The sequence below is a fragment of the Olea europaea genome, chromosome 11, assembly GCF_002742605.1.
Source record: "Olea europaea var. sylvestris chromosome 11, O_europaea_v1, whole genome shotgun sequence".
NCBI lineage: Eukaryota > Viridiplantae > Streptophyta > Magnoliopsida > Lamiales > Oleaceae > Olea > Olea europaea.
The window spans coordinates 17,246,378-17,318,466 of NC_036247.1; the positions used below are offsets into that span (position 1 = coordinate 17,246,378).

Consider the following 72,089-nt stretch of genomic DNA (forward strand, 5'->3'; position numbering starts at 1 on the left):
AAATCTTATACTGAGTTGGACTTATTGACTCAATCCAAGAGCTACAAATAAAGCTTAACTCGCAACTTTATGCACTATAAAGAGCTTAAATAAAAGTGCTATCGATAAGTAGATAGGGATGGTAATTGGGCTTGGGCTGCCCATTGTCCAATAAGCCCGACTCTACCAAACTCGAGGCTCAGGGTGAGCCCCATTTGGGGGTGCCCGGTCGAGCTCGAGCTGACCCATGTAGCTCGTCAGCTCAAGCTCACAGACCTATTATAAAAAATGTTCAAGGCAATGTGCTGTTGCCTTTTTTTTAGTCAGCCGAGTGTTGCCTTTACATAAATAAATAAATAAAATCGAGACTGTCCAACTCGGCTTGACAAGGCATGAGTCGAAAGCTCGAACCGAACCTAGATTTCTTGGTTGAGCAAAAACTCGGGCTTGCAAAAAAGTTCGGACCATTTTACTCAAGTTGAGCTTGAGCCTAGAGTTTCGACTAGCGAGCCAGCTCGGTTCATTGACACGACTATAGATAGACTAAAAAAAAATCAAAGGATCAATAATCAAATATATCAAAAGTCAGCTAAATCAATTAAGACGGTGAGGTCGGATCATTAATAAAGAGATTTTGGTCCTAGTGCGCCTAAATGCCTCGTGGAATTTGGTTTTATATAGTATTGATGCAACATGTCAATACAATACAATATATTGCACAAAATTTCGATTTAGCAATTGATTAAAAATGAGTTGAGCCATAGTTGTTAAGTTGATGTTGTATAATTTATTAGTATAAACATTAAATTATACCTCTTAAAATGAAATATGTCTCTAACATTCTATTTCTTATATTTTTCAGTTGTACCATGTTTTACATTTCTAATTCCGGTAGAACCCAGTTTTTGAAACCAATGGAGGGACATAAGAGTTATTTATTCAAGAACTGTTTTTCGCATCCTATTAGCCGAATCCCAAATTAAAGAGTCAACTTGATAATATATTACAGTTATAACAAAGCTTACATCCTGTAAAATTTATAAATGATCGAATTTTATTTTCAGCTACACATTATATAATATATCATATATTTATTCACCACTTATTTTTATCTATTTATAAATTAAATGCGTATAAATTATCCCCGAAACAGTGGCTGGTATGTGCAAATTGTTGGCGCCATCAATTTGGTGTTGCCACCGGAAAAAGACATGATTGAATGGACACGGGACCAACTTGAATTTTATTGTTTGGATGAAGTTTGTATTGATTCTCAGTGCCTCAGTCCAAAAGGCTATGTGACTATAGTGCAGGATCCACAGTTTGGTAGGTTGGTTCAACTGTAAATCTTAAACGTAAAACAAAAATTCGTGCAAGCACAATTTAGGATAAGAAACGTGTCAGTCCCATGAATCACGTGTGGGCTCTCACTCAAGGAAATGGAAACGGATAAGAACTACTTTTTATTATTTTATTATTATTTTTTTGCTTAGGCGGAGTTTCAGATTATCCATATATATGCTTACGTGGAATTTCAAAAGTAATAAGCGAGCAAGAAACCCACAAGCGCATGTGATAAGTGTATTTTATATATTTATTGGAGCTTTGAAATATCTTTTACTGAAATTATAGGCTAATTTATTATATAATATGTTATTAGTTGAAACTCGATGAATGGAAGTGGAATTGAAAGAAAGAAGCGAAAAATCGACAATAAGAGACAAGATCTAAAGTTTGGGGACTAAAGTGAAAATAATTAAAAGTTGTATCGGACCTCACAATGAAGACTCGAGAATGCTAGAGGTCAATTGCATGCAACTAGATGTCAAAACGAAATGAAATATGATCAAAATATAGATACAAATCAATTTTCAATAGCACACTTATGTTTCAGATTTTCAATTTAAGTTTGAACTCATGTTCGACCTAGTAAACATTTGAATTGGAAAAAAGTTATTTCAAGTAAAGTTGTAGTTTTTTGAGTTATCTTTACAACCCAATTTGAATCCCTTCAATCAGATATCAAGAGAGAAAGTTACAATAAAAATATTAAAGAAAGTGTAATAACGATCTTCACCTGAAAAGGTGGTGCCCCGGGCGCCCACGACTTGTACTCGCATCGTTGTAGCGCCAGCTTACCTAGGGGCCTGCGGCTTCCAATCCAATGACAAGCAAAAGACGAAGAAGGAACCTGCTTTACTGCTTGGAGGAAGAGAAGAAGCTGTTACATACCTGGTTGTGAAAGAAGGCAAATCTACCGCACAAATTTTGGCCTTTTTAAAGCCCATTAAAACTCTACAAAAAAAAAAAAAAAATGTGAGGGCAACTATGAAAACAAGTTTTTGACGCTTTTGGAAGAGTTCCACACAATTTGGAGAAAGAAAACACATAATCATCAAGATCAAAGAGCAAAAGCTAAGATTTGAAGGTTTTCGAAGTTGAAGAAGACTCTTGGTGTAAGATCCAAAATTCTTTTCATGATTAAAATTTCAAAACCTTGCTTTGAACTCTATACTTTTTGTTTTTTTTTTTTTTTCCTTTTTCTTTTTCCCTTTTTTTTTCCAATTATTATGTTAGCTAAATGTATGGTTAGGGGGAACAATGTAATCAATGTGTGACCCTTTATTTCTTTAATTGAAGACTCAAGTTCTTTAAATACATATTTATTGATTTTAATTATACACTTCATGCTTTGAATTCTTTGGCCAATTATTCAATGATTTTGTGAATCTATTCGAATTGAAATGTGAGTTATAGATTCATTACAACAAAACTTACTTTTTACGGCGTGCGGCTGAACGCCGTATAAAGCATTGCCGTAAAAAGTGGTTCGCTATTTACGACGTTCAAAATACGCCATGTAGGAATGCCGTGCATCACTTTTTACGTCATGCATCCACACGTCGTAAAAATGTAAAGTTTTTAGGGCATGCGCAACCTGCCGTAAATAAGAGGTTATAGACTTTTTACGGTGTGCATGTGCATGTGCATGCCGTAAATGGATGGATATAACTTTTTATGGCGTGCCCATGCACGCCGTAAATATCAACAAATTTTTTTTTAAAAATTTGTTCATTTATTTGATTACCAGCATACTATAATAATATAATTATAGAGATGGAAAAGTTTAATTTAAGTCCAAGTGAGTCTCAACCTAGTTTGAACGTATTCCCTCGCAAAGATCGAGTTGAGCCTTAGAGACTCTTGACCTCTTTCGAGCATTATTCTAAAGCCACGTCAAGTCCAAGTCTCGATCTTGTTGGAGCAACACTGATCTTGAGGATAGAGTCAAGCTTTAGGGACTTTCAACATTGTTCAAATATAATTCATTATAAGGCTAAGTCGAGCATGAGCAAATCTTGAAAGTTATTTGAGAATTTCCCTCCCAAGGGCCGAGTCTAGCTTGAGGAAGTCCTGGCCTTGTTCGAGTATAATTACAATTGTCGAATGAAAATATAAGGATCATTTAATAAGGACCCTTAGAATCCTAGCCAAATCTAACTATGGGACGCAATAATTTATTTGATCACGCACATTTACCAAGTTGGGCTAGAAAATGCAATGACAATTACAAAATGCTTTTTGATTTTAGGAAAGAAATACTAAATGAGTTTAGAGAAAAATAAAATAAACATTAGTTAAAATGATCTTACTATAGTGAGACCAGAGGTCGCTTCATATATGATGATGTTGTTTACGGTAATTGCTTTCTGTACAACTCTAATTTGATTTCATGAATAGGTAAAATATAGTAAAAGAAATGATCATATCCAAGACTTCAAGTACTTTCCAGCAATAAGATTCATAGGTATGTGGGAAAAGATAATAATAGATTATACATACCTAATCATTTCAATGACTTGGAATTTTGTTAGTATGAAAACACCACACATCATATTCTTCAAGCACCACTTGCTATATATTTTGCATTTCTTAAATTTTGATTAGTATATAGGTCATTAAGATTTTGTATCAGAACTAACATGTTTACAAGATCATGGATTTTAATAGGCATATCAACTAATGAATGTTGTTTTGTAAACATATTGTGCAGAAGATTTTTGCATTTCATTTATATAATTTGAATTCTGAAATTTAAGCATTGAAAGAGAAACAAAGGATAAGAGAAGATATTCTACAAATAGGAATAGGTTAGCACATGCAATCAAGCACAGTAGGCAGTTGCATTCATTCAACATTTTAGGCAACTTGTTATTCTAATGTATGTACAGTGGAGCCTAACGTTTTTAGTTGATTGAGGATTTTATTCATGAACAAAAGGGGGAAAGAACCTTGTATACAAGTATACAAAAACTCTCAGTTTAGATCCTGTCTAAGTGAAGAGCTACGATTTTTTGTCATGCTATGATGATTTACTCATTGAATGTGCAAACTTAATTTCGTTATTGGAAGGTCTTAATTGCTGTACATTTTTCGGATTACTTGTTTGGTAACCAATTTAATAAATAAGTATTATTGTATAGGCAACTCTTTACTAGTATTTGCTAAAGCCACATGATTAAACAAGCAAATAAAAAATATGATAAAAAAATTTGAGAGCCATGCCACATACTATCACAACCTTCCCTCAAAAACACTAAACTTGCATTTATCCTCGAAAGACCAAGTGACGAACATAAATCTTGAAGTCTATACATGCAGGTGTTTTTTTTTTTTTTTTACTTCTTCCTGAGTAAACTTCCCCTCTTTTTTTCTTGAGTTACTGCATGATTGTTTATCAAGTTTGCCCAATCAACAAACCCTTTCTTCCTCTCTACTAATTGCTTGTATCCCTTTATTAGATCTGAAGGTTTACTACTTCCACCCATCTCCTTCACCTGTTCACATACATCAAAAAAAAATATGCAGTCCCAACCATATCAATGTATGATAAAAATATCTCATGTAAAAAATTAATGACAGGTCTTTATTTCAAGAGCTTTGAAACATTCATTTTGTTTCATTTTTATCATATTTTTTAGTGTTTTCAATCATGTATAAGTCAATCATTTGCATCTCAAAGATAGAAGTTATAGAACTAAGAAAGTAAAATGGTAACATTCAAAAACTAAACCTGGACTTCAATTATAGACCTTCTAAAGAAAATCCATACTTACTGAACTTGCAAGAACATAATCAAAATAGTACCAGTTGAATAAACCTTCAAGCAATTCTTGTACTAAGTTAATTTGCAAGGTACCCATAAAAGTTTGACATAACAATCAAAATTCTGAGCAGAAAACTAAGAATCAAGGCAAAACATCACATCGGCAGTTGCCAATTGAACAATAGAAACAAATAAGATTAGAAAATTAAGAAGAACATCTTGTTGGGCACAGAAGCTCCAATAATACACATTGACTTCAAACTGGATTATAAAGAAAGAGATTTAATGACAATGTTGAAATATACTAGGCCACACCACGAAAACACAAGATTGAATTTGTAAAGAAAGAACACAAAGGGTAAACACAAAGGAACGATATTTATTAATTCAACAGTGGGGAAAATACAAGACACACTAGCAATACTGCTTCTATGTTACTCTCTACAAACTGACCAGAAGAGCCTCCTATTTATAGGCCAACCCTAGAAGAATCTTAAAAGGCAAGAAAATATATTACAATTAGGAGACCCAATTTCAACATGATTTTGTTTCCTTATTCAACTTAGTTTCCTTAAATCCTAGGTTAATATTCTCCTAGTTCAAGTCGAATACGCCTCTTCAAAATACTCCTATTTGAGTCATACTCCTAACAATCTCCATCTGGACTCAAATTTTGGTGTTACGAACGAAATTCCTAGATTTCAAATTCATCTGCATCAAAATTAACTAGTCGAATCTCTTCAACACAGTAAACACTCTATATAAATCAAACACTCGTCCTCTGCTCAGCGTCCACAGCCGACACCCGAACCCAATCCCCAGGGTTCCCAATTCCACAAAGGAATTAATGTTGATCACACAGGGTCGAAGCACACCCTATAGTAAGAACCAAACTAGATGCTTGATCAGAAGGCCCCTTGCTGGAACTGTCGCCTTCAACGTCCATAGAAGCATTCCGGACATTGCCAACACCATGGTACTTACACTCGATGAGTCCTACCTCAGCAACTGAACACAGCGTACTCGCTGAAATTGGTGGCAAAGCGAAATCACCAGCGCTCTCCCTAGCAGCGTTTTGAATCGACTCAGTGCCCAACACAAGAGACACTGTACTAAACTGAACTTCCACCACGGTACTAAACTAGTCCAAATGTCTCCTTTTAATTGGTTTTGCACTTCCCTACAAAATGTACAATTGGGATCTTTTTCGCCTCTCTAGTACAACTCGGACTCTCTTTTGGACCTTCAAGACTCCATTTCCTCCAGAGAATTTATACCCTTTTGCATCTAAGGTACTTAGCGAAATGGGATTTCTTTTTAGGTCAGGAACACGTCAAACTTGATCAATTGTTCTAAATGTTCCATCTCGCAGCCTCAAACTGACTTGACCAATCCCAACAATACAGTAAGATTGGTTGTTTCCCATACAACTCCACCTTGCTGAACAACCTCATATGTCTGAAATAAATTCCTATCAGAACACATATGGTGTGAACATGTTGAATCAAGAATCCACTCCTCGTTAGGTCTAGACTCCACATCAGATTCCACGATCAACATCACCTTTTCGCTATCTGAACAATTCTCAATTACATTGGTTTCCTCTGAATTCAAAGGTTGTACTCCACGATTTGCAGCTAAATCACCTTTAGCCTGCAATATATCGCAATCCTTCCGAATATGTCCCTTTATTTTGCAGTAGTAACAGGTCACGTTGCTAAATCTAACTCTCGATCTGCCTCTTCGTCGACCATCGTGAGATATAAGAGCTTCCCTATCCCTTGATGTAGCTCCAACTAAATGCTTCATTTTCTCCTTTGAGTGCAAAGCATCATAGACATCTTCTATAGTCAAAGTATGTTGACTTTACAAGATAGTATCCCGAAACGACGCATAAGACTCAGGCAGCGAACACAACAGGAACAAGGCAAGATCTTCTTCATCGTACTTAACTTCCAACCTCTCCAGATCTGCAACTATTCCCTTGAACACGGCAATGTGATCTTCCAACAATCCTCCTTCCGCCGTGTGATGGGAATACAACTTCTACTTAAGAGCCAGTTTCCTAGTAAGACTTTTAGTCATACATAACTGTTCTAGTCTCAACAACAAAGCAGCAGCCATCTTTTCCTTCAAGATATTCTACAAAATATTGTTAGATAAATGAAGATGAATCAACGACACAGCCTTCCGTTGTTTCTCCTCCGTTGTCCAATCAGCTGGCATCTTCTCAATACCCAGCAACGCATCATCCAAATCCAACTGCGCCAAAATAGCCCTCATCTTTACTTACCATAATGAGAACCTTGTATTGCGATCTAATAGTGAGATATCATACTTCAACTCAGCCATCTCGAAAGAATCTCAACCAATCCACAAAAAATCAACATCGCTCTGATATCACTTGTTGGGCGCGGAAACTCCAATAACATACGTTGACTCTAAACCAAATTATAAAGAAAGAGATTTAATTACAATGTTGAAGTATACTAGATCATACCACAAAAACATAAAATTGAATTTGTAAAAAAAAGAACACAAAGAGTAAACGCAGAAGAACGATATCTATTAATTCAATAGTGTGGAGAATACAAGACAGACTAACAATATTGCTTCTATGTTACTCTCTACAAACTGACCAGAGAAGTCTCGTATTTATAGGCCAACCCTAGAAGTAGGGATGGCAATCGGGCTCGTCGGCTTGGGCCACCTGTGGCTCGGCTCAGGGCTAGATAGACACGAGCCCCATTTTGGGAACACGGGCTTTGCTCGAGCCGGCCCGTGAACTCGCGAGCTTTTAAAAAAAATTAATTAAATAAAATACGCTGCTTTGCTTGGCTGCCTTTTAAGGCAGTAGGAAGAAAAAAAATCGAGGAGAAAACGAGCCTGCCCGGCTCGGTCCGGAAAAGGCCCAAGCAAAAGCTCGAGCCGAGCCTTTTTTTTTTTTTGCTCGGCCCGGCTCAAGCCTGCAAAAAAGCTCGGCCATTTTAACCGGGCCGAGCCTGAGCCGAAACTTTAGGCTCCCGAGCCGGCTCATTTACATCCCTACCTAGAAGAGTCCTAAAAGGTAAGAAAATATATTACAATTAGGAGACCAAATTTCAACAGGATTTTGTTTCCTTATTCAACTTAGTTTCTTTAAGCCCTAGGTTAATGTTCTCCTAGTCCAAATCGAATATGCCTCTTCATAATACTCCTATTTGAGTCATACTCCTAACGCATTTGATATGATCCACAACGTCAATTTCGACAAGGATAGTTTCCAAAATTCACGAGTTGTTAGTTTTGGTTAGAATTTTTTATTTTTGATAATTTCTGTATTCTTAGGAGTTTTATTTTGTCTAGAATTCTTAATTTTGCTGAAAATTTATATTTTTAGAGTTTTATTCATTTTCAAACTTCTTGCTAGGTTTTTAGTAGAAATAAGTTTATTTTCTCATTGTAATACTCAAGACTTTTCATATGAATTATTGAATAAAATTCTCTCGAAGCTTTTCGCTTCAATTTTCTTGTTCTTCAATGGGCAAATCGAACCTATCAAGAAAGTGATTTCTTGTGGCATTCAAAAACATCGGGTTAGACCTTTGGGTTGTAATCAAGGGGTCTTTCAAGTATCGTTCTTATTGGGTTTTTTGGTCCTTAATTAAATTGGTTCAAGTCCACAATCTGGGTGAGATTTCAAGACTTTGTGATCAAGAGATCGTTGGTTTAATATACCTTCGGTTGCTTGGTTCATTGTTCAAAAATTAAATCCTAAACCTTGGTCATATTTGGGTGTTCTTGGGATCTAGTGTCAATTCCTGTGGGTTCAATAATAACCTTGCTAACCAGATTCGCATTCAACATTGAAAAGAAAAAATACATTTGGGTCGCTTGGAATTTCTTCTGAGAGCTGTTGAATCCATGGATCCATTTCTTCCAGCACTTGATAACAGAGTGTTCGAGTTCATAACTTGCCCAGGAAAATAAATATTATTTTCTTTATTTTCGTTGAATTGTGAAAAAAAAAATGATGTAGAGTCAGAAACGAAATGGAAGATCAAAAATCAAGTAGAAATGAATCAATATAAGAAATCACATAAAGTAAAAAGTTAAAAAGAACACATCAAACCTAGTTTAATTTTTGCACTGAAAATGCCAAAAAAAAATAATAATAAATAAATTGAGGAAATAATCAAATTCAATAAATCACAGAAAATCAAATATCGAAAAGAACAAAACGAACCCAGATCAATTTTCGAACTAAAAAACAAATAATCAAATTTTAGATGAAATAGACTTACATAGGTACCATTTGCTTCCTCGTTCTATAAATCTTATGAGATTATCAGAATAACCACCCAAATGGGCTGATGGCTAATTGAATGGTTGATGGGTGATTGAAGGGTGGTAATTTAGGAGAGAACGGCAGTCAGAGAGAGCAGGAAGAAATCGTAAGAAGAGGAAAGAGGTTGACCATTTTTCGTAGGAATGAAAAGGAAAGGAACGCCTCCAGGGCACATCTCCAAGTGGTAAAAGAAGAGGGTGGAGAAATCCAACTTTACTTGAGGTTGCTGCATCAAGGGTTCGAATCCTGAAATATGGATTTGGCTCTTGGGTAAGTGCAAATGTACAAGCAGTCTTCCACCCTGTACCCTTGGAGGCATAACCTGCGATTTACCTCCCTCACGATGTTCCAGGGCAGGGGTGGTGGGGGACCCTTAATGTTAGAGTTTAACCTTTTTTTTTTTTGAAAAGGAAAGGATGGAAAAGAACGAAAATAGAAGAAAAAAGACGACATTTACGGCGTAAGTATGCATGCCATAAAAAGACCAATTTATTATTATTATTATTATTATTATTATTATTATTATTATTATTATTATTATTATTTTGGCATACCCCACAGGTGAGTCGTAAATAATCACATTTATGGTGTGCATTTTTTTTGCACGCTATAAATACCTTAAGCAATTCATTTTTAACGGCATACATTTATCGCATGTCGTAAATAGTCTATTTTTATGGCATGCACGCCAAGAAACAAAATCAAGATATAAAAAATAAAAAGAGTTAATATTCAAGATTCAAAATCCAAAATTAAGATCCAGTATTAAAGAAATATCCCCAATGAATTAAGATGTGTTCCGTACTTTATAGTTCTTTTGGTGATTTGACATTAAGGATTTTGATAATAAACTAATTTGGGTTTCATGTTATTAGGTTGAAGTGATATACCACCTATGTCAAAGAGCCATGCAGAGGCCGAACCCTTTGATTGAGACGAGGAGCCCATAACATGCTATAGTGTAATTAATCCAAAGACACAAGGCTCTCAACGTGATAAGTGAAATACATAATAGAATGAATAGTACAAAAGACATTATTTTATATATTGATCGAGAAATTAACTATCGATGTTGCATCTTATGTTGTTGAAGGTGTAATAGTTGCTACTCTACCAATTGTCTATGTAGTTTATATTGACCATGACAAAAGGATCTAGACGTAGTGACACTAGTACAATTGATATATCCAAAGGTGTATTCGACAAAACCATTTTATTTAAGATTTTGATTATAATATGACTGCTAGAGATTGAACTCAACTTTGACTGCTTTATGATTTACTATATTCGTGAACTCCAGGGTTTTCAATTTGCCAAATAGTTAAAATATAATTTCAACATGTATTCATCTTTAACATCTACATGATTAATTGTTTAAAATCTACAACATACAGTAATCTAGAATAAAAATCATTGTCCCAAATTAAAGAATTTTTTTTTTCACTATTCGAGACTAAATTTTCGACGCCGCTAACATATTAGAAATAATTATTCAGTTGTGAAACGGTACATTACTCTCTTGTTTTTTAGGTCATTTCATATAATTATTTACCATATAATACTTCGGCGTACTATGTACCGTGTTTTGTTCATTTTGATGGGTACAGAGTAGTTTTTGGGAGTAATGAAGGGCCATTTATAAAAAAGGTTGAACCTCAATCTTAAGGGCCCCCATCGACCCTACCCTGGGCCATCGTGAAGGAGGTAAATCGCAGGATGTGCCTCCCAGGAGCCAGGGTAGAGAGCACATGGATAGGCCAAGGCTGTTAACCTATATGGTAACTCCCGCTTGCAACAAAGCCAATTCCACCTTGCGGGGAATCGAACTCTGCACACTGCCGCGCTGAGCCCTATCCGCCCTCCCCTTTGCCACTGGGAGATATGCCCTGGGGGCATGAAGGGCCATTTATGGTTATGCCCTTGTGAGATATTTGCTGATGAGCTGTTTTCCACTGCCTCTGTCGACTTGCTGTCAACTTCCAAATTCAGTGATTTTGGTACAAAATGTCAACAATGGAACAAATTGAAGAAGGTTGTCCCCCTTTTGATCAAACTCGTGAAGCTTCTGCTTCTTCTTCTTCAGTTGAAGTTGGATAATCCGGATGCGAGCCGACTTGTGGCTAGCATTAGTCAGAATATTTTAGATAGGGGCAGCAAAAAATATAGTGATTTGAAAAATCTTATACTGAGTTGGACTTATTGACTCAATCCAAGAGCTACAAATAAAGCTTAACTCGCAACTTTATGCACTATAAAGAGCTTAAATAAAAGTGCTATCGATAAGTAGATAGGGATGGTAATTGGGCTTGGGCTGCCCATTGTCCAGTAAGCCCGACTCTACAAAACTCGAGGCTCAGGGTGAGCCCCATTTGGGGGTGCCCGGTCGAGCTCGAGCTGACCCATCTGGCTCGTCAGCTCAAGCTCACAGACCTATTATAAAAAATGTTCAAGGCAATGTGCTGTTGCCTTTTTTTTAGTCAGCCGAGTGTTGCCTTTACATAAATAAATAAATAAAATCGAGACTGTCCAACTCGGCTTGACAAGGCATGAGTTGAAAGCTCGAACCGAGCCTAGATTTCTTGGTTGAGCAAAAGCTCGGGCTTGCAAAAAAGTTCGGACCATTTTATTCAAGTTGAGCCCGAGCCTAAAGTTTCAACTAGCGAGCCAGCTCGGCTCGTTGACACGAGTATACATAGACAAAAAAAATCAAAGGATCAATAATCAAATATATCAAAAGTCAGCTAAATCAATTAAGACGGTGAAGTCGGATCATTAATAAAGAGATTTTGGTCCTAGTGCGCTTAAATGCCTCGTGGAATTTGGTTTTATATAGTATTGATGCAACATGTCAATACAATACAATATATTGCACAAAATTTTGATTTAGCAATTGATTAAAAATGAGTTAAGCAATAGTTGTTAAATTGATGTTGTATAATTTATCAGTATAAACATTAAATTATACCTCTTAAAATGAAATATGTCTCTAACATTCTATTTCTTATATTTTTCGGTTGTACCATGTTTTACATTTCTAATTCCAGTAGAACCCAGTTTTTGAAACCAATGGAGGGCCATAAGAGTTATTTATTCATGAACTGTTTTTCGCATCCTATTAGCCGAATCCCAAATTAAAGAGTCAACTCGATAATATATTACAGTTATAACAAATTCAATTTTTTTTTTCAACTACACATTATATAATATATCAACTTATTTTATCTATTTAGTATTTATAAATTAAATGCTTATAAATTCTCCCCGAAACAGAGGCTGGTAGTGGTATGTGCAAATTTGTTGGCGCCGCCGATTAGGAGTGGCCACCCGAAAAAAAACATGATTGAATGGACACGGGACCAACTTGAATTTTATTGTTCGGATCAAGTTTGAATTGATTCTCAGTGCCTCAGTCCAAAAGGTGACGTCACTATAGTGCAGGATCCACAGTTTTTTTTTTTTTTTTTTTTTTTACAAGGTGTCCGGGCTTGCGTCCGACTAGATCCTTGTCCCTGAACCTCCGGCCCCTCAGCAGCTCAGGGAGGTAAATCGCAGGATGTGCCCTTATTGGCTCCCAGGTTCCCACAACTCATTTGGACTCCTTCCGCAAAAAGAGCTCTTCTCACTGGGCGTTTGTTCACACCAATGACTTCCTCTCCATATGGCTCCCAGTGTTAACTCCAGGAATCGAAGCAGGATCCACAGTTTGGTAATTGGTAGGATGGTTCAAGTGTAGATCTAAGACGTAAAACAAAAATTCGTGCAAGCACAATTTAGGATAAGAAACGTGTCAGTCCCATGAATAATGTGTGGGCTCTCACTCTCAGAAATGGAACCAGATAAGAACTACTTTTATTATACACTTAATGCTTTGAATTTTTTGGCCCGTTATTCAATAATTTTGTGAATTTATTACGAAACGAAATGTGAGTCATAGATTTAGATCACATATTAAAATTCGATAATTTAGTATAACGTATAGAGATACATATACTAATTATTGCGATCGTTAGATAAATTCTTAGAAGTAATATTTCGTTTAACTAAAATTGATTTGTATAGAGATATGGGATTGAAAGGGATAAATTGAATATTTTAGAAGAATTCGATCAAACACTACAATTGTAATGAATCATGATCGGCGAATTAAAAAGGATCCATAGATACTTTGTAAGTCCTAGTATCTATATTCATACTTTTAAAATCCAAATTCGATAAGCTGTGTACAGTAAATAATTTAGTCTATTTAAATTTAGACACCAATCACAAAACTTATTATTTGTTTTCGATCAAATTAAAATTAGGAATAATTGAACCAATTGTTAAATAGTAATCTCGTGGGAATGAGATCCGGACTCTTAGGTCCATTTTATTACTTGTTATGGTCTGTATACTTGTTGGACATCCACAAGTAATACGATTTGTAAATTAAGAGTATCGTTCTCATGAGAATAAGGTCTAATTCGTAGTTCAATAGTTACTATTAAATTTGAAGTATAGTGACATCAAAAGAGTTGTGATATGCTTGTTATTTGAAATAATTTTATTCTAAAAAAGCAATAAAAAGTGATCAAATCTAATGTGAATGTTTGTATTGGAACATTGAATCCACATATTGCCATTATTTCAATTCTTAATTCGTAATCCAGTAAATTCATGCATTCACGACAATAATAATTCACTTCCATTCAACATTCTTTTCTGAGATATATTAAATCCATATTTAACACGGCCCGGTCTTATTCATAGTCCAAATTCATATGAAAAACATGCATTGATTCCAAAGATATATCACACTAGGGGTGGGCGCGGGTCGGTTCGGTTCGGTTCTCTTTAGAACCGAACCGAACCGAACTTTTCGGGTATCTAGTAAATGGAACCGTCGGGTTCAAATATAATTATAGAACCGTTCGGGTTCGGTTCCATTCGGTTCGGTTCGGATCGGTTCGGTTCCGTTCGGTTCTGTACTATAATTAAATTTTTTAACATTTATAACAGCGTTATATAAATACGACTAATGATACATTCAATAGTTTTGGAATGTCAGAGATTAGTAAACTACCTTGTTCAAATGATCGCTACGATCAAAGCTTCGTCGGGGAAAGTCACGGCTTCGATCGGAGGTCAGAGTGTCGGCCGACGATTGTATAAGTTTTGGAATATTAGATAGACTGCGAGAGTGAGTGCGAGAGTCGAGACAACGTTATGCACTTTATTGTAGGTGTTTAGGGTTATTTAGTGGATTTGATCTTGTTTGGCTAAGAAATGAAACAATAAAATGGGTAATTGGGCCAAAAATTAAAAAATTAGAAATGAAACAAATTATTGGGCCAAAAATTTGGATTTAGAAATCATTAATTTGTTAATTTGTTTAGAAAAAATTAAAATTAAAATAATTTGATTTACTCAATATAAAAAAAAAATTAGAAAGATTCGGTTCTTATTCGGTTCTTCGGTTCTTGGTCTAGAACCGAGAACCGAACCGTACCCGTCGGTTCTCAATTCAGATACCCGTTCGGGTATTTAATTTGACAAGAACCGTCGGGTTCGGATCGGTTCGGTTCGGGTTCGGTTCCGTCGGTTCGGTTCGGGAGATTTGCCCAGCCCTATATCACACATAGTTGCACATATCATAGACATTATTTCTAAATACCTATTGCTTATGTGTTGATTTTGTCATGTTATAGACTTATTGTGAGTATTCATACACTACAATAAGCAACCTACTGACTAGCCGATGACCAAGCAATCAAATAGTTCAATAGAAATGCAAAATCAATGAAAAAAATTAAGAAATAGTAAACTAGATGTCTTGAATTAGAATAAACAAACAATAAGGTTTATCATTCATCCAACACAAAGGAAAAATCTAGCCAACCATCATAATTATTAAGTTATACAAGAAATAATGAAAAAACGTCGCCTAGATCGAAGAAATATGGAAGAAAGTTGAAAATCTACTTTCTTGATTGAAATCTTAATTTTGGATGAATAATTTTCAAGAATCTTGCACAATTCCATTAATGTTGATGATCTAGCCTCGTTCTTCGCTCCAAAATAGATGAAATATAGAGATGTTTAGGTCTACGAAGGTCTCCATACGTTCTGAAATGATTATGGTATTTAGAGGTTGCTCAAAAGATTATTATCAAAGTAGAGTTTCAACTAGAAAAGAAAACAAAATCTCACTTTGAAAAAGTACTATGTGATCGTATAGTACAAATAAAAGCGATCGTATGGAAGAAATCATAGCTGGACTTGGGAGTTTTGGAGGTATAAATGCAATCGTATTTAACTAAAACTATGCGATCATATAGGTATAATTTTTTCCGCCGGACAGTTTTCAGTATTTTGCTCATATCTTTCTCCCCTAATATCCAATTGAAATGATTCAAAGTGGTTGAAAAGATAATACAAAAGGCTACAATTCTTCTAGAGATACCATTTTTCCAATTCGAAATTTTGCTATGCCAAAAACGGGTTTCAAACCGAGATTTAAAATCTGAAGCATAATATTTTTACCTGAAAGTTGATATGTGATAATACATTGATTATATTTCATCCCTGTAACTTCTTTTCTCACTTGATTGACCCTTGACACACTCAAATTTTCATCGTAAGGTTCGCGACAACTTTTGAGTATTTGTACTTTAGTCTACGAACTTTTGATTTGCTTCATGTCAGCCATTTTCTCTTATAATCTTGTTCCTTTATCTTTCATTTGTATCCAATTAAATTCTTGGCATCTTCGACCTTGATTTCATTGCTCGTCTCATCTGTAAATTGTTTGCAACTTAGTCCTCGCATTTTGGATTTCGCCATTTTTCACTATTTTTGTATTTTTCTCAAATTCTTCACCAAACATTGAGTTTTACCTACAAAATACAATAAAAACATATTTTGTAGTATTCTATCCAAAGAAGAGTAAAATATCATCTTTTAGATCCTCGAATAAGTGTAGAAACTAAAATTATTAATAAGAATAAGTTATCTGAATGCATTTTAGGATGCAATATAAAAATAGATCACATAATCTAGTGTTACAAAATCATTTAGAGGGGGTAAAGCTATTATTACTCCTTGTTATTTAGTTAATTTAGCTCTAACCACTATGTTATTGTGATAATCACCGTGAAAGATGACATAAAAAACGTGCTACTTATTCTATACTTATAACTTTTAGTTGTATCACTCTTTCTTATTAGAATGAGGGAAAAGCTAAAGTTAGAGCTAGAAAATGGATTTTTCTAGTTTACTCTAAAGAGTTACAAGTATATATTGCGGTTCAAATTCAAAAGGGATGGAAAAACACTAAGTAGAGATGTCACATTTAATGAAGTTGAAATGTCATGTTTAAGTACTAATTTTGAGCAATTGATTATAACCGATGAGATAGTGCCCTTGATTAGTTGATGATGGAACTAGGTAATGTTAATACAAATGTCTATATAATCTTTGTGAGGTAGAGATTCAAATTCAACAACATAAAGTCAAAGAAAGAGGTAAAACAATGGTAGAATAACATCCAATTCAGCCAGATCTTTTAGTGGACTATCAATTGGCTAAGATAAAGAGAGGAGTTGCATAAGGAACCTTAAAGGTTTTGTAATAATTCTAATTTTTTTTTTCTTTTTTTGCTTATGCTAGTTATGGAAAATTAGCTGATAGAAAAGTGGGTGAAAGCAATCAAAGAAGATGTTATAATTAAACAAGAACATGGCAATATGAAAAATAACAACAAGAGCACAAAATTTATGTGAAAATCTAACTAAGGAAAAAATCACTGACAAAGGAGAATAATACACTAATATCAATAATATGGAAGATTACAAATTGTGTAGTATGTAAGGACGATTTTTCGAAAGGTTTACTCCTCATATTTATAATACAAAGAAGAGCCTACGACAAAATGGAATCCTAATATAACAGGTAAAACCAATAATGAAAGTGCTTGAGATTGAATACGAGTTCAAAAACTACAAAAATCGAGAAATCCTAATTTTTCGAATATCAATCGCATTAACAGCTCATTTGCGACTAACGAGCGATGCCATGACTGCTCGAATGATCATTTGGGAATTAGTGAATGACTATTGTCCTATTCTGGCTACTCAAGAAACTGATGAGTGGCCATCAAGTAGGTTTGCTATTCGCCTTGGTCCATCCTTTGATTGCCCTGGTCTATCCTTTGACTTCTTTAACTTTTTGCAGTCTTTTACTTTTTCAAGACTTTTCCAAAAAAAAAAAAAAAAAAAAGGCTCCCAATATACCTTCAAAATAGAATTCGGTTCATACTGAAATTCTAACAAATCCAACCTTGACATGAATTCCACTGCAAGAAACAAAATTTAAGTCTTTCACACAAACTTAACTCCAACAAAATTTTCACCTTTTTCATAAACGCGCCTGAAGGCAAACTCGGAACATGTCAAAAACATACTATGTAATAGCTCATTTCTTAGTAAGATCTCCAACAAAATCAGAGTCAACTCAACTAATTACTTTTGTAGGAGGTTCTTCACTAAACTCAATACATTCGACCACATTTAAAATATAAGCAACCAAATTAGTTTCACCTACCTCAATGGAGTCATAATATCTCTTCTGTGTCTATCTTTGGCAATAGAATATAGTGGCACCATTGGTCGCATAGTGGCATTATCCTCAACTTCTAAACTAAAATGAGATATATTCTCTAATGTAGATCAGGAACCAAACTCCAGCTGTATTGGACTAATCTCAAACTTTACTTAAGTGATTAGCTTCAACAAATTTGTATCAAAAGATTCTATAGAACCGTGTAAGACATATAATTAGGAGCTTCTCTGCTCCTTCATCACAACGTGAGAACCTTTACTAACCTTCGGGACTCCACCTTTACTAGTGTATTTGTATTCTTTTGAGTCAAGAGTAATCAAAGAGATAAGATTTATCTTCAAATGTGGAACATGTCTCACATCACCAACTATCCTGACCATCCCATTGAACATCTTAGTCCCGACCATTCCAATACTCGATAGCTCACAAGATGCATTATTCTCCATCACAACAACACCTTTAGAACTTATTTCATATGTTGAAAATCAATCCCGATTGAAAAATAATATGACACATATAAAGTGTATCAAGTATCTAATCCTCATTAGGTTTGGATTCATCATTACAAATAACCAAAAGTTCTCCATCATTGTAGAAATATTCTACAATATTGTCTTTAACTAAATTTTCTGGTTGTTTTCTCTTCTGATTAGTAACAACCAATTTTTCTTTATTCTACAACTTATAATTATCAAATTTAATATCCTCCTTCTTACAGCAATTACAAATTTTATTACTATAATTAGACTTTGACCTGTCCCATATGTAACCACCATGAACAAAAAGCCCTTCTCCATGAGTCTCAAATCTAACAAGATACGTCATCTTCTCATTTGAAAATAAAGCATCATATATTTCTTCAATGGTGAGAGTATCGTGATTGTACAAAATAGTGTCTCTAATAGACATATATGAAGCGGGCATGGAACACAATATAATCATTCATAAATCTTCTTCATCATACTTAATCTACATGGCTTCATATCAATGAAAATTCCCTTAAAAATAGATAGGTGATCTTCTAGAGTTGTGTCTTCTATCTCACTATGAGAGTACAATTGCTGATTCAAGTAAAATTTACTTGTTAAGCATTTTGTCATGAGTAACTGCTCTAATTTCAATCATACTGTATCGACAATTTTCTCATTTAAAACGTTTTGAAGAATATAATTCGATGAATGAAGATAAATTTGTAATAGGACATTTCGATCTTTACATTGTTTCTTCTCCATCATTTAAGTTGATGGCATCTTATAAAATTCCAATAAAGTATCATCCAAATCCATCCGAGTCCCGAGCGAGCATTGCTCATATCTTTAGCTGCCATCACGAAAATTTGATGTTGCGATGCAAAAGTGAAATATCTTATTTCATGTTGTCATCATAGAAAATCAAACCTCACTCTGAATTGATCAAATCTAGCTCTGATACCAATGTGTTAGAAATAAACGAGAACATAGCAGTATGAAAACTAATAACAAAAACATAAGATTTAAGTGGAAACAGAACTAGGGAAAAATCACGGATAGAGGAGAAAAGTTCATTAATATCAATAATATGAAGGATTACAAATTTTATAAAATGTAAGGATGATTTTCCAAGAGGTTTGCTCATCATATTTATAATACAAAGAAGAGCCTAAGATAAGTTGGAATCCTAATACAAGTAAAATCAATAATATAGTGTTCGAGATTGAATAGGAGTCTAAAAATTGCTAAAATTGAGAAGCCCTATTATTGCTAAAATTGAGAAACCCTATTTTTCCGAATATCACTACTGCTTAAGCGGCACCATCACTGCTAGTTAGCGCGAATATCCTATTTTGAGCACTTGAGCACCTAATGAATTGTTAGAGAGAGGTTTCACTCTTCACTCTGGTCTATCTTTTGACTTCTTTGACTCCTTGTAGTCATTTTCTTCTTCAAGACTTATCCAAAACAAGCAACCAGCTCTTAATATACCTTCAAAATAGAATTCGAGTTACATCGAAATTCTAACCGAAGATATGAGTTCTTTATTTAAGATAAATGTGAAAATTAATCTCTAAACCTAAAACGAATCAATAATTGATTGTGAGTGAGTCTTTAAAGTCAAACAAAGTACAATTAAGACCGAGCCTTTAAGATTTAAAGCTAGGTTAGTAATTAAGGGATACGTACAAAAATAATAAAATATTTTCTCCGAATGTTAAGTATATTATAATTAGACTCGTGCTTGCATTAATTGCACATTTTGATAGGGAACTTGAACACCTCGCTATAAAAAATGTTTTTTTTTATGTGATGAATTAGATGAAAAGATTTTTATGTCTCAACCACACAAGGTTTAAAGATAAACAAAAACATGAAAATGTGTATTTTTTAAAAGGTCGTTGTATGGTCTAAAAAGTCTCCTAAACGGTTATATAAAATATTTGATTCATTAGTGCTTACTATTGATTTCTAAACGAGTAAGTTTGATTACTTGTACTATCAACATATAGAATCTAATATGATCATGTGTTCTTATTATTGTATGTTGATGATGATCTCCTAATTGGCTACTCTGTGACATTCATAAATGAGATAAAAATTTTATTAAGTTGAGAGTTTAACATGAAAATGACTGAGAAAAAGCAAAGAGAATCCTGGGTATGAAAATAGAAGAGATTGGTAAAATTATTTGTTGGGTTAACATCAAACTCCATGTGTTAAATGTGTTGAAAAAGTTTGGCATGCATGAATATAAACCTTTTACACTAGCTTATCAAATCATTATGTTTTATATAAAGATTAGTCACCTACTAATGATTAAGAAGTGGAATATTACATGAGTCTTATTCAAATGCAATAGGTTCTATAAAATTGAAAGGTTATAAACTATGGACTATGTGGGAGATAGGGATAATATAAAGTCTACTTCTTCTCATATGTATTTACTTTGTTTAATTCATGTATAATTTGGAAGTCTCAAATCAACCCGTATATAGTTGCACTGCATATTACTGAGTCTAAGTATATTTTTACCACCGAAGCAATTAAGCACTCTTTTTTGTTTAAAGATTTGCTTGAAGAATATTGTGAAAGAACTTTCTCAAGTTCTACTACATATTGTGTCACAATATTTCTAATGAAATGTAATATGATGTCAATGTGCATAATACGCTCATGAATTGTGTGTGTGTGTGTGTGACAATTCCACAGTTCATGAGCGTATTATGCACATTGACATCATAGTACATTTCATTAGAAATATTGTAACACAATATGTAGTAGAACTTGAGAAAGTTCTTTCACAATATAATCCCTTATATATGAGTAACAAGGTATTTACTTTGGTAAATTTCAAAAGATGTCTAAATCTTCTCAACATCGGAAAAGGTCAGTGAGTTCCATATTGGTTTTTTGATTGTTTAACTATTGAATTCGTTTATTCTTGATGGTAGGTAAGGAAGAAGCAAAAGAAGAGGCAGAAAGAAGTGTAGATTTTCTGCACAAAGGTTTTTTGACGTCAGTGTGAATGTTTTTTGGTTTTTGTGTTGCAAAATAACCTTGGACAATTTTCGGTCTTCATTAATTAATAAAAGAATTAAAAGGTCCGAACATTTCACCAAAAAAAAAAAAAAAAGGACCAGTTGATTAGGCCTAAAATATAAAGTGTCATTCGGAGGATTAACATATTAACAAGTGCTGGTCAATGACAACTAAAGTATGAGAAATTGTGACCCTTCGATCTTCGTGAGATCAACGGTTGTGGATCCTCCTATGTAACGGAGGAACCTTAGCTAGCTTACTCTCTTGGGTTACCCTCGGTTTCACTCTCGTTTTTCTTTCTTCTTCTTTCCAACTGTTGCCTACCGCTTAGTGCTTGTTCATCATATTTTTTCATCATTGTGAATGTTTCTCTAGTGTTCTTATGGTTTCAAAGGTCGATCATCTTCATCTTCTGCAATGTGGCTGAGGGTAATTTTATGCGTGAGATGTGGACAGAACTGAGCCCCAGTTCTTTTGGATCCATGATTGATGTCGAAAGAACCTTGAGCGTGAATTTTGTTGGATTTGAAAACAAACTCTGGTTGAAACTTGAAGATTATGGGTAAAATGTTACAGTTAGTATATGCAGTATCAAAATGGATCTGATTATCTAATGGTCAAATTTAACCCTTTTTCTTTTTTAATATTGTCTGATAGAATAAACTCAAGTGAATAACTATTTCATTAGTAAAAACAAGAAAGTTCAGAATATACATAGGGACACTAAAATCGAAAAAGAAAAAATTATCATAGTCTAATACACAGCTTTCATCTTCGGCTTCGCATTCGAGCTCCCCAAGACATTCTTTCTCCGGAATTTGTTTTTCTTTGCTTCAAATCGTTCAATTGAGACTGCCACCTCATTTTCCACTCCCCATGTCTCTCTTCCGATCTCTGTTCGATGAATAAACCAAAAATTCAGTATATTTTCACAAGATTTATAGCTTATGAATGAATAAAATTACAGATTCTAGTTACCTGGTTATATTCATATCCTCTTCCAGCAGAGAAATTGAAGCCCATTCCACTAGCTAAATCTCGATCATACAGAGCTCTGGTGTGTGGATCAGAAAGGGTTTCATAAGCCTCTTTAACCAATATAAATCTCCTGGTGTATTCATCCACACGCTCTGGTGGAGACACATCAGGATGATATGTTCTTGCCATTTGTTTATAAGCTTTCTTTATATCAGCAATTGTTCCACTTTCTGTAATTCCCAACAAATCATAGAAACTGTCTGTGCTTTGCGTTGATGAATTAAATGCCTTAAAACTGGCTCTGCACCTTTTGTTTCTGGAAATCCCAAGTGGAGTTTTGATTTGAATTCTTGATTTTGTCAACTGTGAACCGAAGGAAACGCTTGAAACTGTTTCAGGAATGCAATTTTTGGTGGGTTTGTCGGGTTTCGAGCAGAAGTGAAAGCAGGTTTCGGAACCTGAAACTACTGCACAACTCATTCTTTTGCTTTTCTTTTTCGTTTTTAGATTTGCCTCTAAAATTTTCTTCTTCTGTGATTCCTTGACTGTCCGAGTTTGTATGTATATATAGGAAAACAGAATTTGACCAGTACAGTTCTAGATGAGTTTGAAGCCTTTTAGGGATAATTTCATTTCTGGTACTAAAAATTTCAGTTACATATGAATTAGGTCTTATAACTTTTATCAGTGTCAAATCTTTAACCATAAGTCTCTCTGTTTTCGAACCTAGCATTGTTAGCTCATATTTTTGAAGTACACATGTCACTTAATCATGTTGTGACTACAAAATATTTACTTGATGAATGAATAGAGCACCGAGTAAGTAATGTCATTATTTAAAGAATGATTTATTTTCTAATTTTACTGTCACGAAATGATTAAGTGACATATTTATTTCGATACTTAACACATAGATTGCTCATGGTCACTTCGAATGGTAATATGTGCTTGCAAAGTAACAAACATTAAAAGTACATTGAAGTTCATTAATTTAATTAAGATCTACAAAAGTTGAATTTCCACTTTATATTAAATAATGCTGAAGGAACAGGGAATAAAAATAGGGAAAAAAACGTTGTGAGTAGGCATTGGGTAGATAATTAGATAAAGGAAGGGCTCGAACGAGCCTATAAATAAAAAAATAAAAAAAATAAAAAAAGAAGAAGAAGACATCTTTGTGTTGATTTTGTTCGAAAGGCCCTTCTTATTCTGATGGCCTGGCCTGGCCTGGTCAGTACCTAGCCGGGCCCCTTTTTTTGTTCCAACGAATTATAGATAAATAATGATTTATTTGATTTGAAAACAAAAATCCTTTTTATTTATTATATTCAATTGAATATAAAATATTCAAGCAACAACAAAAAGAAGAAAGACTATTTACATTCTTTTTATTTTTCTATTTGAATTTTAGTTTCATTTTCGGAACTAAAAAAGAAACCATCGATTATTCCACAATACATTTTTCTGTTATGATTTTAGTGTTTTTTGTGATCCGTAGCTATCAAAACTTCTTCAGCAAAAGATAGCTTCAGGTACACCTGTTACAATTTTCACCGCTCAATAACCAATTTGGTCCCGAGGTAAGGAATAACCAGTTACGCCAAAAGATGCGATCAATACCCCCAGAACCACACCTGTAACCCAAGTCAATTCGCGAGGTTTTTTAAATCCACCCGTGAGATACACACGAAAAACATGCAGGATCATCATTAGGACCATCATACTTGCGGACCATTGCATTGGGTGTTTTTATGGTTTTTTTCCCAATTTCCAATGAAAGATTGCCTAGTGTTGTCTGGAAATAATTTTCTGTCAAATTTCACTGAAAGTCAAGTATGGGGCCCACTCAAGATAGAGATATCTTTGTTTTGGCTATTACCTGGCATGTGCAGTTGGGGTTCGGATAGAAAGTTGTTCTCAATCCAAATTTTTTAATAAAAAGTTTAATGATAATTTGATAGCTTAAGTTTTAAATAATATCGTTAAATACGTATCAAGCTTCTAGAATCAATGTTCTAGAAATCATGTTATAGGTACACAAAGATTAAACTAAGGGAGATTTTTTTGGTACGAGAGCTTTTAAAAATCGCTAAAGTGTTTCGTTAAAAAGACCTTTTTTAACTAAAAAGTTGACTTTACCCTCATACTTTTATTTACTTGGATCTCAAGAAGTTATTAAGAAAGTATCAAATGATGAGTAATAACTACATAAGAGCAAGACAGGTAAGAAGTTTTTAGCAATCTCGAATTATCCAAATAAATTCAAAAGGATAAGAGGATAAATATGTAAGAAAATTAATGAAGTGGATAAGGAGTGGGGTCGGATGAGGTGGTAGAAGAGGTGTGGATGAAAAAAAAATGGTAAGAAAAATATTTAGGATAATTTTAAAGAAAATAATATTAAAATAAAAGGCAAAGAACATTAAACAAAAAAAGCCAAGAAATTCAAGAAAAAAGGTAAGAAAAAGTCCAAGAAAAGAATATTAAATTTTAGGAACCCTATCTTGAAATTCTTGTGGTGTCAATTCCCAAGAAACACCATCTTTATTACTATTTCAAAAAAGGTTATAAACCAATTTCAAGAAACCTTTTTTTGGAATCCTTGGGGTGTTCTCATTCTTCTTTTGATATTTTCTTCTTGAGTCATTTCTCAAGTCTTATTATCCTTCTTATTTCTTGAGTTCTTGTTGAACTGAACATTATAAAGATTGAATTCTTGATTGAGTCTAGTTAATTCCTCGAAGAATTTGACAAAGAAAGCATAGAGAGAAAAATTGCAAGAATGGTGAGCTAATTATCGGGAAAAAATCCAATATTGAATGAAATATTTGAATGTAAACACGTAAGGATTACTTTATTAGTTATTAAGATATCTGACAAATGAGAATCTACATCTAGAGATTAGAACAACAAAATTTTCATGTTGAAAATAATGCAACACAATTTGAGAGGACAGATGTAGTGTTTGGAGAAATTAGAAATAGAATACATAGGTAGCTTACTGTGATTACAAACTTATGAAGGGAACAACTAAAAAGAGTTCGTGTTGTTAGGAGGAAAGATAAGTGTGATCCTAAGGTTGAATTTGAAAATGAGAATAAAATAGAAAGTGAGAATGAGGATGACCAAATCTTGATGGTTGAAGTGGGTAAGACGAGGAAAAGAGGGGATAGGTGTGAAAAGGGGCCTAGAGAAGATCTTAGAGACTTTGATGGTTGAGATAGAGGTAGAGTTGATCCAAATTTGGGCAATATTAAGATGTAAATTTCTTCATTTGAAGGTAGAAACAATCTTGAAGCTTATTTGGAGTAGGAGAAGAAGTTGATATTGATCTTTGATCCCATAATTATTTCGAGGAGAAAATGTTAAAGATAATAGTGATAGAATTTATTGATTATGCAATAATATGGTGGAATCAATTGGTGACAAATAGGAGAATGAATCACGAGAGACCTATAGAAATATGGGGTGGGGTAAAAGCTCTCATGAAGAGGAGATTTATGCCTAGTTATTGCTATAGAGACCTTTATCAAAAATTGAAAAACCTTAGCTAAAGATCAAGGAGTGTAGAGGATAATTATAAGGAGGAGGAGACAGCTATGATTGGGGCAAATGTTGAGGAGGATAGAGAGGCTACAATAGCCAATTTTTGGATTAATTAGGGACACACTGGCGGACCCACATGGGGTCATGTGGGGTCAAATGACCTCACAGATTTTTGGATTTTCCTTTTTTTTTCCCTTGCTTAAAATGTAATTTTCTGTCAAAGTAGTGAGCCAACCCAATTAATTTTTCTAACCCAATGCCCAAAAAGCCCAATCCTAAATTCAATTGTAGTAGCACATGATTTTATTTTTGTTAATGATACGTTGTTCGAAAAGAAAATTCATTTTTGATCCCACAGTTCTAACTGTCTGAGTCCGCCCCTGTAGGGATATAGCGAATGTAATTGAGTTACAACATTATTTAAAGTTGGAGGACATGGTGATATAGCTATGAAGGTAGAGAGGCAATTAAAAAGGAAAGAAGTAGCCAGGTATTCTTTGGGTTCTAATCCTCCTTGAAAATCAAATTGAGATAATAATAATAGGAGTGATGGGGCTATATCAAATAGTAAGGTCGAACAATCTAGGGGAAAAGAAGAAGTTTCTAGCAAAAATAAACTCAAGTAAGGTTTTCAATCTCCTAGAATTAAGTATATCAAGCGTTTTAAATGCTTGAATTTGGGGAACATTGTATCTCGATGCTCAAACAAAATGGTAATGATCTTACTTGATAATGAGAAAGTGGTGACTGAAGATGAGAGTGATGATAATGATAATTTAACTCATAGAACAAATAATATATAATTATGAAAAATTGTACGGTGTACCCGAAGTGCATACCATGTACACACCAAGTACGCACAAGGTGCAGTGCATACCGTGTGTCGTCCATTTTGTTTTCTTATATTTTTAGAGTAATATTTAATTATGGTAAAATATTTTCTCAGATTTAAAGTTATCAATCACACAAAGACGAAGTGAGTGGAGTTAAGTGTATATATATGTATTTGGCTTTTCACTGAAAGTATTTATGTTGATATTTTTCTAGAAATCTCCACCTTGATAATTTTTCATGAATCATTAAAGTCTATTGTAATTGACATTGTGTTCTAATCATTAGTGTGCCATTCTTTTTTGTAGGCGTCACATACTAAATGAATAACAGGCTGTTGGCATATCAATGATAATCACGGTCATAGTCAGTCATAATCATGACCATGTACAACTTTCTTGTTTCAAGTTATTGAAATGACCTGGATCAATGAAAGAAATTCATGAATTATGAACAATTAAGTTTTTGAATTATGCACAATTATGATGTTATGCTCGAAAATGAAGAATATTGGTACATGTTATATTGATAGAAATGGCGTACTAAAATAAATTTCATGGCAAAAATATATCACATGAACATGCTCTCCAATCACTGAATAATTTACAATTTTTTTCTTCAAAAGTTTTTAAGAAATGGAGCGCGGATATTTAGTTACAAGTGTTGAGGGTTGGACTATTTATCCTGATCAGCTTGATGTACGTTGGGTTACTATTTATAATTTATGGTTCTATGAAATAACCGTACCTGATAAATATACTTGGGAGATGAGTGTGATACAAAATGCATATGACTCGTGTGTTCGACTCTTGAAGAGTATATATATTGGTTACAAGTACAATGAGTATAATCAATATTGCTATTCTAAATGGATGTAACCATTTGCTTTTGACAACATGTAATAGACATTTGACTATAAATTGTAATAATTGAACTTATTTTTCAAAATTTTATGAGGTCCATTTGGAACAGTTGGATGAAACTGGAAAAAAAAATAAAATTGTAAGAATTTCCCATATTATTAAATTTCTTTTTCGGACTTGTCCATAGGTAGATCTAAATTAAATGTTCCAAGTGTTGCACACTTCGCCAAATTTCACTCAAAATTTTTATGCAAGAAATTCCTAAAGGTATCCTACTAAATATGCAATTGCTAGCCATTTAGAAAAATTTCACTTTGAAATTTGAAAGCAGAATCTACGTATAGGCAGATATTAGCTAAATATGTAAGTTCAGGACTAAACCGTATTTCACTTCAAATTTTTGAAAACGATAGATATCAAAATTCAATATACAATGAATAGGCAATTTTTGTAAAATTTGAAGATAGCATATAACTAAATCAGTTGCAAAATTTGTAATTACACAACCTAAACAATCCTAAAATTCAATAAACACTTCAAAGATCAAAGCAACAATTGCAAAGTTCACAACCAAAATTTGAATAATAATAATAAAATAACATTAGTCATTCGAACGGGTCACAAATCAAAGAATTCTCTCTACATTGACTATGTCTTGAGCCAAGGCCATCTCATTATCCCATCTAAAGCATTCTAATCAATTAGAGATAAAAATAGTCCCACTTGCGAGATGAGCTAACTTAGACTCACTCCTGAGGTGAGATCCGGTTGCGGGATGAGCATGAAATCAATCGTAAAATTAGCTCATCGGCTCTCATATGTTAGCTCGCGTGCGAGCCAGCTAGCTGGTAATTTGTGAGCTGAGCTCGTCCTCAACTCATGAGTAAAGAGCCTAAAATGGCTGCTTCTTTTAGTCATGCAGGTTGCATAGTTTGATAGCACCTTGCAGCATGGTGCTATCAATTCAAAAAATTTGAATTTTAAATTTAGCCCCTATTTGATGGAGATTAAAATCAAAATTTAGTATATTTTCATAAAAAGCTTATGAAATGTGTGTTTGAAAAATTGTTGGTGCCAAGAAATATGAGATTAAAATTAATTGTTAACTTTAACTTTAATAAAAATTTAAATTTTAATCTAATGTACATGGGCTTTTTTTTTGGTGAGATTATTTGTTGTCTTGGAAATTATTATTGTGGTATTCTCAATTTGTTGAAAATTCAAGTTTTGGGGCATAAATTTGAATATTGTAATCTTTATTTATTATAGTGGATTTGGCCAAATTTGTACCGTGATTTTTTTTCCCTCTATACTGGAGAATTTTTTTCCACAAAAAAATTTGGTGTTGCGTTCTCTTCTTTTTTCTTGGATCATTTACTTGTATATTTAATCACCATAGTTAATTTTTTGGATTGATAAATTTATTATGAAATAGGAAAGCAATTGGATATATTAGACACTGGGTTGACCTTATTGTATTCTATCATATATCCCAAGAGATAGATGTCCATGGCTTTTGGGAAAAATTGGAGAGTCTCTATGAGAGGAAGACTACTCAAAATAAAGCTTTTGCTTTTAGAAAGCTTGTAAATATGAAGCTAAAGGAAGGAAAATCAATTGCTGAGCATTTGAGTGAATTCCAAGACTTAATAAATCAGTTAACCACAATAAAAATAGTGCTAGATGATGAGATGCAAGCACTATTACTTATGAGTTCATTGCCTGATAGTGGGGAGACTTTGGTGGTATCACTTAGTAACACTACTCCAAATGGTGTACTTGAACTTAATCTAGTTAAAGACAGCTTGTTCAATGAAGAAATAAGAAGGAAAGACTTAGATAGAAATGATGCACAGGCTCTTATTACAAAAAACAGAGGAAGGAGTAAAAGCTAAGGTCTTAATGGACGAGGTAACTTCAAAAGTATATCAAAGGCAAGAGGGAAGGTCAAATGCTTTTATTGTGACAAAGAGGGTCATATAAAGAAGCATTGCATGGCTTAAAAAAATAAATTAAAAGAGGAGAAAAATCTGAATATGACTGATCAGAATACAAGAGTTAGCGCTTCAAATGAAGTAGTAGTAGCAGCAGCAGTTTTTTCCGTTGAAGATGAATAGTGTTGTCTTTTTGCAAATTCATTTGTTGAATGAGTTATTGAATCAGTGGCTTCTTACCAAGTTACTCCAAGATGAGGGTTTTTCGCTTCATACAAAACATGTAACTTTGGCAAGGTAAAGATGGATAATGACGATTTTGCCAGCATTGTGGGAATTTGTGATATCTGTTTTCAGACAAATATTAGATTCAGCTTAACATTGAAGAATGTGCGACATGTTCCTGAATTTTCTGTCTACACATGCCTTTGATGAAGTATGGTATGACAGTTATTTTGGCAACAGAAGATGGAAACTAATGAAAGGGTCGATAGTATTTGCTAGAAAAGAGGCTTGTTGCACACTTTACAAGACACAAGTAAAGGTGTGCAGTGAAGCGATAGATGTAACTGAAAGTGATTTTTCACCAAACTTGTGGCACAAATGGTTGGCTCACATGAGCAAAAAAGGATTCTAGATTTTGGCAAGGAAAGGAAGTCCATCATTCCTTTTACCAAAGGTACATCATTAAATTCATATGATTATTGTTTACTTGATAAATAGCAAAGAGTTTACTATCAGAAATCCTCTATTAGAAAGTATAATATTTTGGAGTTGATTATTCTAATGTTTGTGGTCTAATAGAGGTGGAGTCCTTAGGTGGTAAAAAGTATTTTCTTACTTTTATTAATGATACTTCGCGAATGTTGTGGGTGTTCTTTTTTAGATCAAAAGATCAAGTTTTCCAATACTTCAAGAAGTTTCATGTAATGGTGGAATGGAAAAGTAGAAAAGTTTTGAAGTGTCTCTGAATTGATAATGGAGGAGAATACACGCCTAAGGTGTTTGAAGATTACTACTCAGAACACTATATTAGACATGAGAACACAGTTTTTGGTACCCACAGTAGTGAAAGCCCAAGAATGACTAACCAAGAGAGGGTGAATTGGTATTTAAAGCTTTGTCAAAAATTAATTCTAGATACAAACTAATATGATAGCAAATATATCAATTAAACAAATAGGCACAAATAAGAAAGCAAGTAAAGACTAAATTGATAAATTCAAATAAAAAGTAAAATTATAAAAGCAATAAGTAAAAGGTAGAGAGAATGCAAACAGATTCGATCCAAAGTAATAATTTACGTCCTTCGTTACCAAACTCTCCGATACGAACAAGGCCTTTTCACTATGTTGATTGATTTATAGTGCAATCCAACCCTTTACAACGCTTTCGGTAACATACACAAAAGGAGCATCAATCCTTTACAAAGTTGAGTTTTACAAGACCTCAACACGACCCATACTATTGAGCTTTACAGGACCTTATGACCCACACGGTAACTTACAACAAGGAGCAATGATCATTACACAATGTTGAGCTTTCCGGGACCTCAACACGACTCACGTTTTATCGAAGTGATCAAATTTTCTTTTAATAAATAATACAAAACAAATTAAGTACTAAAAGAGGCCAATACTTCAATAAGTAGTAACAAATGGCAGCTCAAGTGTTAAATGAAAAACTTTGATGAAAATGACAATTAAAAATTAGATTCAACTAATCAAAGTGTTTCAATGAGAAGATGAAGAAGAATTAAATGCAATGTAAATTCAAATAATCTTCTCAAGAAATTTCATTCTTTTAATGAATGATTATAACAAATCAAGATTTAAGATAGAAATGAGAAACTTTAATGAATATGATGTTTTTACAAGTTTGATTCAAACAATTAAAGCTTTTCAATAAGAAGATTAAAATGGAGTAAATACTATATAAGTTCAAAAAGATCTTTTCAAGAAATATCTCTCTTTAATGAATGAGTGTAATAAATTAAACACTAAGAGAAAAATAGGAAACTTTGATAAATAAGATAATTTTACAAGTTTGATTCAATCACAAAAAGTTTTCGATATGAAGAAGTAGGAAAGTTTATGAAATATAAGTTCAAAGAACTTCTTCGAAAACATATCTCTCTTCGAAGATTGATATAAATAAATTAATCAAATGAGATATGAAAAACTTGGATGAAGGAAATGATTCAAGAAATTTGATTCAACAATAAAAGTTTTTGCTATGAACAAATAAATGAAATGAAAATAAAAATTAAGCTCAAGGAAGATTTTTCACAAATATATCTCACTAAAAAACTCTCTTCATGGTTGTTGTGAAGAATAAATGTGAAGTGGTATTTATCAAAATTAAAACGAAAAAATTTCTACCTAATCGGATGACCCTATCGGACGTTCGCTAGCAATCAAACGACCAAACTAGCCGTTGAGCAATGGCAAAAAAAAATTGACCGTTGGCAAACCGGACGTGGTCGACTGTTGACCTTTATTTTTATTTTTATTTTTTTAAGAATTGTGATCCATGTTCAAATATGACTTTGAAAATATCAATTTTACTTTTGATTAAGACATTTTGTGCTAGTGTTAGTGAAAAATAACTTTTCGTACAAAATGATTTTTGAGCCATTATCATTCGTTAATAAGGATCAAAGTGTTATACCTTTACATATGATCTAGAATATCTTGTTTTTGATCTTGCTTCGAAGTTTCTTCCATGTTTGGCTCTTGAACTTTTGATCTTTATCTTTCCTGTAATTGGTCATCAATGCTTGACTTCGATGTTGACTTTTTCTTGATGTTTATCTTTTAAGCTGTCGTCTCGAATAATTTGACTTGAATGCATAAACAACTTCCAATTTGATCTTCATTTCAAGTCCGATATATAATGTTCGATAGATTTTAACATTGAACTACTATCACTCAAAATAAATTGTTAGAAAAAATATTAATCTTGTTTGTTATGATCAAAACATTGAGGATGAAATCAACTATAGGTTAACAATTTTTCATTTTTGATTATGACGAACAAGATGATTTGCAAGGTAGAATTGAACAATATATATCAAGTTGATAAAGAAATATAAATTTAATATGTAATTTATATTCCCCATAACTTTTACAAACCATATATTCAAAGTATACATTCACTCTTTCCCTTCGTTCATATATTCTAAGCATATTATATTTTCAATTCAAAGAATGCATAATCATCTCACTACATTTTCCCCTTTGGGCATAAGCAAAAATATAAAACATTTAAGATCAAAACATGACCATAGAGAATATTTAGATATCACATTATTCTCCCTATCTTTTATACATAAATTCCCCCTATCTTTTATAAGAGATGTAATGCTTTTCAAATTCTATCTCAAGAGGTTAGCATATAGGAAGAGTGTGTCAAACAAGATCAAAACTTTAAGTCAACCATAGAAAATAGTAATATAATTCCCTTCAATTAATGAATTGTGACGCCGAAATATACAAGTTTAAACAAAAGAATAATCATCAGTTTTTATAGTAAAAATATTAATCAAAGTATGAGTGATGAAATGAAGAAAGTATAATCATTTGGATAAGATTTATATACATTTCAACCAATCATATGAAAACATTTAGTATATATTCAATTCAGCCACATACTTCAGATTCGTTGATAATTTTCAAATTTAGTGTTTAAGAAAAGGAATTTGCAACCAAACAATATTAAGTAAACAATTTTCATTCAGCATAATCATAATAATTTCTTGTGATGTGCGTTCTTCTTTTCAATTTTGTCAAGGAGTTCTAGGAGCTAAGATGTAATGTTCATAGCCATCAATTATGCAAAAATCACTAAAATTAATATTATCAAATTCTTTATCATGATCACTCCAAACATATAGTAGTGTATCCCTTTTCATTTTGAACCTTTTAAATATATTTAAATGATTCAAAGTTTCATACTCTGGGTTCAAACATAGGACTCAAGTGAATCTAAATAAGTCGTCAACAACGACAAAAGCATAATACTTACCATTCGAGGTTAAGATTCTAGATGGTCCAAAATAATTCATGTGAAGAAGTTGAACATATTTTATATTAAAAAAATATTACTTAATTTTGAAGAAACTTTTCACATGTTTTCCAAATTGACATGCCACAGATTTTCTTTTTCTCAAATTTCAAATATAGCATACCTTTAACAAAAACAATTTTTGGAGATATTTGAAAGTTGGTCCATGCAAACATAACTCTAATCTTTTATGCCACAATCAAGTATCTTTTAAAATGTGATAAATATTTTTCTTCACTTTCAAATTCATAAACATCCTTATTTTGGCTTCCTATAAGCATCACTCATTTTGATGTAGCATCCTTAATAAGGAAAAATCAAGTTTGATATGATAGCATTTATCACATAGTTGACTAAAAACAAAATAGATTATGTTTAATGTTATCTATTAGGAAAACAATTTTCAATAAAAGAAGATGAGTGATTACCAATAATTTCAATGATTTTTCTTCTGACATTATTTTCAAAAGCATCAAGACCAACATCCTTGTTTTTGAAGCTTGAAAATAAGATTGAACAATTGATATCAAAACATAATATATCACATTCAATTTGAAATACATAAAATCTGATTTTATGCTCAACCGCATGTCCTCTTGACATATCTGGACATCTGCATAGGGAAGTCCCAACTTTCTTTCAATTCGGAAGATGGATTCGGACATCCATTTTCCTATTTTTAATAAAATTTTGAAATTTATTATCATAGAGGCATAAAGCAATAGTTTTATCAACAAATGAACGTAAACATATTATTCACATACTTCAATTTCATCTAAAGTTTCTAAACCTCTTCAAATATTTGAAAGTCTATCAAGAGCCAGAGGCTTAGTAAAACTATTGGCCAATTAACTTTTTGTATAGCTAGTAAATTACGATCGGTGCCTTTGGATGTCAACAATCTAATATCTTAGTGCTACTAAGACATCTAAAAATCCAATTTTCGGCACAAAGGTACTATTCTTTACGATTAAATTGAAATATGGCACATAAACACATACCAAACATAAATATTGGGTCAACTATAAATTAAGTAAGAAGAGTTTGACCATACCTCAATATTTGATGGGTATGCGAATATAATTTATTGTTCAATTCGATCGATAACGTCTTTGGAGTGTTTATTGACTCCAATTCTTTCATTTTGAAATCCATTCTTTCTTTTTGAGAGTAGAGCTTGTTTCCCGGTCATGTGCTCAAACATCCACTAACTCAGGACGGTTTGCTCTTTATTTTTTTGGTACCTACAGAATAATTTAGTTTTTGTTTTTTCTGGTACCCATACAACTTTGGGTCCTTGATTGTTAGTATTTGTAGACTTTGGAATCCACTTGTATTTGCTCTCAAAATGAAATATCTTTTTGATTAAACAATTAAAAGATACATATCCATTTTTGTTACAAAAATTACATGTCACATTTGAAATAGGGAAAGTTGAAGCTTTAACAAAGAAGTTGTCAAAAGACTTTTGTTTTAAAAATGGTTTGTATCCAACTCCTCCTTTATCAAAAATGCATTTTTATTCACCAAGCATTAAATTAAATTTTTTCTTGCCTTGAGTAAATTTGTGAACAATTTGAGTCAAATCTAAAATATTTTTCTTTTAAAGAGGAATTCTCCTTAATTAAAGAATCATAATTGAGTTTTTCTTTCTCGAATCCTCATTCGAAGGAAATGAAAAGTATAGAGATAATCTCGCAAAGTAAACTGTTAACGAACACCCCTTTCTCCTTTCTCTAAGTTTAAGGTAAGCTCCAACACCCACTAAACCGATCGCTGATGGGTCCAACAAGCTTTGCATGGTCTACGATCAAATAGCTCAATCCCTTGCTTCTTTCCCCAGCAAATAGAGGCTTTAAATTGGGGGGATAATCCTTCTGAACTCAAAGTGGAATTCGAAGTCAAAGGCAAGCGAGGACTCTGCACCCGATCTGTTGCAACTCTATCAACTTGCAACGCACTATATACTCTACTCCATCCATTGAAAGTTGGGTATGGCAAGAAAGTTTTAGTCAAAATCATTTTGAGTTTCCAAAAGTTTCTTTATTTCTTCTTCCAATAAAGAATTTTTCTTTTTGAGAGTAGAGTGTTTGAGAGCAAATTTTTCAAATTCTTCAAGAAGTTCATCATATGAGGTAGATAAGTCATCATATAAGAATTTTCATTTGTGTTTACCTCATTTTCAAAAGCCATGAAGCACATGTTTGTAATTTCCTCTTGACTTCTATCTTCTTCATGGTCATTGTCATCATTCTCATCCGATATTGATTGAAATGCTTTTTTTTTATGAATATATTCTTCTCTTTACCTTTTCTTCTTTCTTTTTGAATTGACGATTGTTGCATGAACTTTTCCATTTCTTAATAAGATCATCAAGTTCTGCATCATTCAAATTTTCACTAGAAGTCCCTTCGTCAACTATGGATTGTAAAGCAATTTGGTGCCTTTCTTTTTCTTTTTCTTTGCTTTTCATTGTTTTCTCCTTAATCTCGATGCGATTTAGCTCATATGTCATCAATGTTCCATAGAGCTCTTCCAATAATTAAGTTTTGATATCTTTAGTATTCTTTATCAACATTCTCAATGGGTCCCATTCTTTTGAGATTGACATAAGCACTTTACTCACAAGTTCACTGTTAGTGAATTTTCGATCAAAGCCTTTGATGCCATTGACAATATCGGTAAAATGAGTAATCATGTCAACAGTCGGTTCATTCTCTTTCATAAAGAAATTTTCAAAATCTTTAACTAAGAGGTTTATCTTAGTTTCTTTCACTTTGCAAGTTCCAACATGAGTAACTTCTAAAGCATGCCAACTATGATAAGCGAAATCACATGTGCTAATACGATTAAATTCATTTCTAACTAAAGCACAATCAAGAATATTTTTTACTCTAGCATTCAACATTACTTCTCTTTTATCTTCATCATCCTACTCCTATCTAAGTTGTGAAATGATTTGATCCGACTTACCATCAACTTTAATAATTTTTGTAGGCATATAAGGACCAAATTCAATAACTTCCCAAATATTATAATCTATTGATTGAATAAATATCGTCATTCTAGCTTTCTAATAGTTATAATTTGTATCATCAAAGAAAGGAGGACGATTTATAGAATAACCCTCAAGATTTTGAAAAATATGGTTATCCATCGCTCAAGATTGTAGATACCAATTAAAAACCTAAGAATGACAAACCAAGAGGGGGTGAATTAGTTTTTAAAACTTTTTTGAAAATTAATTCTAGATATAAACTAATATGATATCAAATATGTCAATTACATAAATAAACACAAAGAGAAAGCAAGTAAAGACTAAATTAATAAATTCAAATAAAAAGCACAAGTGTAAAAGTAACAAGTAAAAGGGAGAGAGAATGCAAACGATATAATTGTGGAGTTTCGATCCAAAGCAATGATCTACATCCTCTGTTACCAAGCTCTTCAGCACGAACAAGGTCTTTTCACTATGTTGATTGACTTATGGTGAAATTCAACTCTTTACAATGTTTTCGATGACTTACAAACAAGGAGCATTGATTATTTACAAAGTAAAGCTTTATGAGACCTCAATATGACCCATAGGGTAACTTACAACAAGGAACACTGATCCTTACACAATGTTGAGCATTTCAAAATCTCAACACGACCACAATCAAATCCTATCTTGATAAATATACAAAACAAATTAAGTACTAATAGAGGCTAACACTTCAATAAATAGTAACAAATGATAGCTCAAGTGTTAGATGAAAAACTTTGATGAAAATGACAACTGAAAATTAGATTTAACCAATCAAAATGTTTCAATGAGAAGATGAAGAAGAATTAAATGCAATGTAACTTTAAATAATCTTCTCAAGAAATAGCTTTGTTTTAATGAATGATTATAATAAATCAAGATTTAAGAGAGAAATGAAGAACTTTAATGAATATGATAATTTTACAAGTTTGATTCAATCAATCAAAGTTTTTCAATGAGAAGATTAAGATTAATTAAATACTATATAAGTTCAAAAAGATCTTCTTAAGAAATATATCTCTTCAAAGAATGAGTATAATAAATTAAGCACTAAGAGAGAAGTAGGAAACTTTGATAAATAAGATAATTTTACAAATTTGATTCGATCACTCAAAGTTTTCGATATGAAGAAGTGGAAAAGTTAATGCAATATAAGTTCAAAGAACTTCTTCAAGAATATATCTCTTTTTGAAGATTGATATAAATAAGTTAAGTACAAAGAGATATAAAAAACTTAGATGAAGGAAATGATTCAAAAAATTTGATTCAACAATCGAAGTTTTTGCTATGAACAAATAAATGAAATGAAAATAAAAATTAAGCTCAAGGAAGATTTTTCACAAATATATCTCACTAGGAAACTCTCTTCATAGTTGTTGTGAAGAATGAAAGTGAAGTGATATTTATAGAAATTAAAACGAAAAAAATTTCTACCCAATCGAACGACCAAACTAGCCGTTGAGCAATGACAAAAAAAATTGACCATTGGCAAACCGGACATCTGCGTGGTCAACCAGACGTGGTTTACTGTTAACTTGTTTTTTATTTTTATTTTTTATTTTTTAGAATTGTGATCAAGTTCAAGTATGACTTCAAAAATATAAATTTTACTTTTGATTAAAACATTTTGTGCAAATGGTAGTGAAAAATAACTTTTCATGTACAAAATGATTTTTGAGCCATTATCATTCATTACTAAGGATCAAAAGTGTTATACCTTTACTTATGATCTAGAATGTCTAGTCTTTGATCTTGCTTCGAAGTTTCTTCCATGTTTGGCTCTTGGACTTTTGATCTCTATCTTTCTAGTCATTGGTCATCAATGTTTAACTCCGATCTTGAATTTTCTTAGCGCTTATCTTTTAAGTTGTCATCTCGAATGATTTGACTTGAATGCATAAGCAACTTCCAATGATCTTCATTTCAAGTTCGATATATAATGCTTGATAGATTTTAACATTAAACTACTATCACTCAAAATAAATTGTTAGAAACAATATTAATCTTGTTTGTTATGATCAAAACATTGAGGATGAAGATAACCATAGGTTAATAAGCACAACTGTATGGCAAAGAGAATAAACTGTGTCATTGTAGAAAATTTCAAAAGCATGTTAAGGATGACTGGGCTACCTAAGTCATTTTAAGGTGAAGCAGTTCAAACGGTATACTACCAATCAATCAGTCTCCATCAGCTCCTTTAGATTTTGAGATTTCAGAAAAATTGTAGACGGGAAATTTTTTTCTTATTCTCACTTGAAAATTTTTGTGTGCAGCGCATTTGCACATGTGCCTAAAGAACAACGGTTGAAACTAGATAACGAAGCTAGTCCTTGCATTTTTGTTGGCTACAAGATGCATAATTTGGCTATAGATTATGGGATCCAAATAAGAAGAAAACAATCAGAAGCAAAGATGTGATCTTTCATGAAAATCAAAAGTTAGCTGATGTCGAGAAATCTGGGATTCAAAGACATGTTGGTGAGAGTATAATTGACCTTACACATGTTTCTTTGCCTCTAAACAATGCCACTCAAAGGGTGGAGAACACACTTGACAGCCATGCAAATGAGCCAACAAGGGTTGATGAGGATAATCTAGAGGATGTTGAGTACGGGGAACAACCTACTACATCAAAACCTCATATTAGAAGATATACCAGGGAGCTTCACCCATCAACCAGTTATCATGTATCAGATTATGTGTTGGTAGTTGATGAGGGGAGCCAAAATGCTTTCAAGAGGTACAATTTCATAAGGATAGACAGAATTGGGTGAAAGCTATGCAAGAAGAGATGAATTCTTTACAGAAAAATAACACTTATGAGTTAGCAGAGCATCCTAAAGGTAAAAAGGCATTGAAAAATAAATGGGTGTTCAAGCTGAAAAAAGATGGTGAAAAGCAAATGAAGTATAAAACTTGATTGGTGGTGAAAGATTTCGATCAGAAGAAAGGGATTGACTTTAATGAGGCCTTCTCTTCCATTGTCAAAATGACTTTCATTCGAGTAGTTTTAGGTTTAGAAGCTAGATTGGATCTTGAGTTTGTGCAGTTAGATATGAAGATCGCCTTTCTCCATGGTGATTTGAAGGAATAAATCTACATGGTTCAGCCAAAGGGATTTAAAGCAAGAGGAAAAGAGCATGTGGTTTACAAGTTGAAAAGGAATTTGTATAGGTTGCAACTGGCTTCAAGACAATGGTATAAGAACATGGTTATACCAGGACAGATGCAGATCATTGTGTTTATGTCAGAGAATACCATGTTGGAAACTTCATCATCCTTTTTGTTATATTTAGATAACATGTTGATAGTGAGATAAGATGTTCAGTTGATTTGTAGTTTGAAGGTAGATTTGTTCAAGTCATTTGACATAAAGGATCTTGGACCAGCATGATAAATTTTACGGATATGTATTGGTCGTGATAGGAAAGCCAAAAACTTATGGTTATCACAGGAGAAATATATAGAGAGAGTGTTGAAAGGTTTAACAAGAATAATGTTAAACCAATTGGGACACCACTTAGTAGTCACTTCAAACTAAGTAAGGTGACTTGTCCTTCTAAGAAGGAAGATAAAGAAATAATGGCAAAGATTCTTTGATCCTCTATGGTTGGGAGCTTGATGCATGCTATGGTTTGTACATGACCAAATATTGCCCAAGCAGTTGGGATGGTCAACAGGTTTCCTGTTAATTCCGAGAAAGATCATTGGGATGTAGTGAATGGATCTTTAGATTCTTGAGAGGTATTTCAAAGATATGCTTGACATTTGAAGATTCAAAATCAATTATGGAGGGCTTCACAGATGCAGATATGGTTGGTGATATTGATGTTAGAAAATTAACTTCAGAATATTTAATCACTTTTGCAGAGAGAACTGCCTCATGGCAGTTAAAATTACAATAGTATGTTGTCTTATCTACAACTGAGGCTAAGTATACTGTAGCAACTAAAGAAGCAAAAGAAATGTTTTGGATTAAACGATTACTCTTACATTTAAGTCTGAAGCAAGATGTGTATGTAGTTAATTGCGATAGTCAGAGTGCATTAGACTTAAGCAAGAATGCTACTTATCATTCTCGGATAAAGCCCATTGATGTGAGGTATCATTGGCTACGACAAGTAGTGGCGTAACAATTGATATTGTTAGAGAAGATTCATACCGAGAAGAATCCAGGTGATATGATGACAAAGTTTGTGATAAGAGAAAAGCGTGAGCTTTGTGCCAGACTGGCTAGCATGAACTCTAAATAATCTATTAGAGGATAATTTCCTTTTTCATTGGGCTGGAGGAGGAGATTGTTATATGGGCTCTAGCCCATGATAAGAGAAAGGCCTAATAGGTCAAAGTTGTTGGTGATATATATCCATAAAAAATGTGCCTGTCTGGGAGAAAAAAATACAAAACCTAGGCTGTTGAAAAAGAATAAAGAAAACAAGAGGCTAATCAATTTCAATTTCAAGAGAGAAAATACATTGGCTGGAGAATAAGCAAGTGTTGTTTTTCTTTCTTGAGGTATTGATTTCACACAGGTTAGTTCTTTATTTAAGAACAAATTAGGGATTTCTCTAAGGTTTATTTTTTGGGTACTCTGGAGGTGTAGTATTCAAAATAAATATCTCACAAGCTCATCAAATTATTGATTTGTGGTTATGATTATTTGTTGTATTGGAGATTGATTATTGTGGTATTCTTAATTTGTTAAGAATTCATGTTTTGAGGCATAAACTTGAAAATTGTAATCTATATTTATTTTAGTGGATTTGGCTGCAGTTGTCCCGTGGTTTTTTTCCCTCTACACTGGAGGGTTTTTTTTCCATATAAAAATTTGGTGTTGTGTTTTCTTGCTTTTTTCTTGGATCATTTACTTGTATATTTAATCGCCATATTTAATTGCTTGTATTGACAAATTTATTTTTGCAATAAGTGAATTGCCCAATAGAAACAACATAGACCCACCAACTAATTTGTTTCCAAATTGTATGAAAATGAAGTCAATTTAAAAACGAAATTCTTTACAAACCGAAAATTACTTTTCAAGAATCGAAAAAGGTAAAACACCAAACAGTAGTAGAATTCAAATATTTTCAAGAGAAAAAAGATTTGCATAGAAGAAATCGTGAAAAGGTAAATTTCATACCTTTCCAACTTTGTGAAGAATCCTTAGAAATTTTGCCGTGGGACTGAGATGTCGAAACTAGCTGCTTTTCTTGTAAGTACTTGACAGACATCATAATAGACTTGCAGTCGCCAAAATACATCCATATACTCAGGAAGGTTCTTCAGTACATGCCCAGTAATGTTTGCCCACCTTGCCTCTTCCTGTCAGTTAATCATTTTCAAAAAGAAAATAAGACTCAATGAAAGCAGATATGAAACTGATATACGTGAGGTCACTACTCTTCAATTCTTGTGTCAATCTTGTAATACTTTTCAATATTCAAAGAACTCCAAAGAAACATGCGAAGAACAAAATTAAAACTAGAAAATAGAGATAAAAAAATGGAAACAAACACTCAAGAAGAATAACAACATACTTTAGGTCACAAAACTCCAATTTGTAGGCTCTCAAGCAACAAATCATGCTGTAAAATTCACTCCACTATACATGAGCTTTACGGGTGTTTATCTATATACGCAACAATCAGTTATAAAAATATGCTTTCTATTTCTACCATCTATATTCCCATTTGGCTAACACATTTTCAGAGGGATGTTAATAATTTAGCTCTCAATTGACCTCTTGTATCATGATGTCATAAATGGTGCAGAGAGGACTAATTCCCCCTTCTAAAAAAAATAATATTCAATGAAACCGACATAACTATTGACCTCAAGAATTGAGCCCTCTACAAGGTCAACGGGTAGCCACTCCACGTAATCCTCCCTGTGCACAACAATGCACGATTAGAAGCACATGGCCAGAACCAGCGGGAGAGGTGGCAGCTGCATACACTCCTATGGTCAAGTCAGTTATGGGTGATCGCAACAGTGCTCAAGTTATGCAAGAGAATGGGGAGGAGAATATATATTTCTTAGTATGGAGTGTTAAGTTGTAAGAGTTTCATTACCTTTGTCTCTTTCCAAACCTTGGGTATTTATAAATGTAGAGCATCGTTGGATGTAGAACACATGTATGCATTTGACGGTGTGAGGCGTTCGCTCATAGGCGTCAATCAGCCGCATCTAGAGTGAGTGGGCAATTAATTTTCTCTGAGTTGAGTTGACGTAAAGTTGATACGTTATATCAGCTAGACCTATGGAGATGTCACATCAATTAATCCTTGGAGGTAGAGAGGATCTTGACATAGATTTCTTTCTGAAAGTGGCGATGGAGGGATATGTTAAAGGAGCACTTCGGAGTGCCTAACGCTTCGGCATCAGGGCACTTCAGTTGATTCAATGGATCTATGCTGCACCTCGTAGCGTGTCAAGATGGGGGTCGTCGGATCACTTCGAATGGGGACGTGGCGCTTCGGGGAGTGGTGTGACTGATGATCCGAAGTGGTTCAGTTAGGGGCGTAACAGTGGTCTCCCCAAGTTCAGGCATGAATATTCATATCATGGGTGGACTTGTTTTCCTGATTGTGTATGCCGAGCTTAGAGTAGGGACTGCAAATTCTGATGAAGTCCTGATGTGAAAAGCGCATCCAGCAGATGTTCCAAACACCTGTTGACTGAGGCTTAGTCTAACCGAGGCGTTGTAGGTCATGGTTCGACTTTTGGGGTGCTGACCCATAGAGGAACGACGCGTTGGGATCTGTAAGGTTTTGAAAAGTCGAAAAAAAGCAGCAGCCAAGGCGATGACTCACAGGGGGCTCCGCGTCAAGTGAGCCGAAGCTTTGTAAAGCTGGGTGAAGAGCTCATCTGCCATTGATGCGCTGACCCACAGGGGACGACGTGTTTGGAGATGGCTAAACCTTTGAAAAGCTGAGGGAACGCAGCGCTAAGACGATAACCCACAGGGGACTCCGCGTCAGGTGCGTCAAAACTTTGTAAAGCTAGGTGAAGAGCTCATCTGCTACCGATGTGCTGACCCATAAGGGACGACGCATTAGGAGATAACTAAACCTATGAAAAGCTGAGGGAACGCGGGGCCGAGGAGATGACCCACAGGGGACTCCGTGTCAGGTGCGTTGAAGCATTGTAAAGCTGGGTGAAGAGCTCATCTGCCATCGATACACTGACCCATAGGGGACGACGTGTTGGGAGATGGCTAAACCTTTGAAAAGCTTAGGGAACACAGCGCCGAGGCGATGACCCACAGGAGACCACGTGTCTGGTGCGTCGAAACTTTATAAAGCTTGGGTGAAAAGTTCATCTACCATCGATGCGCTAACCCCAGGGGATGAAGCATTAGGATATAGCTAAAGTTTTGTAAAGCTTAGGAAGGAATGCATCATTCAAGGTGATGACCCACAGGGCCCTCCGCGTCAAGTGTGTTGAAGCTTTGTGAAGCTGGGTGAAGAGCTTTATCCGAGGCGAATTGGGACGGTTTGTCCCTAGTCTGGCGTGTCTTATTATGACGTTAATTGATGTGACAGTTGGATGTGATGTATATTTCCAGAGAAAGGGCTGCTGCAGCTACTTATTGTTGACGGCTGGTACTGTTCGAGGTGACGCATTTTATACGTGTGTGAGGGGCACCGCTAGATCTTAGCTGTAGATCAGATCTAACATTTCATTTTAACGACCTGGATTTGTAATGTAATGGACACCCTAGATCGATAGTGTTTGAATTCAATGGTAGAGATTATCTAGAGTGTTCTATAAAAAGGGAAACTTGAGCGTTTTGAGAGTTTTTCACTTTTACAAAATCAAACTCTCTTTGCTCTTAAAATACTCTGCGATTTTCGACGATTTTCAAGTGTTTTCTGACGACATTTTCAGCTTTCGACGAGTTTTAGATGCCATTTCCTCTTTTTCGACTGTAGAAAACCTCAATCCGTTTATTTCAGTATCTCTCCAGTTTTTCACATTTTTTGAATTCTGAAGATGGCTTCTGAGAGTAGTGAAGCTTCGAGGAGGGAACTGGGTGTAATTCGGGTGAATGAGCCTATATTGACGACGTCCAGTGAGGTGGCCGAGGCTATATTAGAGGGGAGAAAATGCCTGGCAGGCCTGATAGCCCGGTAGACACATTAGAAATTGAGGGGCTTTTGACTATCCATCGAAGTTGAGAGAGGCTGACCTGGATAGAATTAGGACAGAGTATAGGATCCCTAATAGTGTAGACCTTATATTGCCGGAGCCCGATCATTCTTCTGGTATGTTCTTAGGTCATACGAGCTAGCTCCAACCCAATTAAACCCAAACTCCTAGAGCCAAATTGTGGGCTCTTGGATGTTGTAGAAGAAGGCATCTCTTGGGGTGGAGATGCCATTTTCAGTCTTTCATACCCTGTACATCCCCAAAGTGGCGGTCGAGAGGGATAAGACTAAGGGGTGGTATTACTTAACCTCCTGGGAGGCCCATATTCCATTCGTCCTAGACCTGTCGAGCTCAATAAAGGACTGGAAGACGTCATGGTGCTGGGCGTCCGGAAGGTGGGACACAATGGAGGAGGACCCTCTGGCGCCCCTCACAGTCCCAACTAAGTATTCATCGCTCAGTGAGTGCTGATGCCCTGTGTTTAAATTTCTTTTGCGCTTCTGTTCAGTTCCTGACCTCTGTTTGTTGTTTGCAGGCACTCTTCCTCGGTGTGAGATATCCACTGAGGAATTTGACATAATTTTGATTGTTTATCAGCTTCCACTGAAGATGAGATCTTATCACGAGCTAATTAAGAAAAATAGAAACTTCGTTACGCACAACCTAATGGCCTCTCAAGGTAAGTATATGAAGTGACTTTATTGTAGTAGGTTTCTCAACTCCATATACTTGTACTAATTTTCTCGGTTCCTTGCAGATGATTTCAACAAGAAGAGGCCCCTAAGGCTTGATTTGAAGACCATTCGAAAGATGACGGTCGAGACAAGGGCCTTAAAGAACTGGTGACTGCAAGCAGGCGGCTTCAACCAGCGGTGAAGGAGAAAGAAGCAGAAGACCCTGAGGCAAACTTACTGAGGAAGGGTAAGAAAGTTGCTGGCTCTTTGAAGGGGCCAACCATGGCGAGGCCCCCCAATTCTGAAGCAAACCACGATACCCACCGGGGTGGCCATCCAGGAGAAGACTGTTTTCGCTTTCGAGGTTTTCCTAGTCGCTGCTGCTGCTCCAGCTGAAGCTCTGCTCCATGCAGTACCAATTTCCCAAGTGTCAGGATTACAAAAGAGGAAGAGGGCTTGTCCCGCAAAGAAGACAGATTTTCTAGGCGTCAACACTGACGAGCCCATGAAGGAGGTGGGAGAAGCCTTGCCTCCAAAGACCGCTGCAGTGGCGGTGGTCCACCACAAATATTGGGCCGAAGAACACCACTTCCTGCACTGTAGAGGACCTCGTTACGGCCAACAATGCATGCATCGCTTGGGCCTTTAGCACAAATGTTCAACTCGAGGGTTTGGTGAGGGACCTTAATGTCAAGAGAGAGGATCTGGCCAAGCGTTTGGAGAAGGCGATGCATTATGGGGACATAGTGCGGGCTGCCTGAGAAAAGGCCTTTGAGGTGAAGAAGGCAAGGCAAGAGGCTTAAGGCCGACTGGTGAGGGCCAATGAGGAGGTGGAGAGGCTGAAGAAGAAGCTCTATGAAGTGGACTGCCAGGTGGCTACCATGACGAGGAGGGTTGATCATGCCAATGAGTACCACCGGATCGTCACTGAGGCTCTGGATGCCTCCAGCAAAGAGAAGGCTGAGCTGATGCTACGGGTAGAGACCCAAGCTAAGAAGATCGAATCTCTAAAGATCGAGGTGAAGGCAAGGAGGAGTCAGCAGTGCAAAACTTCATTGATCATTTCAAAGAACACCCACTATATGATGACTTCGACAACTTGTGGGCCTCGCGGAATGCCCAGGCAATGTTGGATCGCCTAAGGGAGGTCCACCCAACTCTGGATTTAATTCCCTTGAAGCGGAGTTCGGTGGGCCTACTGGAGGTCGACCTGATAGGGCTGCCAAGGAAGCTACTAAAGCCCCCAAGAGGTAGAGTCGAAGGCCAGAGCTGAAGATGCCTCTAGAGCATAATAGGAACATTTTGTAACGGCTTCAGCCCACCTTTTGTAATTTATTTTGATGTTAATGAAATCAAAAAAATTTCAAGTCTTGCTGCTTCTCTCCTTTACTTTTATGTTAAGTTGTTGTTTATATCTTGATGAGTAACGAACACGAGTAAATATTAAGCATCACTTACCAATAATAACCAATCAATGACAAAAGAATTGACCCTTATAAGATATTATAACTTAACAGTATTTTCACTCAGTTTCAGCACTTAGATAGGAATGTTAAAATAGACTGGACAAAATGTAGATCGGATCAGTACACTTATCACTGATAGTACTTTCTCAAGCATTCAATGTTTCACTGATGAGGCAGCACTTTCCCTGCCATGTCTTCGATTTCATAAGTACCGGGTCGAGACTCTGTGCGGATGCGATATGGACCTTCCCAGTTTGGTCCAAACACTTCGACCCAGTTGGCTTTGATGATTGGAAAACCCTTCTGAGGACGAGGTCTCCCAGACGAAGAGTTCGACTTCTGAACTTGGAGTTGTAATAGCGGGTCATCTTTCTTTGATATTTAGCCAATTTTATTTGGGAAGAATCCCTCCTTTCTTCAAGGAGGTGGAGTTCGTACAATCGAGTTTCATCGTTGTTGATCTCATTGAAATGTAATCGACCATGAGAGGGGACTCCCACTTTGACCGGACTCGTGGCTTCGGCTCCATAGGTCATGGAGAAGTGTGTTTCACCTGTTGCAGTTCAGCTAGTCGTCCGAATGGCCTAAAGGACATGGGAAAGCTCATCGACCCATGCCCCTTTTTAGGTATCAAGCTTCCTTTTCAGAGTATGCTTGATAGTTTTGTTCACCACCTCAACTTGCCCATTTGCTTCAGGGTGATGAGAAGTTGAGAAATCCTTCTTTATCCCCAGCTCGTCACGTAAGTCTCGCATCTTGTTGTCGAACTCTCTCCCATTGTCAGAAACTAAAGAGTGGGAAAGCCAAACTTGCAAATGATATTTTTCCAGACGAATTTTGTAGTATTCACCTCGGTGATCTTGGCCAGAGGTTCAATCTCAACCTACTTGGTGAAGTAGTCAATGGCAACAACGATAAATGTTGCGCTTCCTCTTCCTTTTAGAAGTGGTTCAATGAAGTCGATGCCCCACTTAGTGAATGGCTAAGCCCTGGTGACCACGAAGAGGCTTTGAGAAGGCTACCTTTGAATGTTTGAGAAGTGCTGACACTTGTCAGATTTTTTAACAAACTAGAAACGGTCAACCAGAAGTAGCCTTGTCGAAGTACTTTGTGTACTAGAGTCGTTCCTTCAGAGTGGTTAACACAGACTCCCTCATGGATTTTCCAGAGTATATACATGGCTTCTTCCCCTCCCACGCATCGGAGAAGTGGCGAGGTGAAGCCTTTTTGTAGAGCACATCATCCTGGAGAACGAAGTGAGCAACCCTTCTTTTTACTTTCTTTGCCTCGCTTTTCGAGGCTGACAATGATTGATCTTTGAGATAGGTTACGATGGGTTGCATCCAGAGTGGGGTACTTTCAATCTATAGTACCTCTTCGCCTCCAGATATGGAGGGCTTCAATAGGCGCTCAATTGAAACAATTTTTAACAGCTCCAAATCCCTGCTGCTGGCCAACTTGGACAGGGCATTAGCATGCATGTTTTCGAGGCGTGGAACTTGAATCAGTTCGAATCTCTCGAAGTGAGGAACTAGGTTCAGAACTAATTTTAGGTACGCAGCCATGCCAGAGTCTTTGGCTGCGAACTTTCCATTGACCTGACTCACCATAGGCTGCAAGTCGCTACTTGCTAAGAGCCTTTTGACCTGTATATCTTTCACCAGTCGTAGGCATGCTAGGAGGGCCTCATATTCCACTGCGTTGTTCGAGGCCTTGAAGCCGAACTTGACCGCGTAGTTTAGCTTATGACCCTCTGGGCTTTCCAAAATGACTCCTGCTCCGGAGCCAGTCTCTCCCAACGATCCGTCCACAAATAGGTTCCATGTTGGGGGCTCGACTGGTTCTATTGTCACCTCCATTTCTGGGGTTTTGGCAAACTCAGCCACAAAATCTGTGAGGGCCTGGCCTTTGATGGTGTTTCAGGATCAGAATAGTAGGTCGAACTCGCTGAGCTCGATTGACCATTGCAATACTTGTTTTAAGGGAAAGTTGGTGAGAATTTTGATCGAATGTGCCTGAAAGTATGGCCTCAATTTCCTCGATGCTGTAACAATGGAGAGAGCAATCTTTTCCATATCTGGGTAGCGTGCCTCTACTGGGAGTAGCGTTCTTTTCCATATCTGGGTAGCGTGCCTCTACTGGGAGTAGCGCTTTGCTAATATAGTATACCGAAAATTTATGTGTATTTTCCTCTCTCGCAAGGACTGCACTGACAGCCTCGTCTGAGACCGCTAAATACAACAGTAGTGGTTCTCGTTGTTTGAGTTTAGATAGTAGGGGCGCCTCTCTTAAGTGCTTCTTCAGCGCTTGGAATGCTTTATTGCACTCATCTATCCATTGAAACTTCTTTCCCTACTTCAGGACTTTGAAGAATGGTGGGTTTTTGTCCGTGACCCTTGAGATGAAGCGATTGAATGCAACTATTCAGCCATTGAGGCTTTGGACCTCCTTTGGTTTCTAAGGCGACCTCATTTCCAGTAAGGCCCTTATCTTTTTCGAATTTGCCTCGATCCCTCTTTGGTTCACAATATATCCCAGAAATTAACCCGAAGGTACACTTGAGAGGGTTCTATTTCATTTTATACTTTCTAAGAATCTGAAAGGTCCGGTTGAGGTGACTTATATATTCCTTCACCTGGAGGCTTTTAACTAACATGTCATCCACGTAGACTTCCATGGTTTTGTCAATGAGTTCAGTGAACATCATGTTGACCAGTCTCTGATATGTGGCTCCTGCATTTTTCAACCTAAAGGGCATTACCTTATAGCAATACAGTCCTCTGTTTGTGATGAATGATGTAGATTCTTCATCAGGTCGGTACATGGGTATTTGGTTGTACCCTGAGTATACGTCTATGGAGCTCAATAGTTCATGTCTAGCAGTAGAGTCTACAAGTTGGTCTATCCTTGGGAGAGGAAAACTGTCCTTAGGGCATGCCTTGTTTAAATTTGTGAAGTCCATGTACACCCTCCATTTTTCGCTAGGTTTCTTCGTAAGGACTAGGTTGGAAACCCACTTTGGATAAATGGCTTCTATGATAAAGCCAATGCGGTCAAGTTTGTCGACTTCTTCTTTAAGTGCCTCATATCGCTCCAAGTTGAGAGCTCGTCTTTTCTACCAGTGTAGGGCACATGAGGAGTTGGCATTAAGGTAGTGGCAACTGATCCTCGGGTCTATTTTCACTATGTCTTCATGCTTCTAAGCGAAGACGTCGAGGTTCTTCTTCAAAAAGTGCATCATTTCTTCCTCCACTTCGGGGGTAGTGCCTTTCCAATTTGTAAGACTTGAGTAGGGTCCTCAGGGTTAGTGAAGGAAGTTTCTAGTTCTTCTATCGGGGTTGCATTTGGTTCAAACTCGATAATTCAAGGATCCAACTCATCAAGAGGGTGCCCTTCTTTAGGGGCCTCTACCATGTCGACACCTTCCTCCTGTTCGGAGGTATGCCCTTGTTAAGGGGCGTTGAGCATTTCTACATCCATGGCTTCATGAGCAACTTCTGTTATGATGACATTAACAGTGCGAGGCTTGAATTTTCGCAGAGAGTTAAGATAACATGCTTTTGAGCCCATCTAGTCGCCTCGAACTGTAGCATCCCATGTTCAGCTGGGAACTTCATGCACAAGTAATGGATGAAGGTAACTGAATAAAAGATCTTTCAAGGTGGATCAGCCTAATGCTCCGTGGTAAACTGATCTGTGATCTACCACTAGGAACTCCATGAAGCGGTGGGCCACTAGGGGGGTTGACCCCATCTCGATAGGAAAAGTAATTTGTCCTCGCGGGACGATCCTCTCGTCAGTGAATTCAAATAGCGGGTCGGTCATAGGGATCAACCCATGTTCAACCTGCATCTTATTAAAGGTGGATTCAAACAATATATTCATCGAGCTTCCATTGTCGACGAGCGTGCGCTTGAGTCCGTTTCGAGCCACTATAGCTCTCAATACTAATGTATCACAGTGGGGTGATGAACTCTTTGTGCATCTTCTTGAAAGAAAGTGATTGGGGCCATCCTGTTGGCCCCTTGGGTTTGATTGACAATGTAGGTAATCATTGGTGGATCCTTTGCTTCCATTGTGTAGTTCCTCTAGGTGTTCCTTGTATTTCCCTCGGTGTGAGGCCCTCCTATGATCGTATCAATTTCCCTGATGGTTTGGCCCCTAGATAGGACCTGATCCCTATGCCTGGATTCTCCTCTGTCCCTGGATTCTCTCCTCTGGGGTGACTGGTCTCTATATCGCCTTTCTTCTCTATTCGGGGAGATAGATCTACGGGGATTTTCACCCCTTCTTGAACAACGTGGGTTGTTTCGGTTTGAGGATCGAGGAGCATCCCTACATTCGCTGGTGTCGTGTTCGTAAAGTTATGAAAGGTGCAGAACATCACCCCTTCTAGGGGTCTGTTTGATTGCTTGTTCTTCTTTCGATTGCTGTTCGTTCCCCCAAATGGTCTCGCCTTAGCAGGGGCATTCTCGTATGCCAACACCAACGCTGCATTTAGCATGGTAGAAGCCAACGCTTGTTCGAATGTGGAAGCTATTGTGTGTCCTGCTTGGGTCCATTGCTGGGTGATGAGGTATGGTGGGATTCTTGCTACGTACATCCCTCCAGAACAAAGTGTTTATGTTGAGGCCACCTTTCAAAGTTGAAAGGCCCTCTCTGTCAGTGACTTGCTTGCAATATGTTATTTCGTCGGTGAACTTGGCAAGGTAGCTTTTTAGTGTCTCTCCACGGACCTACCTCATATCATGCAGGCGTTGCACTGGGGCCTCTCCCTCTCTTCGTGAGAGGTGTTCAGAAATGCCTTCCTCAAATCTGGCCAACTCCAGATGCTCAGGGAAGGCAATCTGATATGCCATACTTCGGCGGCTCTTCCGAGGGTTAGATGGAAGGCCATGCATTTCAATGCGGGTGAGGCTCCTCTGAGGTCATCTGGTAATTGGTGAGGTTCTTTTTTCGGGTCCCCATTTCCCTCATACTTTGGGATTTTAGGGAGCATGAATTTTGAGGCATTGGAAAGCTTTGGATTTCCTTTGAGAAAGGGAGGTTGTCATCATCATCATCAATTTCATACGATCGACATGACCCCTTGGAGCCTTCATCATCTTGCTCATTCTGTGGAGGTGCTCCCCTTCGACTGCCCCGATCGACTAAGTTTCTTCTCTCCCGCCTATTTCTAGGCAAAGAAGGTGCTTGTTCTTCTTGTGCTAGCCTAGTCGATCTTTGCACGGAACGAACCCTATCGCTAGGGTTTTGCCCTATTCGGTTGAAGACATTGACCGACCTTTCTAGTTCGAACTCTGGTGGAAAGTTCTCTCCTAGCTGTGGTTCTGCTGGTTGGCTCCCCTGTGCATAAGATGTGACATCTACACCCATTTCTCTTTCGAGAGGGTGTTCCCTCCGCTGGCTCGAATGGCCTTGACCATGAGATGCCGAAATTTTTTGCGTTGGGTAAGACCCTTGGGGCATCTGAAAGCCCTGACGACCTCAAGCTTGCATGAAGAATTCATGCATCGCCATATTCTGAGCTACAATATCTCTCATGCCTGCAGCTATTTGAGTCATTCTTTTAGTGAGCATGGCTGTTCTTTCTTTCACCTCGACGACACCGGTGATGGGGTCTCTAGTGAATGACATTGTTTCGAAACACCTCTTCTTTAAAGGAGTCTCTAAACCTAGGATTTACTTCCTCATTACTAGAACTCATCTTGTTCGCCCCTTTCTCAAGGGTGTTAAGAACTTGGATTGTAGGTTGACTTTGTTCTTTTACAAGAACGCGCCCTTTTCAGGGTGAGTTGATGGTTACTCGATGATCTTTTCGGTGGAAAATGTGGAACCTTTGGATGGGAAGTTTCATATAGACGGCACCAATCTGTTGACTTCACGAATTGGGCCCTCCACGTGGCCAACGGGTAGCCACTCCACGTAATCTTCCTTGTGCACAACAACGCACAGTCAGAAACACACGGTTGAAACCAGCGGGGGTGGCGATGACCGCATACACTCCAACGATCAAGTTAGTTATGGGTGATCGAAACAGTGCTCAAGTTATGTAAGAGAGTGGAAAGAAAAATATATATTTCTTAATATGGAGAGATAAGTTGTAAGAGTTTCATTACCTTTGTCTCTTGCCAAACCCTGGGTATTTATAGACGTAGAGCACCGTTGGATATGGAACACATGTATGCATCTGATGGTGTGAGGCGTTCGCTCATAGGCATCAATCAGCCGCGTCTAGAGTGGGCAGGCAATTAATTTCTTCTGAGTTGAGTTGACGTAAAGTTGATACGTCATATCAACTAAACCTATGGAGACGTCACATCAATTAATCCTTGGAGGCAGAAAGGATCCTGACACATAAATCTTTCTAAAAGTAGCGACGGAGGGATCTGTTGAAGGAGCACTTAGGAGTGTCTAACGCTTCGGCATCAAGGTACTCCGACTGATTCAGTGGATCTACGCTGCGCCTCACAACGTGTCAAGATGGGGTCATTGGATCACTTCGGAACCACTTCAGATGGGGACGTGGCGCTTCGGGGAGTATTGTGACTGATGATCCAAAGTGGTTCAGTTAGGGGCTTAACAATAATTGAGGTCACTTCTCTTCGATTCCTGTATGAATGTTGCAATTTTTTTTTTTTCAAAAGTTCCAAAAAACCACCAAAGAAATACGTGAAGAACAAAATTAAAACTTAAAAATACAGCTTAAAAACACACACACACACACAAAGAATATGAGAAGAACGTACTTTAGGTTGCAAAACTTTAATTTTCGTTTAACCCTTATCATATTTTGGTATGATCTGTTAGAAGCAAACAAAAATAAAAGAACGAAATGCCTGAATGAACTGTAAGAAATATACAAGAGGACGAATTTGAAGGCACGTGAAGTATAATTACAGGTATATATCTCAATTAGCTGCAAATGATTTGGTTTTCTTCTCTACAATCACAAGATTAAAGTGATATTAAGGTTAAGAGAAATGGAGAATGGCCAGCAAAGTGTCAAAGTTGCTTTCTTTGTGGTCTTGTCTCCTTTCCAAACGGCGTCATATAGGGCAAACAGTGTAAACCAGATAGGTTTGAAAAGAAGGTTTTCAAAATGAATAATGAAAGTAGAGATCCTTTCTTAACAGTAGTGATAGTGATCGAGGTCACTTCTCTTCAATTCCTGTATGAATGTTGAATTTATTTATTTTTTTCAAAATTTTCAAAAAAAATACGTGAAGAACAAAACTAAAACTTAAAAATACAGCTCAAACACACACACACAAACACACAAAGAATATGAGAAGAACGCACTTTAGGTTGCAAAACCCCAATTTTCATTTAACCCTTATCATATTCTGGAATGATCTGTTAGAAGCAAACAAAAATAAAGAATGGAACGCCTATATGAACTGTAAAAAATATACTGGAGGATGAATTTGAAGGCACAATAAGTATAATTACAGGTGTATATCTTAATTAGCTGCAAATGATTTGGGTTTCTTCTCTACAATCAAGAGATTAATGTGAGATTAGGGTTAAGGAAAGGGAGAATGGCCACTAAAGAGTCAAAGTTGCTTTCTTTGTGGTCTTGTCTCCTCCCCAAACGGTGTCATATAGGGCAAACAATGTAAACCCGATATGTTTGAAAAGTATGTTTTCAAAATGAATAATGAAAGTGGAGATCCTCTCTTAAGAGTAGTGATAGTGATAGTGATAGTGATAGTGATGATACATTTCAATATATTTATGAGTATTATTCACTAATTATTTATATTTATTTATAAATTAAACTGTTTAGTCGAACAGGCCTCCGTTAAATTAAAATTTATTTTTCTCTCTTCATATCAATTACACGTTCTTCAATAAAATAACATTATACGTAAACCTAAAAACTTTTCATTCTTTTTCCACAAATTATTCAAAAAATACTATTTCCCTCATTGAAATGTAGAATAATGGAACCTAAACAGGGGCTTATATTAGTAAGTGTTTGGCTTGTAAAAGAAATTACTGAACATATGTCACCGTTTGATGGCCAGTATTGAAAAAATGACAGTTTGAATATTGACTTTTTGAAGAATATATAGTTAAAAAATATGGAAAATTTTTGAATTTATATACAAAATATTTCATTGTATGAATTTATAGTTGAAAAATGAGTACAAAAAAAATGGTTTAAAGAGAGACAAATATGAACAAAATAAATAAGTAAATTGTTCATTTATTTATTTAGCCCTTGTTTTTAGTGAGGTTTATTTTATTTTGGAAAAGTGATTTTTGGGAGAATGTGTAGTTTAAAAAGAATGAAAAACTTTGAATTTATGTATAATATTATTTTATTAGAAAATAAATCAAACGGGGCTTATTTTTCCATTGAACACAAGATTTCTTGGGAGTTGCATTCATTTGCAACTTTTAACAACTTTTAAAGATTTAAAAAAGTTTAAGTGTATTCAATTGAAACTTTTAAAAACTCTCTGAAACTTTAGAGATATTCAATAATAACTTTTATAGATTTCTAAACAATCTCTAAAAATCACGGAATATTCAATTGAGGGTTTTTAGAAGCTTCTATAAATCATGAGATATTCTATTGAAAATTACTTTTACAGAATTTTCTACCTGCTAGACTTCTAGAGATTTCAAGCTAAAAAGTATGAATAGAAAATCTCAAAGAGATTTCCTATTTACCGTGAGATTTCTCAGACTCCATAGCACGGGCCTCTTTTCTTTCATTATTGTTTGAATTGTGATGCCAATTTTGAAATTACAACTCAAACTATTGGGCTGTGATGAAACCGGGTTGAGGCCCAATTGATTGGATACTATACACATTGCCCGATAACACAATGAGGAGGCCCAAAACCCGAGCCCATATACACCGTCACCTGTGATACTCCGGACCGTTGGATCCCCCTAATTTAGATCTACCATGATGAGCCCTCATATATATATACTGTCTGATATTTTTCCTAAACCTAATTTTTCATTTTTACGCGTTTTCTCTCTCTCAGTTTTGGAACTCTCTAGATTAGGGTTTTTTGAACCGTCTCCTTTTTCCCTTTGATCTCTCTTCGTCTACTTTGTGGTTTTTCCCTTGAATCTTCTGTGATCTTGGGTGATATTCTTTGTGATCTAAAGAGTCTATGTGATTCTAGAGAAAGAAAAGGAGTTGATACTGGTTTAGTGGGGATTTTCAGTCGGTCCGTTGAAGTAGCCATTTGGGGTCTGTGTTGGTTTTGGGATATTTGGGGTTTCCTGTTGTACAGAAGGGTACAATATTTTCTGAGCCCAAAATCGATGATACCTTGAGTCTTGTAGTTGAATGGAGTCTGTGATGATTTGAAAGAAATTATTACTGAACTATACTTTGTGTATTTTTCTGATTCTGGTGTAATAGTGGTATCAGAGCTTGGTGTGGGGTTTAATCTCCGTTCGAAGAAGATCTGGTTGTAAGAAATCAATTCTTACAGTCAGATCTTAAGGGGTTATCTAGGGTTTCGATTTTTCCTGAAAGAATTTTATTAGCCCTTGTTTGAGTTGCATTTTGAGGGGAAAATGAATTTTTGAATAGTGCGTTGATGCAAAATGTGCAGTTAACAAATAAGAAAAAATTTGGATTCACTTATAATATTATTTTATTGAAAAATGTGTAATTAAAATGGTGTCAAATTACCGTTTAACAATGTACTCTTTCTTCTTTTTCTTTTTTCTTTTTATAAGAATGGGGCTCAAACAAGGGTTAATTTTTAACAAATCTATAGAAATCACTTTGAATCTACACAAAATTTACAAAAGCCATCCACTCAATTGAATGTGCCACCTTTATCTGCTCTCTCTTTGTATAAATACAATTACGCTAGGGAGACGGGCAAACACTAACTGCCAACATGGATTTGAATTTTTGGTTACGGTACATTTTTTAAGTTAACAATTAATAAAGCAAAGACGTCTCTCTCTCTCTCTCTCTCTCTCTCTCTCTCTCTCTCTCACTTCCCCAATCTCTCTCCACCCGCTTCCCCGAAGTACGAAAACGACCGACCGAAAATTTCCATTTTCCTCGAGCTGTTCAAATCTCAACGAAGGGAAGAAAATTTCGTCCAGCCGACTCAATTGAAATCTCCATTTCCACCCATTCTCCCCAACTTTTGAACTTCAATCTCCACCTAATCTTCGCCCCATCTAGAAAGTGTATAAATGCATATGCCTATGATTTTTTCAATTTTTTTCTATTGAATTGAAGATTCTATTGGAGCTTAGTTATTTTTATCTTTGATATATTAGATGTTAAAGCCCACACTTGAATTTGTAGCAGTCAAATTTCTTTCCCGTCATCTTTAGTATTCAGGTCCTTTTGCTATGCATCACTCACCACTTTTTTTTTATTTTTAATCCTGTCATTTAGCTGCTTCTTTGCATCTCCCCACCATCCATGCTCTTCAAAAAAATATAAATTCAATAGTTAAGTTATGGTATGAGAAAATAACACCTTATTTAAGATAGTTTTCTTGCAACAATTGACGGGTCTAATTTTGTTCAGAGATGTCATAATATTAAATATGATGCACTTTTAAGACAAGCTAAAGAAATTGATAATTGGGTGTTCAATAATGTGGCTATACAATTTTCCAGCACGCCAATACTTGCCAACTCTCGAGCAAAACACCAACATAAGAAATTTCATTATCATGTTTAGTTTTTTCCATTGAAAAACTTGCTATGTACAGGTCTTTAGTATGATTTTTTATTAGTATGATAATATTTTTCCACAAAGCAAAAGTATTGGCATTATGGTATAAATTGTTTAGCAAATGATTTGCTTTGCGTTATTATTGTTTGAATAGCAGTGTCTTTTATCTGAGTTGATGCTCTATGATTTTCTCGCGTCACAAAATGGGCGGTAGTACTTATGGAATTTGTCATAGTTTTAGAGCTAAGGGGCATTTCTTTGCTGACTGTCCACGGAAACGCCAATGTCCAAATTGCGAGCACGGATTTGAAAAGTGTTTCGTGGTGAAGAAAGAGACTAAAAATAAAGGGTGATTATTTCTTTGCTGTAGTGAGAAATGTGGATTTTGGGAATGGGTTGTGAAAGAAAATTCAAGCAATCAATCTTCTAGAGTTAGTGCTTCCTCGGTTAACTTTGCGATGAATGAAACATATGAACAAACTCAAGTTCGTATCTTTACAGAAAAAGATCTACATATTACGGTGAACATGAAGGTAGGGAAGGAATCATCGAAGTGAATTGGGAAGGGAAGGGGTCGACCTGATTAGTAGCTATTAGTAGAAGTAGTAGTTATTACATAATCTTTTGTATGAGGTCAAACTATTTTGAGCGAAGGCATGCAAACTATGTTTGTAAATTCTGTTAATTTATGAAATGCCATATTTCAATTCTTATTTCGAATGTTATTGTTACTTGTAAATTAACATTTAGATTATCTATTTGTACTTGGCTTCATATATTTACTTCGAAGAAGATTAGATTTACATTTAAGTTATAAATTTATCATTTTTTTTTTATTATCATAGCTTATTTTTCGAGAAAGTAATTATTAGCATAGTTGCAAGAAAAATAATGCTTATATGTTCATCTTGGATCTAGACATGCTTAGAGAACATGTCTCCCTAAGTTGTTAGTGCTCATTTTTGCTCAAATTTACAAAATTGGGTTTTATAAATTTTTCTGTCTAGTTTGCCATCATCAAGACACGGCCTAGGAGATTAATATTATGACTGAGTATAAAATGGAAAAATAGAATAAATAAATATGATTGTACCTAAAATTTTTGGGACCCAAGACGAACTTTGGAAATTTGGCCTCGAGATCGTAGTTTGCATTAAAATGCTTTAGAGAAGATCAAATGAAAAGCTTTCTGATAAATGTAGTCCCAGGAAAAAAAACCAGCAGCCCAAGATATAAAAATGAAAAACCAGTAGCCCCTCGTTTAACTCCATGTCATATCATGCGCCTTCATCACTATAAATTATCATAATATATATGCAAAAAAATGGGCGAGCAAAATCATAATACATATACCAGCAACCAAAGTGAACCATCAAAGCTATGCCTACCATAAATCATTACAACATACTAAAATCACTTCCACAACCTCACAAATGGCAAGCAAAATTATAACAGACCTGCGTTCAACATTTACACAAAAAAAGGGCAATTTAATAATTACAATTTGCGTTGTTCCTCGACACCTACCACATGATCCAAATCATTCGAACATCAGTTAGATATTGAACTTGAAGCTGGCCGTTGTCGAATTTGCCCCTTGTATACCTAATTGCTGAAACGATGCACTTATTATCAAAATTTAAATGTCGTATGAAGACTATATTAGCAAGTACAATGAAATAACATGAAAAACAACTACTGTGGCCATACCTTGCAAAGGGTAAATAACATTTGAGGACGAAGGAGGAACAAAACTTGAAGGTTATAAAACTCACATGTGGGGGAATGGTGTGGCAAATGAATACTATGGGAATGAAAATTGTGTCGGCATGGAGTACTAAACAAATGACATCGGTTCATGCATAGAGTAATGTTGTTGCGACATTTCCTGAATGTCGACTCTACCGTCTTGCATGGCATGGTAATACGCCTTGCACTTAGTCTCTTTTCTTTCGTTGAAGCCGAAATTCCCTACATGTGCCGTTAAGGTAATCAGTATTTATACATTGCAATCCATCAATGTATACTTATTTACGTAAATGTACCTTCGTTGTGGTTGAACTCAACTCCAATGGGCTCTTCTTCGCAGTTTCCTGGGTGCTTCCTTTTTATGGGATGATTTTGGATCCCGCACATTCACGCTAGCATTATTTTGCGAATCATTACACTGTTCAACTGTTGGATTGGTGTGATGTGAGAGGACAGTACTTCCAATACTCGACCTTTTTCAACATCATAAGGTCCTCACGTTGTACTTTTATTCAGTCATAATCGCCTTCGCAAACAAGCAACACATGTCATCATATCTTAATTGTTTAGGAGAACAAACCAGGCCATCGTAGTTCACTGAAACCCTAGCATGCGCTGTACTAACATCCTTCCTCTATCTCCACAATATATACCTTTTCAAAATTAAGGTGACATCACGTCGAATCAAGACTGTGATCGCATGACGATAAACTATTTCTCAAAATTCGAATAAGTGGAAGCTGCATACAACTTCGCAATTATCTTGCTCAAATGAGACAGATTTTTTTTTTTCTTTCGTCGGCCTTTTACATAACATCCTCGCGTACTGCATACATTGTCCTCAAAGGCCCCTCCGATGTAGATATGAAGTCACAGTAAACCTTCATCGTGAACTCGTCCTGAGCTTCCCTGAATTTAAAAATTTTATAAACGGATTGCAACTATTTTTCCACTTCATATTGTGTTGCACATGGTACCATATGCGAAAATGACTTGAAATTGACCTAGAATTCCTTCTCAACCTTATTCCGCAACGCACATTCATATTGTTCAACAAGCTGCTTCAAGGTTGTCTTCGAATGCACCTATCCATCGAAGAATACATTTATACTCTCACTTCTTTGTGTCGATGACATACCTGTCCAGGAAGTTATGTTCAAAAAACATGGCACTCAACGGCCTCTGTTCACGTAAAGGCCAGACAGCCATTCGTTACCATGTAAACCGAAAGTATCAATCATTAAAGCCCATCCTTCCTCGGATTCTTGTACAAATTGGGAATCATAAACCAATCGGTGTATAGCACCAAATATTCCTGAATTATCCTCGTGGTATCCAAATTTCTCAGGCAACTTCTTTAAAATATGCCACAAACACCATCTATACTTTGTGTTGAAAAAACAATCTGAATTGCATTTTGCATAGCCCTGTCTTAATCAATAATAATCCATCATGGGCAGTACCATACATTCACTAAAGTCATGTACTGAACAACCACACAAAAGTATCTGTGTCTTCATTAGATATTATCCCACAACTAAGCAGTGCTAATTGTCCGTGATGGTTGACGCTAACAAATGGAGCGAAGGGCATATCATACTTGATTGTAAGGTATGTTGTATCAAATGTAACGACGTCGCCAAACTCCTTATACGCTTGCCTACAATGATTATCTGCCCAAAATACATTCTTCAACCACGAATCTTCATTAAATACATGCTAAATGAAATCCTAAACACTGTGCTTGCATTTTTTAAAAGTATAATTGTATGTCAGCAGCATCTCCTTCTCCAAGTCTTAATCGCCTGACTTGTTCAATACAATTTCGACAATCTTTTTCTACACAACTCATTTTCTCATAACCACCTGTTTCTACAATTGCATAATTGTAGCTTTTATCTAGTGGGATTCTTGCCAAATCATTAACTTGAAGTTTTCGTTTCACATGTTCACTCAATTCTCGATTGCATCGATATAACCTCGACTTCGAAGGACTAGTTTCATAATTGTGGTCGAGGTGGACAATGTCAATTCTTCAGACTCCATATATATCTGTAGATGCCGATATCCTTGCTTTACAACCCATCTGAATGGTTGCTTACGGCTTCAAAGAACCGCTAGTATTTCCAATTTTTCGGCCTTTAGGACTACAAGTCAACGTCACATATCTCATCTCTCCATCATCTTCCTTTTTCGAGTTCCTTTTCTTTACTAGAAAACCAATGGCATAAGCATATCTTCTGTCAAAGTCAAACATTTCTTTCACATCCTTAAACTCCATACCTACCGCGAGCACAATCACTCTATCTCTTACTGTTGTTACGCCTTTCATTATATTAATAGAGTCCGTGACGTTCTCATCATCAGATTCTACTAGAACATCAATATGCTCGTTTTGCACTTCGACCATAATTTTGAGGCAAAAATGTTCAGGAATCCATAATAACGCAAGGATAAGTGCATAAACAAGTAATCAAAATCAGAATGAATCAACAGTTTATTTGCAAAAAAAATAATAAATAAATAAATAAATTGAATGCCAAATTAATGTTAAAAAAATTCTAGTAGATTGTTACTTCAATAAATTATCTCCATTGAACGAGGGAGTCTTCAATAGCTCATCAAGTTTATATAAATGTTTACAGTCTAGTGATTGTTCATTCATTTAACAGATTCCTTATTTAATTTTTTTTATTTTTTTATTTTTTTGCCATCTTTACAAGCATACTTAGGGGGACAATTGCTACAGAGAACAAAATTTGATTCATAACTCAACTATTGAATAAAATTGGACCCATCAATTGCTACAAGAAAACTATCTTAAATAAAGTGCTATTTTTTCACACCATAACTTAACTATTGAATTTATATTTTTGCGAAGAGAATGGATGGTGGGAGATGCAAAGGAGCAGCTAAATGATAGGATTAAAAATAAAAAGTGGTGAGTGATGCACAACAAAAGGACCTGAATACTAAAGATAACGAGAAAGAAATTTTATTTTTACCAATTCAAATGTGGGCTTCAACATCTAATATATCAAAGATAAATATAACTAAGCTCCAGTGGAATCTTCAATTCAACAGAAAATAAAGAAAAAATCACGAGCTTATGCATTTATACACTTACCAGACAAGACTAAGATTAGGTGGAGATGGAAGTTCAAAAAGTTGGGGAGAATGGGTGGAAATGGAGATTTCAATTGAGCCAGCTAGAGGAAATTTACTCCCATTCAATGAGATTTGAATTGAGCCAACCAGAGGAAAATAAAAAATTTTGTCGGTCGTTTTTGTATTTTGGGGGGAAAGTGGATGGAGGGAGAGTTGGAAAGGAGGAAATACATGGAAATGATCTTTGGACTGTAGCAAATTTTAACATTGGCCATTGACCCATTAAATGAATAAAAAAAAAAAAGTTAAAATATAAGTTTACACTAAAAGGGCGATTTTACCCTTCACTATACACCAACTGTTAGAAAAAATCCAAACCGACCGACCGACCGAACTTCGAAGAAAACCGAGGCCATCTGCCTGAAGAACGACCGATCAACCACCGGCCGAAAACACCAACGTTCAATCCGTACTTGCACACTACTATTCCGGTTAGTTTTGGCACTCGAAATTTATTATTACAAGTTTCAGTTTTTAGATTCATTATTTTTACGTTTATTCGGTTTAAATTCATCATCATGTAAAGTTGTTAGATTGTGGGTGTGAATGGGGTGAAAATGTGAATTTTTTGAAATTTTTGGACCTCTCCATCGCCGACAATGGCGAAATCACCTGCAGGAAGACGACGACTGTTAACAGTCGGGTCGATCCGGCTATTAAAAGTCGAGTAACAGTCGGGTACCCGACTGTTAATAGCCGATCACCCGACTGTTAACAGTTGTGGGCCGACTGTTAACAGTTATGGACTGACCGTTAAATAGTCATAGTTGATTGTTAATTTTTTTTTTTCACTTTTTATAATTAATTTATTTTTTATTTGATTAAATAATTATGTTATTTTTTTTTTTATAATTGTCTTTTATTTTATTTATATTATTTAATTTTTATAATTATCTTTTATTTATATAATTTACTAATTGAATATTATCTAAAATTAACAATTTATTTTGTTCCTTTTATTTTTGTTTTTATGAAATAATCTTTGAATTTTTTTTTCAAATTTATTTAGATAATATATTTGTTTTTTTAATTTTTTAAAAATGTATTTAATTTGAATTTTTTGTTCGTAAATATATTTTTCAAATGATTACAAGATTAATTTGATTAAATAATAATTATGTTAATTTTTTTTATAATTCCCTTTTTTTATATAATTTAATAATTGAATAGATATTGTTGTCCGAAATTAACAATTTATTTTGTTCCTTTTATTTTTTTTTTATGAAATAATCTTTGATTTTGTTCTAATTTATTTAAATAATATTAATATTCTTTATTTTTTTAAAATGTATTTAATTTGAAATTTTTTTTTTAAATATATTTTCCAAATGTAATATACAAGATAAACTAAATTATTTTAATTTTTAAATTTGCATTGAATTTATTTTGTTGTTAGCGTCAATGTCTTGCGTATTGTATAATAGTTATAATTCGGTTACCTTGATTTTTTGAGATTATGCATTACTTTAATATCTATTGTTCAATACTCTAACATTTGAATTTTTGCAGGATGGAGTATCATTTAGATGGAGAGTTGAGACGGATGGCGGGGAAAGCTACTTGGAACAGTAGCTTTGAGAGTTTTACTGCAGTGTTGGAGCTGCTTGATGATCATCACGGAGATACACTGTGACAGTCCTGTCCTTCTTGTGGCCACTGTACCAGATGCGAGAGGTCCAGTACTCAGGACAGATCATCGATGCACTTCTATGTCGACTTTTGAGGCCAGTCGACGGCGATTCCCTCCAATTCGACCTCGGGGGCAAGGTCGTCAGTTTCTCAATTTATGAGTTTAGCTTGATCACTGGACTGAGGATTACGGGGGACAATGCAGCCATTGAGAGAAGCAATAGGCTGTACGAGACTTACTTCTAGGGACATGGGTCAGTGCATCTACCCGAGTTGATGGTCGCGATTAGGGAGTGCGACTAGATGCTAGATAGATTGAAGCTTGGGCTGGTCTACATCCTCGAGAGTGTGATGAGGTGTCATCACAAAAAGACTTCCATCAATATTTTTCATTTGGAAGTTGTTGACAATATTGATGCGTTCAACAACTATCCATGGGACAGAGATGCTACGAAAACACCGTAAATGTCTTCACCAGATTACACTCGAGGCCCGGGGGTCAATGTGTAAATACGATACATATGGGTTACCCTTAGCGGTGCAGGTAAATGTTTAACATAATTAAAGTTAAAGTTTTAGTATATTACATTTATGCATAATAAGTGTAGGTATTGCAGATTTGGGTGTATGAAACAGCCCCTGCACTGGGAGCCCGCTTCGCGAAGCGAGGGGAGACACGATGCCCTCGGATGCATCATTGGAGATCGTCGCGAGAGGAGAGATGTCCCACTGGGAAACAATTATCGGCCTTCCTCGACAATCCTCAGGTAAGTATTATGCATTTGAGATTTATATTATACGTAGTTTAAATATGTTTATATGATCGTTAACTAGTTCAAATGTCTATGTCAGTTTGAAGTCATACTTGAGTTGACGCCATCAACGGAGGAGGAGGCTCGAGGTCTTGTGCGGGATGTAGGTGTTCCGCACACCAAAGACAAGCAGATGTCTGATCCGAGTGTGGACCGAGATTGGGTATGTTAATTAAATATAATTTATTGAATATCGTCGACACATAAATTTATTTAATAATTTTTAATGTTATTTATGTAGAAGGGCGGTCCAGCTGATCGACGATCACCTCCGCCGAGGGTATCGCTGCCACCATTGGCATCACCTCCGCCGAGGGCATCGCCGCCACCAATGGCATCGCCACCGCCGAGGGTATCTCCTTTTCCCTCGTCCAAACACTTCCCCCGTGTATCACCGACACACATTAATGATTTGTATGCCCGTCTAACTGATTTATAGCAGAGGAGGTCGGCGCACTACGACGAAAGTTGACGAAGAGGGTCGATGATATGGGACGAGAGTTGACCGGGAGGGTCGACGATCTAAAGGGAAGGTCAACTATCTGACAGGGAGAGTCGACGATATGGGACGGGAGTCAACAGGGAGGGTTGATGATCTATCCCATGATGTTGGAATGCTACGATCTTGTGTTGTCGACCTTCAGGATGCGGTAGTGACAGTTAGAGGAGATTTAGCCGCTAGGCGATGGGAGGACAGAGGGGATGGTGGAGATGATCGAGAGAGTGGCAAAGATGGTGATGGAGAGGGGGGTCACCCACATTTTTGGCATGACAAGATATTAGAGTCATTCTGGTTGCCTATGGAGGGGGATAGAGTGGCCCCGATGGAAGGGGCAATGGGGGGGAAGCACCGATGGGAGAGACGGAGGAGATGGCGACAGAAGGGCAGGCCCCGATAGGAGAGGCGGAGGAGGTAGCGACAGAGGGAGAGGCCCCGATTGGGGGAACGGATGAGGTGGCTACGGAAGAGGTGGCCCCAATGGGAGCGACAGATGAGGTGGCGACGGAGGAGGGGGCCTCGGAGGAAGAGAGAACGCCCATCGTGATTGAGGGTAAGAGACATGCTGTTGATGAGGCGGAGCAAATGGTCGACAAGAGGTTGAGAGTGCCGTCACAGTATGTTGCTTCTCCCTTCACGGCTGAGGCCAAGAGGAGGACGTTCATCGATGGGACGTACCCGAACTTATTCAGAGAGGTGGACAATGCCAAGTGGAAAGCATTCGAGACGGAGTGGAAGAGAATTATCCCCGGGTAAGTATTGTATGATTTTAATAAAGCACTGTACGCTAACTCGTCTATACTTATTTTAACATTTCCCTGTTTTTTCAGAGCTACCCGCACGATAGGTAATCGGACGGTCTCAGACGCTTACAAGTGGTTCCACGATATCACGATTTCGGGAGCTTGGCTCGCCGACGACTCAAGTGAACTATTCATTTCGTGTTTTGTATGTATACGTCACTTTGTGTTTATTAAATGAATAACAAATAATTTTTTGGTGTTTCTTGATGCAGCACATCGACCTGGCCATAGACTTGCTGCGAGATCGAGCTCAGAGACATCCAAAATCATTTGACGTCCATGGTCGAGTTATATTAAACACCGAGTTCCTGCGTGCCGTTACCATAGAGTATCAGTAGCTCCAACTTATGGGTAACGAGTACACGGTGCCAGAATATATGCTCGAGTGGGTCATAGGATTGTTGCCGAGTGTCGGGGGAAAATCACGGGAGGGTTGTACACATATGTACATTCCAGCGTGCATCAATAGGCACTATGTTACGCTGGAGATCGTTTTTGCTGACACGACTATATATGTGTACGACCCGAATCATTCATGTTTGACGCAAAGCCAGTTGGAGCAAAACTTGGAATCCGTAGCTGTAATTGTTCCTATGATGGCCAGACAAGCGGGGATGACTGTACAGGACAGATTGCAGATTGTTCGGAACACGATGACATCGCGACAGTCCGTAAGGTAAGTGTTTGAACTTTGTTGTTTTCATCTTTCAAATTTAGTTTTTTAGCTACACAGTACTGAACTGATCCATTCTTGTTCAATTGTAGCGGCGACTGCGGCATATTTGTCATTAAGTACGTTGAATTTTTAAGTATAGGACATAAGGTTGAAAGAATCAATCAATCGTGGATACAGAACTGGAGAAAGAAGTTAGCATGTGATTTGTTCGAATTTAATAGTGACCCGTAAATTTGTATTAAATATATGTAACATTCGAATTGTAAATTTAATTATTTTTTGTGATTATGAAATAATTGTAAATTTATATTCGATGTATATAACATTCACATTGTAAATATAATTATTTTTTTTATTATGAAATAATTGTAAAATTGAAATATTAAATTATAAAGATAACATTTTGACTTAATCTCTATTTTATTTAATTTTAGAAATTATGGAGATAATTTTGTATTTCATATTAATTATCTTATCCCATTAACTGATAAATGATTGAGATAATGATATGATTTTTTCACTATTAAATCCAAAGTTCAATTGAATTAAAACTTTCAAAGCATGGTAACCTTATAAATAGATATCATATGTTACATTTTCAAGTACATTCATTTCTCTGTGAAATAAACATAAATACAAATATATTATATTCATTAGTACGTTGATCAAAGGTTGAAGTCTCAAACATATTCCAGTATTTCTCTGATCATTTTTGCAAGATATAGTAAGTACTTTTAGGGAATTACATGCATATGTTAGATTTTTGGAACATTTATTACGAGATCTTTTATATATATTCTAAGTTTAGATCGAAGTATAGTAAAAATTACATACCACCTATATTCGATATATATTTTCATATCTCACTATGTATGTATGTATGTATGTATGTATGTATGTATGAAATTCCTTAAATTCTGTACAAATACTAATCTATGCACTTATACGCATGAAGAGGAATATAGCTGAGTATGTCAAAAGGTATTTCGCATGTCAACAATTAACGATTGTCAAGGATTACTTGAACCTTTAGAAGTTGTAAAGTGGAAATGGGAGCATGTAATGATGAACTTTGTGTTCGATTTTTTTCCAAAGTCAACAAGAGGTAATGAAGCTATTTGGGTCATGTTCAAGATAAAGATTTAGTGGCACTCGAACTTGTCACCACAATTTCACTTCTATAGTTTTACACCTATTACATATATACATTCATCCTCAATTGTTTTTCCAGAGATGCTAACGTATTTTCACAACTCAAACTGAAAAAGCATGGAATAAGTAATATGCCAAAGCAATGTAAGAGTTGAACACTGGTTGGGCATGCAGACGACAAACAACCCTTAGTAATTGCTTTTGGTTACAATGGCATTTCTTATGCTTCTTCCATTTGAGAAACTTACATTTTAGTACCTAATTTTTATGACACCCCCCTAAATCAGTTCCAGTTTGCACCAAAGAGACTCATCACAACTATGACATTAATTGTTACATATATTATAGTATTTCAATTGCAATAAGGATTGGTGATTATAATTTCTTAAAACCAAATTCGCAGAAGGTTGAATCTTATCAAGACTACGTGATTTTTAGCCTTGGTTAGAAAGGAGCACGATAGCTCTGGTAGCAAATGCATATGTTGCAAGGGGCCAACCAGTTTTAATTGTCCTATGCATTTCCTTTGCATCTACCATGATGCCAACATTTGAGAGAGAAATGTCATGACTATAACACACATGGGTCTTCCATTCAAAAATATATACATGATGAATATACTTTTGAATGAAAGAACCCCGTGAATCAAGATCAAGTGACATCCCTCTAGTCAAGCATTGGCATAGAAAGAGGCTTTTCCCAAACAGCATGGAGGGAGGGGGAGAGAGAGAGAGAGAAGCAAATGAAGCGAACATTTTCTATTTAGACCTATGACCCATACCATCGTTCCCAAAGGAAAATAGAAAATCAAAAGACAACAAAATGAGCTTCTTCACTGCAGTATCATTTATGTAGTACAAACTTACTTCAATCATATATGAAAATCAATGCCTTCCCCTCAAACAGCCAAAATAAATTCAACAATTAGCAATGCTAATAAGGCGCTTCCTAGAAAACCCTGAAACAGGTTGTGATGTAGCATACAATCAAGCAATTATAAGAGATGAAGAGAGGAGAGAAAGGAAGGGAAAAAGAGGAGAGAACAGAGAGAATAATGGGGAAAAAATATTGAGAAATTATGGAAGAAGTACAATTTTTTATTCATATCAAAGTTGGGAGAATTACAATACATAAGCTCCCTTTATATAACGTTTCAAAGATCCAATTCTAAGTAGGAAACATCTAATAAAATCTATCAAATCAAACACAAATTATGTTTCTTAAAATAAGCATCAAAATTGGAAATAAATTAAATAATATCTCTTCTAAGATTCTTATCACGAAAATACCTAAGAAATTAGAACTTCCTAGGGATATCATATGCAATCATATTCCATTTAAATCTCTTGCTTTGCCGATAAAATTGAAAGTCAACCTATCTTGATTCATTCGAGGTTACCCCAAATAGACCGTCCAAATAAAGATTCAAAAGTTGACATTTGTTATATCTAACTCAAACAGATTCATTCGACTCCCACATCCATCATTACATTAAAGCATTGCTTTCTAGTTCTAGGTCTTTTAAGTGTCTACATGGATCACCTCAGTCATTGAAATTGAGAATCCACAATACTTATATCAGATACGAAGTCATTGCTTGTAATCAACATGCAATAAAAACTTTACAAAATGTTCAATATTAACCATGGCATGCAGAAAATACAGAAAATAAATTTCTAGCAAATTCAGAAGCAAACTAGAAGGATGGGGATATCGTTAGACACCACACATCAATATGCATCGTCATTTATGTCGATCATCAATACTAAGTTTCAAATAGCTGAAGTTTCTCAATGAAAGTCACATTGTATATAATTAGCTTTTAGCCACCAATAGCTTATGAACATATATGATAAAATGACATGATCAACCAATAAGTGAAAGCTAACGCTTGAAAATAAGTGAAAATACCAAGACATAAATATGAGGACAAAATTTACGTGTAAGAAGCAATGATAAGCCTCAAAAGTGCCAACAGAACTAGCTTTGCTTTTCCTGAAAGCACACATTCATAGACCGAAATTGCAGGCTTGCACATACTCGTTTTCATAGTCGACATACCTAGTCCAAAGTGGCCGGAACTGGGTTATTGCAATGTCTAGCCAAGGCTTCATATTCCCATTGAAGTGTATGACTGAAGCATTGTTAATCTCATCCATGCTTATGCTTGGATTATATCCAAGTCCCAAAACATGCCAGGACTTGTCTAGTGGCTTAGTCGTTGAGTAATATGTAATAAGACCTGGAGGCAATGTCCCTAATTTCCACAATGTACGATTCTCATTCTGCACATATTACACACACAATATTATACTCGCAAGAAATGATACAGAGAAAAATTCGAACTAGCTAAATATATGTGAAACCATTAAAAATAAAAAGAAAAAATAAAAATGCTAAGACACGAGATATTATGGGTGCAGTTTCACACTAAAAAGATTCAATTACCAAATTCAGCCTACTACTGTGCTGAGATAATTTTCCATTAGAAGCAAAACAAATCTAATGGTCCTCAAGTTTCTCACATAGTGATCTATGAGAAGCAAGCAGATAAAGCTAGATAAACTCGAGCGGCTGAAAATGGTTGGGCTATTATGTTGATTAAAGGTGCACTTGTATAATTCACACAGAAACAATAAACAATAAAAACGAATAATCGCGGATTCTATTTGAATGCAATCTCACCAGATTCTGCCAGTAGTGATACTCTTCAGTGCACTTCTCCCTCCTCCAAGCATCCAAATCAAAGAAATTCATGCCATAAGCCCATGCGCATGCCTTGGGACTAAACTTGGCATTGATCAGAGGGTGAGAGAAATTCATGTACTGTGCATAACGATGAAAAGATCCAAAACATGTCTCAACAGCCCCATTCACCTTTCCATCCATATCTATCTCCCAAAGCCCCATCAAATCCCTTTGAACCACTATATCATCATCCAAGAACAGAATCTTATGCAACTTTGGATACATTTCGGGTAAATAGAACCTGAGATGATTCAAAATTGATAGATATTTTGGATTTCTAAACTTCATATTTGTTGTATCCTTTGTTGCATTCTCAAGCTTATTCTCAAAGTAAAACTTCTGTAAGTTGGCAGACTCAAGCTGTTTAAGCACTGGAACATAAGAGGAATTCAAGAATTTGTAATCCTCCACAGCCTTCACTTCAATATGAGCCCCATTATAATCCCTCATTTTGAACATCACTTGCATAGCCCCGAGATTCATTTTATCTGTTACTACATGAAACACGTGCTTCCATGGCTCTCTCGAGTTTTTCACAGCTGAGTTCACCACAACAGAAGCAGCAATTACATTATCCGAGAAAATTGCATAATGATAAAGCTTTGGGTCCTCCAATTCCATCTTGGGGGGCTTCCCTTCGTCTGTATACTTATCAGGATGTGCAATTCGTTCTTCCATCAACCTTAAAGCCAAGCAATGCAAGCTTTTGGGGATCGACTTGGCAGCAATCAAGCTTGAGAAAGCACCCTGTTTTTTCGCTTTCGTCAACTGTTCATTTAATGCAAAGATATTATCTTTCAGCTTATGAATTTTCAGCTGATTATCAAAAGATTCTTTCGCCTCGGAAATCACTTGTCGTGTGACTTTAATTTGTGCTTTGACGTCTTTCTCGAACTGTCTCAGCACTGACTCATCAATTGAATTTGTCTCTGCATCAAACAATGCCTGATAAGAAGGTTTTGAGAGCAGATTTGTGTAGTTATGAGAGAGTTCCGCAAAAATCCTAACAAGCTTTGAATTTTCAAGCTTCAGTTTTCGTGCATAGGAACCATATGCTAAAGCTAAACTTCTATGATCCCCTGCTTGTTTCCGTATTTGATCTATCCGAGGCCTTAA

The 72,089-nt window shown here is 35.7% G+C and overlaps 2 protein-coding genes and 1 long non-coding RNA gene across 3 annotated transcripts in view; all 3 read right to left on the reverse strand.

Annotated features, from left to right (window-relative positions):
• Window positions 1-4,422: 4,422 nt before the first annotated feature.
• Window positions 4,423-9,556, reverse strand: LOC111403622. The gene is made up of 2 exons (XR_002704499.1): window positions 9,370-9,556; window positions 4,423-4,817 (listed from the first exon to the last, which is right to left on the reverse strand). It is a non-coding gene; the product is annotated as an uncharacterized LOC111403622 (long non-coding RNA).
• Window positions 9,557-22,179: 12,623 nt separating this feature from the next.
• LOC111403623 (chaperone protein dnaJ 20, chloroplastic-like) lies at window positions 22,180-23,045 on the reverse strand. Its single transcript, XM_023032192.1, has 2 exons — window positions 22,499-23,045; window positions 22,180-22,414 (listed from the first exon to the last, which is right to left on the reverse strand). The coding sequence occupies exons 1-2, from the start codon at window positions 22,976-22,978 to the stop codon at window positions 22,289-22,291; spliced, it is 606 nt and encodes a 201-aa protein (XP_022887960.1). The 5' UTR covers window positions 22,979-23,045; the 3' UTR covers window positions 22,180-22,288.
• A 36,011-nt stretch (window positions 23,046-59,056) lies between these two features.
• The window catches only part of LOC111403624 (galacturonosyltransferase 8-like), a 15,075-nt gene continuing 2,042 nt past the window's right edge, over window positions 59,057-72,089 (reverse strand). Inside the window, exons 3-5 of the mRNA XM_023032193.1 lie at window positions 70,911-71,071; window positions 70,287-70,510; window positions 59,057-59,349 (exon numbers count right to left, since the gene is read on the reverse strand). Coding sequence (XP_022887961.1) covers window positions 59,343-59,349; window positions 70,287-70,510; window positions 70,911-71,071 — 392 coding nt within the window. The 3' untranslated portion in view covers window positions 59,057-59,342. The remainder of the gene's footprint in view (window positions 59,350-70,286; window positions 70,511-70,910; window positions 71,072-72,089) is intronic.

Excerpts from the sequence above, each read along its gene's own strand:
- LOC111403623 (XM_023032192.1), bottom strand. The coding sequence starts at position 22,978 with ATGAGTTGTGCAGTAGTTTCAGGTTCCGAAACCTGCTTTCACTTCTGC. Across the intron at positions 22,415-22,498 it reads GAGGATATGAATATAACCAG|AGATCGGAAGAGAGACATGG; the intron begins GTAACTAGAATC and ends TTCATCGAACAG.